The sequence below is a fragment of the Zingiber officinale genome, chromosome 6A (assembly GCF_018446385.1).
Source record: "Zingiber officinale cultivar Zhangliang chromosome 6A, Zo_v1.1, whole genome shotgun sequence".
NCBI classification, from domain to species: domain Eukaryota; kingdom Viridiplantae; phylum Streptophyta; class Magnoliopsida; order Zingiberales; family Zingiberaceae; genus Zingiber; species Zingiber officinale.
The window spans coordinates 59,492,687-59,564,775 of record NC_055997.1 but is presented as its reverse complement, the minus strand read 5'-3'; the positions used below and the strand labels follow the sequence as shown (position 1 = coordinate 59,564,775).

General features: G+C 40.2%; 1 protein-coding gene across 3 annotated transcripts; it reads right to left on the bottom strand.

The window, feature by feature from the left end:
• Window positions 1-54,154: 54,154 nt before the first annotated feature.
• On the bottom strand, window positions 54,155-61,549 carry LOC121996410. 3 transcript variants are annotated; one of them, XR_006116077.1, is made up of 7 exons: window positions 61,258-61,549; window positions 60,937-61,151; window positions 60,710-60,810; window positions 56,268-56,337; window positions 56,065-56,172; window positions 55,876-55,962; window positions 54,155-54,317 (listed from the first exon to the last, which is right to left on the bottom strand). XR_006116077.1 is itself a non-coding variant. In XM_042550370.1 (6 exons), exons 2-5 carry the CDS (start codon window positions 60,745-60,747, stop codon window positions 55,876-55,878), a joined length of 303 nt encoding a protein of 100 aa, XP_042406304.1. In that variant the 5' UTR covers window positions 60,748-61,151; window positions 61,258-61,549; the 3' UTR covers window positions 54,155-54,317. The 3 variants fall into 3 exon arrangements, 2 of the variants coding, with proteins under 2 accessions (XP_042406304.1, XP_042406306.1); XM_042550370.1 differs by having other exon boundaries at window positions 60,710-61,151; XM_042550372.1 differs by lacking the exon at window positions 55,876-55,962 and having other exon boundaries at window positions 60,710-61,151.
• Window positions 61,550-72,089: the final 10,540 nt, after the last annotated feature.

The following is a 72,089-nucleotide window of genomic DNA, read 5'->3' as shown; positions in this document are numbered from 1 at the left end:
AAATTGAATCGATTAAATTTTCTTTCCAATCGATTTAAAATCGTGACAGAGAAAAAAAAATAACGCAAACTGTGCATGAATCGATTCATTAATCGATTCGATTTAATTAAATTGATTCGATTTAATTAAATCGATTGAAATAAATTTCAATCGATTCAAAATCGTAGTTCACAGTATGCCCATTTTTCGAATCAGTAAGAAAAAAACTCGCTGATTCGATTCATGAATCAATTCAAGATTTGAAAGAAAACGGAATGAACAATGCTTGAATTTGACGAAGCACAGTGCCGCATGCATATTTGTTTTTTTATTTTTGAATCGATTCAATTACAAATTTGAATCGATTAAATATATAAAAAAAAAGCGTGTAAGAAAAAAAAAGCATGCACACCTTTATTTTTTTTTTCACGAACAGTAGGTAAATTTAATTAAATATTTTTATTAATTAATTAAATACAATAAGAATGTATTATTAATTAATAAATAAATATTTAATTAAATTATGGTTTAATTTATCGAAAATAGAACCCTACCAACTTGATCAATCAAACTCAGGTCTGGTTTAAATTATTAATTGATTTAAGCAGACCATTTTAATTCAATAATAAACCGAACTGGTTAAACCAACAAATAATTTGAACCAACTTTAGACATTATTGAATCAATTGGGGTATTTTGATTACAAAAGTTGGGCTGATCAAATATGACCGGATTAGTTCCGTTGTGTTAGATTTGATCAAAAACATTAGATTTGTTCTAATGAGTCAGACTTAATCCAATGGGCAATTGGACGAGTCAAACGAACCTGAGTTTGATTAATAAGTCTGTGATTAACTCAAATGGGCTTAAACGAGAACAGAACATAGGTCCAATTAGATTAGTTCTAATGAGGACAATAGACTAAGTTTAACATCCAGACTTCTGATTGACCGGTCTAATGGGTCAGTCGACTTAAACTCCTGAAAATCGAGAAGATTTATTTTTCTTGATTTATAATGATGATATGCCTGTATAAATTGAATTAAACTGGTTTTGTACTGATTAGTCGGTTTTGTACTGACGTATTTAAATTCAATTTTTCAGATGGCACGGACGATTACCACATTGACTTGTCGTGAAGTGCGGCGAAACCAGCTCCGAGAGGAGATTCAGGAGATAGAGTATAAGTCTACTTATGGAGTTGACGAACATGTTAGACGGCTGGATAGACTTTTTGGAAACTTGAGCAAGAAGAGTTTCTAGTCCTGGTCAGTTATAGGATCTGGGCATTGATGCATTCATTGCCAGAGTATCCCAGGATAATAGCAGTGTCACGCCCCAGAGGAGTCCCTGTCCGAAGAAATTTCGGCAACACCTCCCCTGTACCGGTGACAATCTGAAGCATTTCTACAGACATAATATACATCAGCCACAGGCGGCTGGAATATATACACAACCACGCAGTTATATATATATCATCATCCCACACGGCTGGAACAAAACCAACACAATGGATAAACATAAAATACAAGCTCATACAAAACCAAATAAAACACTGGTAGCCGGCTAGGCTTACACTACACAACCAAAACAACACTCCGAACACAAAACCGGAACACAAAGATAAGTACACAAATACATATACCAAAAATAACAATAAACAAAGGCAGAGACAGGTCTTCTGATGTGACGTGGGGACCGGCAGCCAAGATACTCCAAGCGTCTCCATAAATAACCTAGTACCTTAAAAAGATAGTGTCCACGGGGGTGAGTTCAACAACTCAGCAGATACCTAATTGACATGTATAGTAAACTATAACAAATAGTAATAACTATGGAGTACAGTCTCCTGAACAAAAGAAGGTGATGCATAATAGAAAAGGCTGAAGAGTATCAGACTCACCGGCCACCTATCGAGTAATCGGTCGACCAGGAAGTGTCATAAATCACGATGCATGTCAAACATATGCATCCATCCAATGCAGCATATAAGTGCAACAAACACAAGTAGTAAATGCATAAATGCATATGATGTCAATGATGCGTCCTCACCCCCGACGCTAGTCAGTCATCTCACACACAATGGTGAGACCGAGTGGGTAGGGTGACAACCGTGCACTCTACCGTCACTATACCTTGAGTGACCGAGTGGACGGATGTTGTCGGAGTACTCCTGCCATGACCCCAAATCATAAATGGGGAGCTCAATGCTCTCATCTCCCGGTACACGATGACGGGAGGTATCTCACGGCACCACCGAGTCACCGACCAACGGAGTGAAACAGTCCACCGTCTCACGGCTACTACTGGCTACACTAAATGCCGTGAGCCAAACAGAATGAACTCTGTCCGGCTACCACGCTGAGTCCTCGGACCAACGGAGCTAAACAGAACCGCCACACACCTGTCCGATATACCACTAACCCATGAGTGGTGGTGTGTACATGTAACTGGCGATGTGCTCAACCATAGTGGAGCCGACAATCGCGCAGCATGCAATCATGATGCATGACACTAAGCATGGCAATAAACTGATCAGCATAACCATATCCATATACATAAAATGAGTATCATAATATCGATGGTCAAATACGAAGATCTAAAGTACACAGGTCAGATAGGATATCAAAAACCTAGGTCCTGAACATAACAAGCATGGTATGTCACTACTTCTCTGAGCATATATATATATAATCATGTGGGTACTAGCATAAAATGCATATCAGGTGAGCAAACAAGCATGTTACAGGTATCCAAAAGTGACATACCGAAACAATGACGAACATAATTATTACTAAAAGCTATGACCTACTAGACATATCAACAAGACATATCGAAAAGATAAGTCAAGGTACCCGCCTTAAAATCTGTCGATCGTGATAAGCTATCCCGCGTCGAGACGCTCGCCTCGAAACAAAGTCCTGAAATCACATACTGTATTTAGTTAATTACTTATACAGTAAATAACTAAATAAACTCCCCAATCAAATTAGGGAAAATCCTAATCGCAACAATTAACCTAATTTCATAATCTAATTAGGTTTAACTAAATCCACAATCCTTCACTTCAATCCAATCAACCTATCAACCATATCATCAATCACAAACTCTACTATCCTTTAGAAACTAAATTTAGCAACAATCCTAATCAACAACCGAAGCTTACCTCAACACTGACCGCCGGAAATCCCTAGATCAACGATGGCGGTATGTGATCGGCAGAGGACCTCTACTTCTAGCTCCTGTCCAAAACCCAAAGTGAGCTGCTGGATCAAAAGACATCCACAACGCATAAAATTCCAAATCCACAGGACACGATACCTGTACCTCACAGCCATGTTTGTTGCTCCTCAACCCTCAACTAGTTGCTCTTCCTCTCCACTGATAGGAGGTGATAAGGATCCGACGACCGCGCTAGGGCACGGTGAGGTTGGCTGCACTTAGCAGATGCGAGGAGAGTGACTGCCAATGCTAGGGCTGAGGAACGACACGTTCCTGATTTCCCTGTTTTAGGGCTCGGTTGCCAGCGCTCGAGAGAGGAGAATAGGAAGATGGCCGACGTCGCTGGAGAGGAGAGGGACCAAGAGTAAGGCCAACGATCGACGTCACGTGGAAGAAGGAAGGTGACACTACTGCTTCGGGCTCACGTGGGCCTCACCGGCCGAGATGAATTTCTCCGGCGACGAAGAAGAAACGGGTGGAGCGACTCGCCGAGTAAGTGAGAGGTAACTAGGCGTCGCGTGCGTCGGGTTGGGAGAAGACGAAGCAGAGAAGTAGAGAAATGGAGAAGAAAGAATCGGCAGAGAGGGGAGGAAAAGGAAGAGATTGGCTGCCGGCGATGGATCGTCGAAGGTGTGTGGGCGGTGGCGGCTGAGGAGGGTGTCGGGGAAGAGATGGCGCAGGTTTAGGGCAAAAGGGAAAATGGCGATTAGAGGGAAATAGAAAAGAAAAAGGAAAAGATAAAAATAAATAAAAAAAAAATTTCCTCGCTTAAATGGGGTAGCCTAAACAGGCTTTCTCGGGCGCCATTTTTATCCCCGTTTACTCGTCCATACGAGCTCCAAAAAATTCTTGAAAAATTTCTAAAAATTCCAAAAAATTCCCTTATCATTATTCGCCATTTTTCTGGTATTTTACATTCTCCCCCACTAATAAACAATTTGGTCCTCCAAATTTCTTTATCTACCATCAGCAAATACTAACAACAGGCAAAGAGTATAGATATTGAACGGTAAATTTAACCACATACCTCATATGAACATATGGGGGTATCGAGCTCGAATAGTAACCTCGAGCTCCCAAGCAGCCTCCTCATCCGTATGATGCTGCCACCCGACTTTAACCAGCCGGATAGTCTTGTTTCGCAACTGACGCTCTTTCCGGTCTAAAATCTGTACCGGAACCTCCTCGTAGGTAACACCAGGCTGAAAAGGAACTGAGATATCTGTCAGCACATGTGTCGAGTCGGATATATACCTCATCTGTAACACCCACTAAGCTTTTAAGATAAAATAAGAGAATGATGAATTTGCCTTAGAAAAATATTAGTAGAATGTTGAACCAAAAAGAAATAAAATAGGGAGTTGTCAAGGATTGAACCTTGAACCTCTCATGATGTAAATGATAGGATTAATGGGTAATAACCAGTTGGGATAGGAATAATATATTGATAGCAAAGGAGGGAAACTCATGATAAGGGTGAGAGTAAAGGCTAGCCAAAAGAAAACAAGAAAAGAGCAAGAGAAAGGCAACTTGCCTTCCTTCTTTTCTCTCCCTCTTCTTCATCTTTTGTCGTGACTTAAAGAGGGGAATTAAGGGGATTCATTCCCCCTTGTTTCATCATGAATGATGAGAACAAATAAATAAATAAAATAAAATAAAATAAAAAAAGAAAAAATGAAAAAAAGGGCTAAGGGAGAAGGAAAGCAAAAACCAATTTTGCTACCTCTTCCCCCTTAACATAAAAGAGAGTATGTAAAGAGGAGATTTTATTTTTCTCTCATTTCTCTCATTCTCTCCTCTCCATCACCGAGAACCTCAGCCCCCTCTCCTCCATTTTCGGCCCCCAAAAACAAGGTTCCCCCTAGAATACAAGGAAGGCTACCAAGGGAAATCAAAGGAGGAGAACAAGAAGAAGAGACTTCTTCTTCCATCACCACACTTTAGAACCACAAGCGAAAAGGATGTAAGCTTCCCCTCACCTGTGGTACAAGGGATTTTAATGTGTTTTTGGATTTTATGAGGATTTTAAAACCTAGAAACAAAGTTGTGAAAACTCGGCCAAAGAAAGGACTTGTTGATCCTAGGAAAGTTTAATATAAGCTTTGATTCATGATAATTTTTCTATGCTTTGTAAGAAGGTTTTCTCTCATATTTTTATATATATGTGATGTTGGATTAGGGATGTATCTAACCCTAGAGTTTCGGCCAAAAAGGTTTTATAAGGGCTAGGGAATTTAATTGTTTACCTAACTTGCACAAAACCCTCTAAATAAATGGTTAAGGATCCATTATCGTTTTCATACTTGAAGGTTACTTGGAACCAAAAGTATCCCACTCACAAGTTTCGTCCAAGGAAGGGTTTAGGGTTAGGAAGACTTGAATTTAAACTTACCATGTTTATATGATAGAATATAGAGTTTCTTAAAGAGTTGCATGCTTGTATGTTGATAGAAACTCATGAACATCACTTTTAATGTTTCGTCCATGGTAAGGTGGATGCTTTAGAATAGCTTAAACAGATTTTTAACATGCTCAAAACCTCCATGACAATAAGATATGAAAGTTGTTTGATGCTCCCATGCTTAATTAGAGTATAGGAAAATTGGTTGCATGATATATGTTAATTAAGACCACAAGGGTCCTAGCTTGTTTGTGAACCAAACTTGTATGTATAGTTTCTTTGATATTTTTGCCATAAAACTTGGTTAGGTTTTCCATACTTTAGGCCACCTAAAACCTAGTTTAAAGACTTGGAAGGTTTCGGCCAAACATATGCTATGAGATAAAGAAAGGAAAAACCTAGGAAACCTAAGACACAACTTGAATGTATGCTTATAGTGCTTGACTTTTATACATGTTATGAAATGTGTTATGACTTTCTATGCTTTTATGCCATTTGAACAAATTCCATGCTTGATGAGGTTCGGCCATGTAGGGTTTAAAGACCTAGAAACCTTAAAATTTAGACCTCATGTGTTCAAGATGCTTATTATGAAATTGGGATAACATGTTGTTTGTGTTCACATGCTTATATATTTAACTATGATTCAAATGGACACCTTTAAGTCTCAGCCAAGAAGGGAATACATGCTTTAGAAACCCTAGAACTTACATTGAATATGCTCATGTCACTCTCCATGAAATATGAAATGTAGAAAGCTAAAATTTACATGCTATATGTTGTTAGTGACCTAAATTGATGCTAAGGGAAGTTTCGGCCATGACCACTTGTATGAGGCCACTTATGAATTTATACATGATGTTAGAGTAAGTTCACATGCTTGTATGCTTGTTTGAAAACCTAAATGAGTACTTGTAAATTTCGGCCATGACATAATTTTAAGGGCATAAAGAATTTAGGAACCTACTTAATTGTGCTTACAATATTCCTTGAAATAAATGCTATAAATATGGTTAAGGTTTCCATGCTTTATGTCATTTAGAACCTTGTTTTACACTTGTTAAGGTTCGGCCAAATGAGGTTTAAGGACTTGGAGAATTTGGAGTCCAAGTAAATCTTGTTTATAACACTTCCTATGAGAATGATATGTGGATGAACTAGGTTCTACATGCTTGGATGTTGTTTAAAACCTAAATTGGCACCTAAGAGGGTTTCGGCCAAGATAAGAACCTAAGGGATTAGGAAGCTTAGTACCCAAGTTAATCATGTTACATTGTTTCTCATGATTGGATGAGCACATGATACACTTTTATGCTTAGACATGTATGCTTGTGAGCTATACAAAAATGAGAATTTCTACAATATGTTATGAGTTCAAAAGATGCATGTTTTATGTTATGATATGTGGGTAAATTTTACATGCTTTGATGATATGATATGAGCTGAAAATATGCATGCTTATGTTATGATATGTGGTTAAATTATGCATGCTTTGATGCTATGTTTAGTGATTCAAATATGCATGCTTTCATGATATGCTATGTGGTTAAATTATGCATGCTTTGATGCTATGTTTAGTGCTTAAAATATGCATGCTTTTATGATATGCTATGTGGTTAAATTATGCATGCTTTGATGCTATGTTTAGTGCTTAAAATATGCATGCTTGCATGATATGCTATGTGGTTAAATCATGCATGCTTGATGATATGCTTTGTGCTTGAGATATGCATGTTTTTATGATCTATGCCTAAGTGATGCATATTGTTATGATATGATGTATGCCTAAGTGATGCATACTTTTATGGTATGATGTATGCCTAAGTGATGCATACCTTTATGACATGATGTATGCCTAAGTGATGCATACCTTTATGATATGATGTATGCCTAAGTGATGCATACTTTTATGACATGATGTATGCCTAAGTGATGCATACTTTTATGATATGATGTGTGCCTAAGTGATGCATGCTTTTATGATGTATGATATGTATAAGTATGACATGTACTTTACTTTATGTGGCTTGTACCAAGGGTGGGCTCCATAAGCGCCCCGGGGTCGATGGAATAAGACTCGGGCCTCGTTAGGGATGGGCTCCTAAGTGCCCCTAGGTCGATGGAGTAAGACTCGGGCCTAGTATGTTTGCCTTGTAGGGTTCAAGACTTGCTACCTTGGACCTACATAGGTTGCGCGCAATATGTAAGTGGTACATAGCCGGGATCCCCTTTAAGTTGAGATTATGTTCAAGTATATATGTAAGAAGAAATGGTTTTAAAGGTCATGAGACATACACATGTTTTTCGGATACATGTTTTCCAAAATCATATTGCATATACCTTATGATGATTTATGATATGCCATGGTTAGATATGATTATGTTATGTTCCATGATATGTCCATGTGTATGATATGCCATGACTCCTTATGATGATATGCCATGATTAGATAAGATTATGTTATGCTTCATGCTATGCTTACGCTATGATATGCCATGACTAGTTATGATTTCTTCATGTTGCATGATATGCTTAAAAGAGTATGTTACATTATGTCATGACTAATTGAAATGATGCCATGTTGAGACATTTTTTATTATACTATGATTTTCGGTTTTAGTGAGTAGGAAAGGAATTTACTGAGCCATGAGTGCTCACAGCTTACTGTCCTTGTACCACAGATAAGGGAAAAAGCTGGATGAGCTAGAGGAGCAGCAGGAGAGGCAAGGAGATGTGTGTGGCGGTGGCTAGGCAACCAAATAAGAACCTGCTCTAAAACTTTTAAGAACTACGCTTTGGTATCATGAACTGTAGTACAATATGTGTGACTTGATGTTATGTTTCTACTAAATTTGTTATCATGTTATTGAGGCACTGATAGTTTAGTTCTGATTTGATAAAAAGGAAAACAAAAGAAAAGTTTTTATTAAACTAAGAAAATTATTTTAAGTCTTCCGCTGTTATTTGTACATAGAGTATCGTAGCCCCGTCCCTTAGGGTTAGCAGGGAGGGCGGGCGTTACAGGTTGGTATCAGAGCCATGTTTTTGCCAGCTCACTACACACACATCAAGCCTCCGACCTGCCGCTCCAAGTAAGAATGTTTATGCTTAATTTTCTTGTTATATGCTTATGCTTAGTTTCATGTTATATGACTTATGCTTTAGTTATTTTTCTTCCTTGTTATATTACCTATGCTTTATTTTCTTTGCTACATTGCTTATGCTTTATTTCCTTATGTTATATTGTTTGTCACTCTATTCCTTATTTTTTTTCCTTATTTTGTTTATGCTTTAGTTTCATGTTTTGCTTGCTTATGTTTGATGCTTTATTCCATGCTTTTAGTTATAATTTAGATTAGGATTACATATTAGTAGGTTAGGAATAATACTAGAACAAATAGATATAAACAAAACAGTACGTTAGATTGGATAAAAACGATAACCACTTACACTAGTCTATTTGTTATTATTTAGATAAACATGGTTAGGACACGCAATGCCCGAACCGAGGGGACAGGGACTCCACCAGACCTAACACAGGTAGTCGCAGACCTCCAGCATCAGATCGCAGAGCAACAACAGCTGATCACTACCTTAATGGGTCAGCAAGGCAACCCGATTATCCCACCGGCAAATCAGAATACACTACCGGTTATACCTACAGCCGCGCCAGTGCCCCCGACAAGAGGCCTATCTGATTCAGTGGCAAAGGCTTAAGCCGGAAGCATTCTCGGGAAACTGCGAACCATGGGATGCATAAGCCTGGCTCAAGACCGTGGAAAGCATAATGGAACTACTGGACTGGCCTGAACACGAGAAGGTCAAATGCGCGTCGTTCTGCCTTACCGGAGATGCTCGGATGTGGTGGGACCGAGTAAAGGCGAAAAGACAAATAAACCAGATGCAGTGGACAGATTTTGAGACAGAGTTCTTAGAAGAATTCTTCCATATGCAAGTGACTAACAAGCACTATGATGAGTTCACTGAGTTCCGGCAAGGTGATCTGTCAGTTAACGAAGCCGTCAAGAGTGTGCCCAGAACTGATCAGTACTGAAAAAGAAAGGGTCCGGTTAATGTTAAAGATGCTCCGACCCGAGATAGCTCTGAACGTAGCCGGCGGAGTTAATAGACCGCAGACTGCAGAGGAGCTAGTCAGCAGTGCCCTGATTACCGAGCACTACCAGAAAGCAATGAACGAGGGCAAGAACCAAGCACTGACCGGAGGACAAAAATCGCACAATACCAGAACCGGCTGGAAAGGAAACTCAGGTGGAAAGAGGAAACAGTGGAACAACACAAAAGGTGGTCCGACCAATAAGCAAACCAAGTACCCTCAGTGTGCCACATGTGGAAAGATGCATTCTGGAGTATGTCTCCTAAGCACCAGAAAGTGCTACAACTGCGGAAAGGAAGGTCATTTGGCAAGAAATTGCCCTACTCAGTCTCAGGCACTACCTCCGCAGAACAACCAGAATAGGAGTACCCCTGCACAGCTTCACCAGATGCATACTGCCATAGAAGGGACTTCAATCAGCCAAGGAAGATTGGAGGCCCCTCCCACTATGACGAACGCCAGAGTCTACTCTCTTACCAAGGAAGACGTGGCGAATGCCTCTACTGTTGTCACAGGTCAGCTACTTATTTACAATCAGTATGCTGTAGTATTATTTGATACCGGGGCAACACACTCGTTCGTCTCAATACCTTTTATGAAGAAGTTAGATATACCACTCTGAACTCTCGATGACACATTCTTAACAACCTTACCATCCGGGGAGATTATGCCATCGGACCATATGCTGCAAGCAGTACTCATTCGGATCGCAAACAGAGAACTCTACTGCAATCTGATAGTACTTGATATGCAGGATTATGACATAATACTGGGCATGGATTTCCTGAGCAAGTACGGCGCTTCAATCGAGTGCCGCAAAAGGAAAGTGATTTTCTGACCCGAAACTGAACTAGAGTTTGAGTTTTACGGGGAACCGAAAGGAACGGAGAAGTTATTGTCATCTATTAAAGCACAAAGGATGTTAAATAAAGGATGTATGGGATTTCTAGCGCACGTGGTTGATACCAATCAAGTCAAAGACCCGAAGTTAGAAGATGTCAGGGTAGTATGCAACTATCCAAAAGTATTTCCTGATGAACTACCAGGGTTGGCCCCTGACAGAGAGATAGAATTCGAGATCGAATTGATTCACGGTACTCACCGATCTCAAAAGCACCTTATCGTATGGCTCTGGCTTAAAGGAGCAGTTATCCGAATTACTCGACAAGGGACTTATTCGTCCTAGTCACTCTCCATGGGGAGCTCCAAAAGAAGAAGGATGGGTCTATGCGAATGTGTATAGACTACGCTGAATAATGTGACGATCAAGAACCGGTACCCACTCCCACGGATCGATGACCTGTTCGATCAACTGAAGGGTGCGACCGTTTTCTCAAAGATAGACCTACGATCCGGTTATCATCAAGTGAGGGTGAAACCAGATGATATACCAAAAACATCATTTCGAACCCGATATGGACACTATGAGTTCATAGTTATGCCTTTCGGAGTAACCAACGCTCCTGCAGTATTTATGGATCTGATGAATCGGATATTTACGGCATATCTTGATAAATTTGTAATAGTCTTTATTGATGATATACTTATCTACTCGAGAACCCCAGAAGAACATGCTGAACACCTGAATACTGTACTACAGATCCTTCAAGAGAAACAACTATATGCAAAATTCTCCAAATGCGAGTTTTGGCTTGACCGGGTAATATTCCTAGGTCATGTCATCTCCAAAGATGGAGTTATGGTGGATCCAAGTAAAATCGAAGCTGTAAATAACTGGAACAGACCAAGGAATGCCAGCGAAGTCAAGAGTTTTCTCGGGCTAGCAGGCTATTACAGGAAATTCGTAGAGAATTTCTCCAAAATCGCAGCCCCTATGACAACCCTCACCAAGAAAAATACAAAGTATGAATGGACAGAAGCTTGCGAGAAGAGTTTCGCGGAATTAAAAAGGATACTAACCAGTGCTCCGATTCTTACTCTCCCGGAAACCAACAGAGGCTTCGATATGTACAGCGATGCTTCCATACAGGACTTGGAGCTATACTCATGCAAGATGGCAAAGTCATTGCCTACGCTTCTAGACAACTTAAAGAGCATGAGAAGAATTATCCCATTCACGACTTAGAACTAGCAGTCGTGGTCTTCGCTCTCAAAATATGGAGACACTATTTATATGGAGCTCAGTGTAAGATTTATACCGACCATCAGAGTCTGAAATATTTCTTCACGCAAAAAGACCTGAATATGAGGCAACGCCGATGGCTCGAGCTAGTTAAAAATTACGACTGCGAGATTCTTTATCACCCAGGAAAGGCGAACAAAGTGGCCGATGCACTCAGCCGGAAGTTCAGTGCCACTTGATGTAACTATTTTAAAGTTCGAGGACGAACTTTTTATGAGGTACGGGGTACTGTAACACCCACTAAGCTTTTAAAATAAAATAAGAGAATGATGAATTTGCCTTAGAAAAATATTAGTAGAATGTTGAACCAAAAAGAAATAAAAAGAAATAAAATAGGGAGTTGTCAAGGATTGAACCTTGAACCTCTCATGATGTAAATGATAGGATTAATGGGTAATAACCAGTTGGGATAGGAATAATATATTGATAGCAAAGGAGGGAAACTCATGATAAGGGTGAGAGTAAAGGCTAGCCAAAAGAAAACAAGAAAAGAGCAAGAGAAAGGCAACTTGCCTTCCTTCTTTTCTCTCCCTCTTCTTCATCTTTTGCCATGACTTAAAGAGGGGAATTAAGGGGATTCATTCCCCCTTGTTTCATCATGAATGATGAGAACAAATAAATAAATAAAATTTTAAAAAAAATGAAAAAAAGGGCTAAGGGAGAAGGAAAGCAAAAACCAATTTTGCTACCTCTTCCCCCTTAACATAAAAGAGAGTATGTAAAGAGGAGATTTTATTTTTCTCTCATTCTCTCCTCTCCATCACCGAGAACCTCAGCCCCCTCTCCTCCATTTTCGGCCCCCAAAAACAAGGTTCCCCCTAGAATACAAGGAAGGCTACCAAGGGAAATCAAAGGAGGAGAACAAGAAGAAGAGACCTCTTCTTCCATCACCACACTTTAGAACCACAAGCGAAAAGGATGTTGATGTGCGTAGATTATATACTCTTTTATGCATGTTTTTACGCACATTTACATACTTTGAGCATGCTTGATCTATGCATTTTTATACTTCCAGCTTTCCTTTTAGCATATTTACTCTTTTGGTTCGGAGATCTACTTTTTGTGCATTTTCTGTACACAGGAGTCAAAATTGGTGAAGATTATGCGTCCTCGGGCAAGCTTGGAGGTAATTGAAGGGAGAGAGCATCAGGCCGTGTACCACACATGTCCGTGTAGTCTTAACAGGAAGGGAAGAGGACATGGCCGTGTGAATCTCACACGGCCGTGTCTTGATTTGAAGAAATCAGAGTAGATGCCTTACATGGCCGTGTGCATCTACACGGCCATGTGAGGTTTCCAGAGGCCAAGCAGGTGGTGGCCGTGTGAATCTACACGGCCGTGTGAGGTTTCCAGAGATCAAGCAGGTGGTGGCCGTGTGCATCACACTGCCGTGTGAAGTTTCCAGAGACCAAGCAGGTGGTGGCCGTGTGCACCACACAGCCGTGTAGCATTTCCAGAGAGCAGAAGGGTCCTGGCCGTGTGGAGTCACACGGCCGTGCAGCTTTGGCAGAGAAGGAACTGGACATGGCCGTGTGAATCTCACACGGCCGTGTCGTGGGGCCGTGTGGCGCCCGATTTCCTCCTCTATTTAAACCTTCCTTCATGAATTGAAAGGGGATCTCTCCCCCTTTGGGAGAAGGCAAGATTTGGTGGTTTCCTCCCATTCTTGGGAGGATTTCTGGGCGATTCTAAGGGAGTTCTTGACGACTTCGACTCGGGAGCGAGGATTGGATCCGAAGACGAGACTTCCTTCATAGATAAGTTTTCTCTTTCCCCCTTTTCTTGGTTTCTTGGATTGGGGATTTAAGAAATGCTTGTAATCTTTATTTCTTCGGGTTTTCTTCCTCGATTCATGGAGTAGATCTTGTATTCTAGGATTAAGGGAGTATTTGTATGATGGATTGATGTAATTTCTTATGGATTTGCCATTTTCTTATTTCAATGACATTGTCTTGCTTGTATCAATTAGATCTTGAATGATTAATGGTGATTTGTGCTTAATTCTCATTCTTGATTGATTGTTTGGGTTTCTTGTGGACTTGGTAGAGATAAACTCTCACTCGATCATCCGAGGGATCCACGTGACAGGTGGAAGCCCGTGTAAGGACGTTTGAGAGATAATCTTGAAGAGGAAATATGAATATTCAAGAGAGTAGGATGGATTTTGTGATTAGTTCCTTGTATCTTGATAGATTAATAAGTTGTGGGCTTCTATGTTGATATCCGAGGAAGGCATAGTAATAGGTGCGCTTCTGTGTAAGGACAACGTAGGTTCACATCTAATTGATCATATTTAGATACATTTCTCAGTCCTTAGTCGGTTATCTATTGCAAGAGAGAACCGGCAACTTTCTACAAGTGTTTGACAATTGAGGGAAAAGAATTGGTGAACCATTTACACTCAAGAAATCTTACAAAGAAACCGAAACTCCTAGAATCTCCCTTTATCATAACCCAAAACACTAAACTCTTGTTTGTTGATCTTTAATATTAGATTTGTTTACCCTTACTTTGCATTTGAAACGATTGGATAATTGTTTAGCTAATTCGCATTGAGACATTTCTAGTGCTTATTCCAGTTCCTGTGGATACGATAATCTTTTATATTACTTGCGACATTTCCGTACACTTGCGGAGCGTAATAGATGTAACCTTCCCCTCACCTGTGGTACAAGGGATTTTAATGTGTTTTTGGATTTTATGAGGATTTTAAAACCTAGAAACAAAGTTGTGAAAACTGGGCCAAAGAAAGGACTTGTTGATCCTAGGAAAGTTTAATATAAGCTTTGATTCATGATAATTTTTCTATGCTTTGTAAGAAGGTTTTCTCTCATATTTTTATATATATGTGATGTTGGATTAGGGATGTATCTAACCCTAGAGTTTCGGCCAAAAAGGTTTTGTAAGGGCTAGGGAATTTAATTGTTTACCTAACTTGCACAAAACCCTCTAAATAAATGGTTAAGGATCCATTATCGTTTTCATACTTGAAGGTTACTTGGAACCAAAAGTATCCCACTCACAAGTTTCGGCCAAGGAAGGGTTTAGGGTTAGGAAGACTTGAATTTAAACTTACCATGTTTATTTAAGTATGATAGAATATAGAGTTTCTTAAAGAGTTGCATGCTTGTATGTTGATAGAAACTCATGAACATCACTTTTAATGTTTCAGCCATGGTAAGGTGGATGCTTTAGAATAGCTTAAACAGATTTTTAACATGCTCAAAACCTCCATGACAATAAGATATGAAAGTTGTTTGATGCTCCCATTATTAATTAGAGTATAGGAAAATTGGTTGCATGATATATGTTAATTAAGACCACAAGGGTCCTAGCTTGTTTGTGAACCAAACTTGTATGTATAGTTTCTTTGATATTTTTGCCATAAAATTTGGTTAGATTTTCCATACGTTAGGCCACCTAAAACCTAGTTTAAAGACTTGGAAGGTTTCGGCCAAACATATGCTATGAGATAAAGAAAGGAAAAACCTAGGAAACCTAAGACACAACTTGAATGTATGCTTATAGTGCTTGACTTTTATACATGTTATGAAATGTGTTATGACTTTCTATGCTTTTATGCCATTTGAACAAATTCCATGCTTGATGAGGTTCGGCCATGTAGGGTTTAAAGACCTAGAAACCTTAAAATTTAGACCTCATGTGTTCAAGATGCTTATTATGAAATTGGGATAACATGTTGTTTGTGTTCACATGCTTATATATTTAACTATGATTCAAATGGACACCTTTAAGTCTCGGCCAAGAAGGGAATACATGCTTTAGAAACCCTAGAACTTACATTGAATATGCTCATGTCACTCTCCATGAAATATGAAATGTAGAAAGCTAAAATTTACATGCTATATGTTGTTAGTGACCTAAATTGATGCTAAGGGAAGTTTCGGCAATGACCACTTGTATGAGGCCACTTATGAATTTATACATGATGTTAGAGTAAGTTCACATGCTTGTATGCTTGCTTGAAAACCTAAATGAGTACTTGTAAATTTCGGCCATGAACCTACTTAATTGTGCTTACCATTTTCCTTGAAATAAATGCTATAAATATGGTTAAGGTTTCCATGCTTTATGTCATTTAGAACCTTGTTTTACACTTGTTAAGGTTCGGCCAAATGAGGTTTAAGCACTTGGAGAACTTGGAGTCCAAGTAAATCTTGTTTATAACACTTCCTATGAGAATGATATGTGGATGAATTAGGTTCTACATGCTTGGATGTTGTTTAAAACCTAGATTGGCACCTAAGAGAGTTTCGGCCAAGATAAGAACCTAAGGGATTAGGAAGCTTAGTACCCAAGTTAATCATGTTACATTGTTTCTCATGATTGGATGAGCACATGATACACTTTTATGCTTAGACATGTATGCTTGTGAGCTATACAAAAATGAGAATTTCTACAATATGTTATGAGTTCAAAAGATGCATGTTTTATGTTATGATATGTGGGTAAATTTTACATGCTTTGATGATATGATATGAGCTGAAAATATGCATGCTTATGTTATGATATGTGGTTAAATTATGCATGCTTTGATGCTATGTTTAGTGATTAAAATATGCATGCTTTCATGATATGCTATGTGGTTAAATTATGCATGCTTTGATGCTATGTTTAGTGCTTAAAATATGCATGCTTTCATGATATGCTTTGTGGTTAAATTATGTATGCTTTGATGCTATGTTTAGTGCTTAAAATATGCATGCTTGCATGATATGCTATGTGGTTAAATCATGCATGCTTGATGATATGCTTTGTGCTTGAGATATGCATGTTTTTATGATCTATGCCTAAGTGATGCATATTGTTATGATATGATGTATGCCTAAGTGATGCATACTTTTATGGTATGATGTATGCCTAAGTGATGCATACCTTTATGACATGATGTATGCCTAAGTGATGCATACCTTTATGATATGATATATGCCTAAGTTATGCATACTTTTATGACATGATGTATGCCTAAGTGATGCATACTTTTATGATATGATGTGTGCCTAAGTGATGCATGATTTTATGATGTATGATATGTATATGTATGGCATGTACTTTACTTTATGTGGCTTGTACCAAGGGTGAGCTCCATAAGCACCCCGGGATCAATGGAATAAGACTCGGGCCTCGTTAGGGATGGGCTCCTAAGTGCCCCTAGGTCGATGGAGTACGACTCGGGCCTAGTATGTTTGTCTTGTAGGGTTCAAGACTTGCTACCTTGGACCTACATAGGTTGCGCGCAATATGTAAGTGGTACATAGCCGGGATCCCCTTTAAGTTGAGATTATGTTCAAGTATATATGTAAGAAGAAATGGTTTTAAAGGTCATGAGACATACACATGTTTTTCGGATACATGTTTTCCAAAATCATATTGCATATACCTTATGATGATTTATGATATGTCATGGTTAGATATGATTATGTTATGTTCCATGATATGTCCATGTGTATGATATGCCATGACTCCTTATGATGAAATGCCATGATTAGATAAGATTATGTTATGCTTCATGCTATGCTTACGCTATGATATGCCATGACTAGTTATGATTTCTTCATGTTGCATGATATGCTTAAAAGAGTATGTTACATTATGTCATGACTAATTGAAATGATGCCATGTTGAGACATTCTTTGATTATACTATGATTTTCGGTTTTAGTGAGTAGGAAAGGAACTTACTGAGCCATGAGTGCTCACAGCTTACTGTCCTTGTACCACAGATAAGGGAAAAAGCTGGATGAGCTAGAGGAGCAGCAGGAGAGGCAAGGAGATGTGTGTGGCGGTGGCTAGGCAACCAAATAAGAACCTGCTCTAAAACTTTTAAGAACTACGCTTTGGTATCATGAACTGTAGTACAATATGTGTGACTTGATGTTATGTTTCTACTAAATTTGTTATCATGTTATTGAGGCACTGATAGTGTAGTTCGGATTTGATAAAAAGGAAAACAAAAGAAAAGTTTTTATTAAACTAAGAAAATTATTTTAAGTCTTCCGCTGTTATTTGTACATAGAGTATCGTAGCCCCGTCCCTTAGGGTTAGCAGGGAGGGCGGGCGTTACATCATCAGCATAGACACCTGGAATACGTCGTGATCGCCCGCCAACGCTAGTGGTAGCACTAAACGATAAGCTACCGCTCCAACCCTTTCCAAGATCTGGAAAGGTCCAATGTATCGCAGGCTAACTTACCTATGAGGCCAATTTCTTCACCCCTTTCGTGGGTGAACTTCACAGAAATACCTAGTTGCAAATGGAGAACTTTAAAAGTCTCTGACTCCGGTCAGCATAACTCTTCTGGCAGTCTTATGCCTCTAACATCCTCCGTCTGATAGTACGTGTTAGTGCGGTTTGCACTAACGATTTAACCCAGGTTTTGATGAATGACAAATCAGATTAAGTTAGCTTGTTGTTGTCTAACACTCTGATCGAGTGTACAGGAAAAGTCCAGACAGGTCGATGGGCTGACCAGATGTCTGGCGAGAAGTCCAAGCGGGTCGACGGGCTGACCGGACGCTTGGCGAGAAGTCCAGCTAGGTCGACGGGCTGACCGGATAGCTGGCGAGAATTCCAAGCGGGTCGACGGGCTGACCGGACGCTTGGCGAGAAGTCCAGCCGGGTCGACGGGCTGACCGGACGGCTGGCAGGTGAGTGAGGTCAGTCACGGACGCTTGGCGAGAAGTCCAGACGGGTCGACGGGCAGACCGGACGTCTGGCAGGTAAGTCACTGGAGGGGAGTGACTGCGAGAACGCGTTCCCGGGAAGGGAACATTAGGCGTCGATCCGGCTTAGATCCATTTCGGATATCTAAGTCGAGATCGTGACTAGATTCCGGTCTCGGAAAGACGGAATCTAAGTCATACTTTGCTTATCTATAAAACTGTGCTAACAATCTTTGCTGCAGGGTACATTTGCCTCGGACTAACCTTTTCTTGCAGGAGAAGGACTTTCTGGAGAAGAGGGGTCCGGGCGCCCGGAGGGGATCCGGGCGCCCGGGAGGCAAGTTTTATCCCGATTGTGCGTCGCCACGTGGAGCTCACTGGTTGGACCTGCCACGTCTCACCAGGGCGCCTGGAAGGGATCCGGGGCGCCCTGAGCTTCATATAAAAGAAGGGGCAAGGGTAGAGCTTCAACAAGAACTTAGAATCCAAGATCTGCTGCTCTGTGCTCTTGCGACGCCACGAAAAGCTCTCCGACTCAGTGCTGGTTTTGTTTTAATTCTATTGTCGGTATTTTCTTTATCTGTCAATTCTTGTACTTAACTCTGTAATATTCGAATTGATAGTGATTGCCCAACGAAAGTGGTCAAGGACCACGGGCCTTCGAGTAGGAGTCGTCACAGGCTCCGAACGAAGTAAAAAAACATCTGTGTCTATTTTACTTTTCCGCTGCGTTTAAACTCGTTGTTTTTCGAATCGATATTCACCCCCCCCCCCTCTATCGAATCTAACGGTCCTACAGTACGGACCAACTCTGCCTCCTACTGAGCTCTATGAGGTCCCAACAGCTGGGCCTCCCCAACCTCATCCAGAGGATGGGTGCCCGACAAGGCCTACCATACAACACTTCAAACGGTGGCATTTGGACAGCCGAATGCAAACCGTTGTTGTAGACGAACTCTACCAATGGCAAATGTTCCTCCCAACTACCCCTAAAATCCAATACACAAGACCCCAACAAATCCTCTAGAGTCTGAATGGTCCGCTCTAACTGTCCATCTGTCTACGGATGGAAAGTTGTACTGAAACATAGCTGCATGCCCAAGGCCTGTTGCAGACTTTGTCAAAAAAAACAAGACGTGAACCGGGGTCTCTATCTGAAATAATAGTCAACAGAACACCACGTGATCTGATGATCCCCTAGCAAAACAGATCTACCAATCGATCCAGGAAATCAGTCCTCCGGATCGCTAACGAGTGCGCGGATTCGGTTAATCGATCAACGATTACCCAAGTCGCATCATGACCTCGTCGTGTTCTAGACAGACTCACCACAAAGTCCATGGTAATATGTTCCCATTTCCACCCAGGAATAGGAATCCGCTAAAATAATCCGGCAGGTATCTGGTGCTTATACATCACCTGCTGACAAACCAGACATCTCGCTACAAATTTCGCGATGTCTTTCTTCCTACCGTTCCACTAATAAGAACGTCTTAAATCTCGGTACATACGGGTACCGCCTGGGTGGATCGCAAATCAAGAGTGATGAGTCTCCTGAAGTAGCTCCTGTAAGACCGGATGAGACTGAGGTACGCACAATCTGCCTCGGGAGTATATAATACCCTCCTCGTCTCTGGTGAACTCGGTCTGCTGCCCGGAAGCTATCTGACTGCAAATAAATTACAAATACTGATCAGCAGCCTAGGGCTCTCGTATCCTCGTTCTGATCAACGACTAAGCAACCATGGTAACCAGAGTACCCTGCTCTTTCTGTCCTTACCCCTCAAGGCCCAACTCGGAGAAACCTTGAATCAAGTCTGTGACCACAACTCGATGGCAAGCTAAAGTCCCTCTGGACTTCCTGCTAAGTGCATCGGCAACCACATTAGCTCTCCCTGGGTGATAGCTAATGGTACAATCAAAATCCTTCAGGAACTCCATCCATCTCCTCTGTCGGAGATTAAGTTCCTTCTAAGTAAAACAGATATTTGAGACTCTTATGGTCAGTGAGAATCTCAAATGTAACGCTATATAAATAATGTCGCCAAATCTTCATGGCAAACATAATGAAGACTAGCTCCAGATCATGTACAGGGTAGTTCTTCTCATGCTCCTTCAACCGACGAGAAGCATAGGAGACTACTCTATCGTGCTGCATCAGAACAGCACTCAAACCCTGAATAGATGCCTTTCATTTTTTCCCTCCAAAACTGGTTTTGAAAAATACATCGTCATCTTTTCACTATTATTTAGTATCGACAAAATATTACATTTTCAAAAATTTGAGATAATATTTTTTATTAATATTTTAATAATATTTTATTATTTTTTTTTAAAAAAAAAATTTAAATTAGTAGTGAAATATTATTTGTTTTCCAGCACTGCTAATCCAAGACCAAGTCTTGGGATTTTGTCTTTGTTTCATTGTGTGCAAGAACAATGTCTTTTCAAGAAGGATGGAACCCCAATGAACCACCACCGTACGATGAAGATTTCAACTACTGGAGGCGAAGAATGGAATGCTTCTTAGGAAGCGTAGATATCGATTATATGCTAATATTGAAAAAACCTTCTCAGAACTCGAAGCTGAATAAAAACGTAAGTAAAATTATTTATAATATTTTACCTAACAATATTATATGCAGACTAGAAAAATACAAGAATGCATATGAGCTATGGACCCAGTTGATCAAGCTTCACGAGACGCCAATGGAGCTAGAAGATCAAGTTAAAATCGAATCCGGACTCGAGTCAGATCCAACGGAGAAGCCTGCTGAATTAGGGGTTGCGCTCAAGGTTAGTAATATTTACCAAAACACCCTTGCTAGTAGTAGTTTAAAATATGTGCATGTTAATTTGGATATGTCTGAAAGTATATGTGAAAATAGTGTACATTACAATACTTGCGAAAATACCCCTAGGATATTTTCTGATAAAACAAATATAATTAATTCAGAAAATATAGAAAATACCCCTAGGATATTTTCTGATAAAACAAATATAATTAATTTAGAAAATACAGAAAATCTAAAAATAATCAATAAATCTAAAAATTTGAATTTAAACCTAAACAAATTTGAAAATTCAAACAAAAAGGATGACAAGGTCAATATTAATCTAGACATAATTAATAAATTATTTAATAATCTAGACAATATCAATCTAGAAAATTCTATCCAAACCCAAGATAATTTAATTAACAAAAAATTAAATTTTAATGATAAGACTTATTTAATAAATTCCACTAATTATATCAACTTAAAAGGTAAAGAAAATATAAGGATAAAATCAAACACTTTGATAAAATCAAAATGAAAGTTAACAAACTTAAAATTAAATGTTAAAGATAACATATTAAACAAAAATAATCTAGAAAATTTAAAATTAACAATTAATAAAAAGTTAAAAGATAAACCTTTAAAGAAATATAATTCAAACAATTTAATTAACCCAAAAATAAATAAAAACCTAAACTTTAAAAATAAGCTATTAAAGAAAGATAATTCAATTAACCCAATAAAATTGAAATTGAAATTGAAAGAAAATTTAAATGTTAAATATACTCTTTTAAAGAAAGATAATTTGACCAATTTAATAAATTCAAAATTAAAAACTTAAATTTAAATTACAAATTAAACATTAAAACTTAACTAAAACCAACTCTAATTATACAAGAAATCTTAAAAAGAAAAATCAATAATTTAGGGGGAGGCTCCAGAATAGCTGGCACCTCCAAAAAAAAAATAACCTACCCGACAGGGTAACCCAAATAAACTAACCCGGCAGGGTAATTAGGATTAGTTAAAAAGGGACCCAGTTTAACTTGAATCACGGTACGGGTAAAGTTTTTGGATGATAGTACGTTAGGGAAGCTTGGGCATCGCATGTCTAGAAAGATATGACTTCGATCTGGTGCATTTGGCCAAGTGGAACTGACCGAAGCTACCCTTAAACAGAACCTAACTAGTTAGACCAAGGTTTAGTACTAAGCTCCATGGATAGGACTATTCGGAAAACCTCGAAAGGTTGGTTACTTCTAATGACGTCCAAGTGACTCGCCAAGCTTAGAAGTTTATCCGAAGAATGCCTATTTGTTGATACCAAAGCTAAACCTGAATCTAACACAAGTTAAATCAAACTCTATAATTAAATCTAATTCATCTCACAAAATTGTAGGATTCCCTGATTAAAAATATAGATCAGGTGAGATGACTAAGGACCTAAAAGAAATTAATTAAATTAAATTAAATTAAAATTAAATCAATTAAATTAAAATAACATTTTCTTTAATTTAAAAATTTATTTTAAAAATTTAATTTAATTTTTCTTTTACTTACAAATTTATTTTAAAAATTAAACTTAAATTATCTTAACCTAAAAATTATTTTAAAAACTCTTTTAAAAGTTCTTTTAAAACTTATTTTAAAAATTCTTTTAAAAATTCTTTTAAAACTTTTAAAACTAATTTTAAAAATTATTTTAAAAGTTCTTTTAAAACTTATTTTAAAAATTCTTTTAAAAATTCTTTTAAAACTTTTAAAACTAATTTTAAAAATTATTTTAAAAAACTTTTAAACTTATTTTAAATTCTTTTAAAAACTTTTAAAACTTATTTTAAAAAATTCTTTTAAAAATTCTTTTAAAACTTTTAAAACTTATTTTAAAAATTCTTTTAAAAACTTTTAAAATTTATTTTAAAAATTATTTTAAAATTTCTTTTAAAAAACTTTTAAAACTTATTTTAAAAATTATTTTAAAAATTATTTTAAAAAACTTTTAAAACTTATTTAAAAAATTATTTTAAAAATTATTTTAAAACTTTTAAAACTAATTTTAAAAAATTATTTTAAAAATTCTTTTAAAACTTACTTAAAAAATTATTTTAAAAATTCTTTTAAAAACTTTTAAAACTAATTTTAAAAAATTATTTTAAAAATTCTTTTAAAACTTACTTAAAAAATTATTTTAAAAATTCTTTTAAAAACTTTTAAAACTTATTTTGAAAATTATTTTAAAAATTCTTTTAAAAAAAGAAAAACTTTTAAAACTTATTTTAAAAATTATTTAAAAAACTTTTAAAACTTATTTTAAAAATTCTTTTAAAACTTTTAAAACTTATTTTAAAAATTCTTTTAAAAACTTTTAAAACTTATTTTAAAAAATTCTTTTAAAACTTTTAAAACTTATTTTAAAAATTATTTTAAAAATTCTTTTAAAAAAAAACTTTTAAAACTTATTTTGAAAATTATTTTAAAAATTCTTTTAAAAACTTTTAAAACTTATTTTAAAAAAATTATTTTAAAAATTCTTTTTAAACTTATTTAAAAAATTATTTTAAAAATTCTTTTAAAAACTTTTAAAACTTATTTTAAAAATTATTTTAAAAACTTTTAAAACTTATTTTAAAAACTTATTTTAAAAATTCTTTTTAAAAAACTTTTAAAACTTATTTTAAAAATTATTTTAAAAATTCTTTTAAAAACTTTTAAAACTTATTTTAAAAATTATTTTAAAATTTTTTTTAAAAAACTTTTAAAACTTATTTTGAAAATTATTTTAAAAATTCTTTTAAAAAACTTTTAAAACTTGTTTTAAAAATTATTTTAAAAATTCTTTTAAAAACTTTTAAAACTTATTTTAAAAATTATTTTAAAAATTCTTTTACAACTTTTAAAACTAATTTTAAAAATTATTTTAAAAAACTTTTAAAACTTATTTTAAAAATTACTTTTAAAACTTTTAAAACTTATTTTAAAAATTCTTTTAAAAATTACTTTTAAAAACTTTTAAAACTTATTTTAAAAACTCTTTTAAAAAAAAAATAACTTTTAAAACCTATTTTAAAAATTCTTTTAAAAATTACTTTTAAAAACTTTTAAAAATTATTTTAAAAACTCTTTTAAAAAATAACTTTTAAAACTTATTTAAAAAATTCTTTTAAAAATTCTTTTTAAAATTATTAAAACTTATTTTAGAAAACTCTTTTAAAAATAACTTTTCACTTTAATAATAATAATAATAAAAACTATTAAAAATTATGATTTAGACTTTAGGCATATTTTTAACATTAAACATTATTGTAACCTCAAACATTATTTTAACTTTAAAACTTTAAAGTTAAAACATATTTTTATAGTTAAAACTTAACATTAAAACTTTAAAGTTAATTTAGGTTTAAGACTTAAAATTTAAACATAATTCACAATTAAAATCAAACTTAAATTACCTTCAAAAATATGTTAAGAATAAACTTAAAACTAAATAAAATTAAATAATTAAATTCAAAATTACATTGAAATATGTTGTTAACAAATAATTAAAATTTGATTAACTTAAGATTATAAACTCAATTAAATAAGTGAATAATTAAAATAAGAACTTAAAAAATTAACTTACACTAAATAGTTAATTAATTCTTAATTTAACTCAATAAATCTTAATTTTAACGTTAATCAAAATCCTAATTTCACTATAAATTAAATCATAAGTTATCCTTATTAACTATTAATTCAAATTGAACTTTAACTATGTTTAATAATTTTTTTGTACTTCAAATTACTACTAACTTTAAACTAAGTTAATCCAACTTAAAAGGAAGTAAGTGAAAAAATCGAATTATAACTAATACTTTTATTAACCAATTCAATTAATTAATACAAAGGTTAAATCATTTTAAATAAGTATTAAATTATTAAATCAAGTAAAAATTAATCGATAAATTATTGATAATGGTTAACTGTTATTGAATTAATAAAATCATATCTTATTTAACCTTAAACTAAAGCTTACACGCCTGAATCTAAAATTAATGATTAATCAAACTCAAATAGATAATTATACCAAGGATACAGAGATAATAATATAAGTGTTACTAGGTAGACAAATGTGTCAGGGCTTGAAATTTAACACACTCAAACCTTAGCATTATATTAAGGGGGAGTAATAAATAAGGAGGATTAATATATTAACGGAGTATCAAATTCAGGGGGAGGTTTATTTATCTCCTTAAGTGTTAGTTTTTAATCTTCTCTTTAAAATCTCTCTAGAAAATTCTACCTCAATTTAAAAAAAAATTACTTTGAATATTTTTAGCAAATACTTTTAAAATTTTATGTCAAGTTCAGGGGGAGAGATTAATTAAAATTTTCTCTTTATTTAAAAATATTTTAAAATTTATGTTTGAAAAATGTTTTCTTAAACCTATTTTTGAAAAACTAAGCTGTTTTACTTTTTATTGAAAATTGATTAGATTTAACTTAGTTTTTGAAAATTGAATTTAAAACTCTAGTTCTTAAAATTTGATTTTACTTAATTTTGACATTTTGATTTGAAAGTTAACTTTTACAAAAATTAGTTTTAAAAATTGCTTTGTTATTGAAAATTGTGGAAATTAGATTTCTTTCAAAACTTAAGTTTACAAACTAAGCTTCTCAAAATCATTTTCGTTAATTTTGAAAATTGATTCTTTTACAAACTTAGTGTTGAAAAATAAATTTCAATCAGTTTTGAAAACTTAGTTTTGGAATTTTGATGTTGAGAACTTATGTTTGAAAAGTTGAAACTTACTTTGAAAATTTAACTTGCAAAAACTTAGTGTTGAAAATTGTGGAAATTAGATTTTTCAAAAACTTAAGTTTACAAATTAAATCTTTTAATCCTTTTCAAACTCAGTTTTGGAATTTTTGAAAACTTATTTGAAAAGCATTTCAAAATTAAAACTTGTATGTGAGATTTTGTCTAAACTTGGCTATTCTTCTAAAATCTAAAAGCTAACGCTTTAAACAAGTTTCAAAAGTTTAAACTTCCCCAGATTATCATACAAACTTGACATGTTTTTTGTTTAAATTCTATGCTTAGTTAATCCATACTTATTTTTGATGAATGCCAAAGGGGGAGAGTTAGGTGGTTAAGTTAGCTGAACCAAACTGAAAATACAAACTAACTTAAAAACCACATTAAATGCATGTTATCTTATGCATATGTTTACACTAACTTAACCAGGTTGTCATTCCATCAAAAAGGGGGAGATTGTTGGTGCGGTTTGCACTAACGATTTAACCCAGGTTTTGATGAATGACAAATCAGGTTAAGTTAGCTTGTTGTTGTCTAACACTCTGATCGAGTGTGCAGGAAAAGTCCAGACAGGTCGACGGGCTGACCAGATGTCTGGCGAGAAGTCCAGCTAGGTCGACGGGCTGACCGGATAGCTGGCGAGAAGTCCAAGCGGGTCGACGGGCTGACCGGACGCTTGGCGAGAAGTCCAGCTAGGTCGACGGGCTGACCGGACGGCTGGCAGGTAAGGGAGGTAAGTCACTGGACGGGAGTCAAGCTGGCAGAAGTCCAGACGGGTCGACGGGCTGACCGGACGTCTGGCAGGTAAGTGAGGTAAGTCACTGGAGGGGAGTGACTGCGAGGACGCGTTCCCGGGAAGGGAACATTAGGCGTCGATCCGGCTTAGATCCATTTCGGATATCTAAGTCGAGATCGTGACTAGATTCCGGTCTCGGAAAGACGGAATCTAAGTCATACTTTGCTTATCTATAAAACTGTGCTAACAATCTTTGCTGCAGGGTACATTTGCCTCGGACTAACCTTTTCTTGCAGGAGAAGGACTTTCTGGAGAAGAGGGGTCCGGGCGCCCGGAGGTCCGGGCGCCCGGAAGGGATCCGGGCGCCCGGGAGGCAAGTTTTATCCCGACTGCGTCGCCACGTGGAGCTCACTGGTTGGACCTGCCACGTCTCACCAGGGCGCCTGGAAGGGATCCGGGGCGCCCTGAGCTTCATATAAAAGAAGGGGCAAGGGTAGAGCTTCAACAAGAACTTAGAATCCAAGATCTGCTGCTCTGTGCTCTTGCGACGCCACGAAAAGCTCTCCGACTCAGTGCTAGTTTTGTTTTAATTCTATTGTCGGTATTTTCTTTATCTGTCAATTCTTGTACTTAACTCTATAATATTCGAATTGATAGTGATTGCCCAACGAAAGTGGTCAAGGACCACGGGCCTTCGAGTAGGAGTCGTCACAGGCTCCGAACGAAGTAAAAAAACATCTGTGTCTATTTTACTTTTCCGCTACGTTTAAACTCGTTGTTTTTCGAATCGATATTCACCCCCCCTCTATCGAATCTAACGGTCCTACAGTACGGACCAACTCTGCCTCCTACTGAGCTCTATGAGGTCCCAACAGCTGGGCCTCCCCAACCTCATCCAGAGGATGGGTGTCCGACAAGACCTACCATACAACACTTCAAACGGTGGCATTTGGACAGCCGAATGCAAACCGTTGTTGTAGACGAACTCTACCAATGGCAAATGTTCCTCCCAACTACCCCTAAAATCCAATACACAAGACCCCAACAAATCCTCTAGAGTCTGAATGGTCCGCTCTAACTGTCCATCTGTCTACGGATGGAAAGTTGTACTGAAACATAGCTGCATGCCCAAGGCCTGTTGTAGACTCTGTCAAAAAAAACAAGACGTGAACCGGGGTCTCTATCCGAAATAATAGTCAACAGAACACCACGTGATCTGATGATCCCCTAGCAAAACAGATCTACCAATCGATCCAGGAAATCAGTCCTCCGGATCGCTAACGAGTGCGCGGATTCGGTTAATCGATCAACGATTACCCAAGTCGCATCATGACCTCGTCGTGTTCTAGACAGACTCACCACAAAGTCCATGGTAATATGTTCCCATTTCCACCCAGGAATAGGAATCCGCTAAAATAATCCGGCAGGTATCTGGTGCTCATACATCACCTGCTGACAAACCAGACATCTCGCTACAAATTTCGCGATGTCTTTCTTCCTACCGTTCCACTAATAAGAACGTCTCAAATCTCGGTACATACGGGTACCGCCTGGGTGGATCGCAAATCAAGAGTGATGAGTCTCCTGAAGTAGCTCCTATAAGACCGGATGAGACTGAGGTACGCACAATCTGCCTCGGGAGTATATAATACCCTCCTCGTCTCTGGTGAACTCGGTCTGCTGCCCGGAAGCTATCTGACTGCAAATAAATTACAAATACCGATCAGCAGCCTAGGGCTCTCGTATCCTCGTTCTGATCAACGACTAAGCAACCATGGTAACCAGAGTACCCTGCTCTTTCTGTCCTTACCCCTCAAGGCCCAACTCGGAGAAACCTTGAATCAAGTCTGTGACCACAACTCGATGGCAAGCTAAAGTCCCTCTGGACTTCCTGCTAAGTGCATCGGCAACCACATTAGCTCTCCCTGGGTGATAGCTAATGGTACAATCAAAATCCTTCAGGAACTCCATCCATCTCCTCTGTCGGAGATTAAGTTCCTTCTAAGTAAAACAGATATTTGAGACTCTTATGGCCAGTGAGAATCTCAAATGTAACGCTATATAAATAATGTCGCCAAATCTTCATGGCAAACATAATGAAGACTAGCTCCAGATCATGTACAGGGTAGTTCTTCTCATGCTCCTTCAACCGACGAGAAGCATAGGAGACTACTCTATCGTGCTGCATCAGAACAGCTTAAAACCTGAATAGATGCGTCGGTGTAGAGGACATATCCGTCCTCTCCAGAAGGTAAAACCAAAACTGAAGCCGATACTAATCTCCGCTTCAGCTCTTGGAAGCTGGTCCTGTCATCCTCAGTCCAAGTGAACTTCACGCCTTTCCAGGTCAGGCGTGTCAGTGACATAGCTATCCGAGAGAAACCCTCAACGTATCTCCTGAAATATCGAGCCAAACAGAGGAAGTTGCGAGCTTCCTGTATAGACTCTGTCTACTCTCAACGGTAACAACCTCTATCTCCTGTGGAACCACGGTATACTCCTACTGGTGACCGTGTGTCCCAAAACATCTCACAAAAGACAATAAAAATATGCACTACTGATCTTCACATATAGATGTTTCCATCAAAACATCTCTAGAACTATGCGAAGATGGTGTACGTGACTCACCTCAGATCCGAAATAGATCACAACATCGTCAACAAGACAATGGAAACCGATCCAAACATCCTAGGGATACCCAAATCATCGAGTCCATGCTAACATCTAGGGCACCGCAAGCCATAATGGTAAAACCAGGACACATAATGTCCGTATCACAGACATTCCTAACCATAAGATCCTCAACAATAAAAAGCTATGATAACCAACGATATAAATCACCAAAGAATAGATCCTCCAGTGTGAGAGCTGTTGAGGTTGCAAGGTTGCAAACATAGTCCCATATTGAAAACACATGGAAAAGATCATGGGTTTATAAGAGAAAGATATCTCCATTGGTATGAGGCCTTTTGGGTAGAGCCCAAGAGCAAAACCATGAGGGCTTAGGCCCAAAGTGGACAATATCATACCATTGTGGAGATATCTAAATTCTTTTCGATCCTACAATTGGTATCAGAGCCCGGACTGCCAGAAGGTTTAACCGCCGACTGTGCACAAGAGCTATGGTCTGATTGAACCATGTGAGTACAATATTGACCTCGAACAAAGAAAGTGGGGGCTCCTATGTTCGGATCAAGAGGACCAGACACCAGGCAGGAAGTCCTAGTAGGTCGGGTGGACCGAGGGGCAGGAAGTCCTAGTAGGTCGGGTGGACCGAGGGGCAGGAAGTCCTAGTAGGTCGGGTAGACCGAGGGGCAGGAAGTCCTAGTAGGTCGGGTAGACCGAGGGGCAGGAAGACCTGGTGGGTCAAGGATCGGACGTGGGAAGCCCATGGTCCTTTGTTTGAGGGGGGATTGTTGGGGTTGCAAGGTTGCAAACATAGTCCCATATTGAAAACACATGGAAAAGATCATGGGTTTATAAGAGAAAGATATCTCCATTGGTATGAGGCCTTTTGGGTAGAGCCCAAGAGCAAAACCATAAGGGCTTAGACCCAAAGTGGACAATATCATACCATTGTGGAGATATCTAAATTCTTTTCGATTCTACAAGAGCAACGCTCCACCACACGAAATACCACATATGTGGGAGCAACGCTCTACCACAAGAAATCCTCCATATGTGGGAGCAACGCTCAACCACAAATAATCTGAAATAGGTATCTGTAATAAATATGGGAGTAATGCTCCGCTATAAGCAATCCGCAATAGGGGAGAGTAACGCTCCACCACAGACAATCCATAACATGTGTGGGAGCAACGCTCCACCACCAACAATACATAAGTGCCCAAGGCACCTAACTATCTAGCTAGAGACTGCACGAGATCTCCCTACCATAGATCACTGTGGGTAGCCTAGGGTATAGCAACCTAGTAAGCGAATCAAATCCATCGCCAACTCTATCATCATCCTAGTGGGTCAGTCACCCACTAATAGGAGAAGTAGTTGACAGGGTAACACAAACAATAACATAATGTAGACACCAAGCATTCTACATTCAACATAGGTAGAATCCTCATGATGCTACCCACCATACACCTAGCATACACAACACATGTATGATCGACATAATCCTCCAATTAATACACACCAAACATACACATAACACAGGTAAAAAAAATCAGTGTGATACCCTCAACATTACATACCGAACTCGTGTACATAAATCATCGTAGGTATAACCGACAATACACGTCAAACAACACTCACATGACATATATACGTCTATGCCAAAGAGTATAATCAACATCAACTTCCAATAAAGCATACTAAACCCAGGTGCACTCACATATCAAACATAAGCAACAAGATACCTCAGATACCACACCAAACACATCTCAGATTAAATCGATACGATACCTCCAATAAAACACCTAACCACAGGTGCACATCCCACAACATAGATTAAATCGACAAGATACTTTTAATAATCAAATCAGACACGTACAACAACCACTTAGGTATAATCCACTAGAAGCCTACAATAACCACAACTGGATGTAAATACTCATACTAACTTCAAATGAACTATCTATCACACAACACATACTAATCATGTATACACACAACGTAGACATGCATAATCAACATACTAGCTCAACGATACAATCAGACAGCCTACCATAAAACTCTTACAACACATAACAAGCATATGTACACCACATAGATATGCATAATCAACATATTTAATCCAATCTACCACACAAACCCTATGCCACCTTCTAAGTTATCCTACAAGGTACATACAATCTAAATTTAAAGTACTCATGGAATAGGATAAATCAATCCTCTAAAGACTGACCAAACCGCCAATGATATACGGCTAATTCAGTCTTTTCCCACGTCAGTAAAAGTCATGTACTCCAATGTGCTCATAATATCCAACTAAGCACAAATATCCCAAAAATCAACATCGCTACAAAAAAAAAAAATATAGAGTATGACAGTCCTCTACTAATCGGACCAACAAAACTAAATCGGTCATTACTAACTAATCAAGAATACACTAATTCTCCACAAGCAGCTAAGGTATATCGATCCACGACTACCCAATCAATAAGTGCAAAACAGACTTCTACTTACCGATCTAACATGAGTAAATCAATTATCTACTAACCAAAATAGAATGGTATTCTACTGGCTAAGTCACGCATGAATATATAAATACTATCCACTACTCAGCTAATAATAGAAGAGGCTGGTATGTGCCTCCATCTCCTATCCAACTAGTACTTACAGAAACTAAAACTACTGGGGGTATGATATGAAAATCACCAGAGACTGTAACCCTTAATCTCTATCAAGGTCGATCATCATCAGGGTTTTACCTAATACATAAAATATATGCTATCTCAACTAGACAGGTACTAGTAAAGAGTGCTAATACATGTCATAAACTGTAATAGTCAACGGTGCATATACTAACAAAAAGGTAGGATAACAATATACCAATATACCTCCTATAGCTTGGAGATGTCCTGCCGCTGCCAGGTCCCAAATCTGAAGAGTCACATCGAGAAAACCAAATCACGAAATCCGAAACACAAGGAAAATAAGACTCGTAAGCCGAGCTTTGATACCAAATAAATTGGTATCAGATAAATCTCGAAAATCCAAAACACATAGCAAGTATCGTATACCTGCTCTGATACCACTAAATTGTCACGCCCCAGAGGAGTCCCTGTCCGAAGAAATTTCGGCAACACCTCCCCTGTACCGGTGACAATCTGAAGCATTTCTACAGACATAATATACATCAGCCACAGGCGGCTGGAATATATACACAACCACGCAGTTATATATATATCATGAGCCCACACGGCTGGAACAAAACCAACACAACGGATAAACATAAAATACAAGCTCATACAAAACCAAATAAAACACTGCTAGCCGGCTAGGCTTACACTACACAACCAAAACAACACTCCGAACACAAAACCGGAACACAAAGCTAAGTATACAAATACATATACCAAAAATAACAATAAACAAAGGTAGAGACAGGTCTTCTGATGTGACGTGGGGACCGGCAGCCAGGATACTCCAAGCGTCTCCATAAATAACCTAGTACCTGAAAAAGATAGTGTCCACGGGGGTGAGTTCAACAACTCAGCAGATACCTAGTTGACATGTATAGTAAACTATAATAAATAGTAATAACTATGGAGTACAGTCTCCTGAACAAAAGAAGGTGATGCATAATAGAAAAGGCTGAAGAGTACTATACTCACCAGGGCCACCTATCATAGTAATCAGGTCGTCAGACCGGAAGTGTCATAAATCCTGTATGCATGTCAAACATATCCATCCATCCAAATGCAGCATATAAGTGCAGCAAACACAAGTAGTAAATGCATAAATGCATATGATGTCAATGATGCGTCCTGGTCACCCCTGACGCCAGTCAGTCATCTCAAACACAATGGTGAGACCGAGTGGGTAGGGCTGTGACAACCGTGCACTCTACCGTCACTATACCTGATGAGTGACTGAGTGGACGGGATACTGTCGGAGTACTCCTGTCCTGTGACCCCAAATCATAAATGGGGGAGCTCAATGCTCTCATCTCCCGGTACACGATGACGGGGAGGTATCTCTGCCGGCTACCACGCTGAGTCACCTGACCAACGGAGCCAAACAGAGTCCACCGTCTGCCGGCTACTACGCTGCTACACTAAATGCCAGCGGAGCCAAACAGAGCGGAACTGTCTGCCGGCTACCACGCTGAGTCCTCAGACCAACGGAGCCAAACAGCAGAACCGCCACACACCTGTCTGATATACCACTAACCCATGAGTGGTGGTGTGTGCAGTACATGTAACTGGCGATGTGCTCAACCATAGTGGAGCCGACAATCGCGCAGCATGCAATCATGATGCATGACACTAAGCATGGCATAAACTGATCAACATAACCATATCCATATACATAAAATGAGTATCATAATATCGATGGTCAAATACGAAGATCTAAAGTACACAGGTCAGATAGAATATCAAAAACCTAGGTCCTGAACATAACAAGCATGGTATGTCACTACTTCTCTGAGCATATATATATATATATAATCATGTGGGTACTAGCATAAAATGCATATCAGGTGAGCAAACAAGCATGTTACAGGTATCCAAAAGTGACATACCGAAACAATGACGAACATAATTATTACTAAAAGCTATGACCTACTAGACATATCAACAAGACATATCAAAAAGATAAGTCAAGGTACCCGCCTTAAAATCTGTCGATCGTGATAAGCTATCCCGCGTCGAGACGCTCGCCTCGAAACAAAGTCCTGAAATCACATACTGTATTTAGTTAATTACTTATACAGTAAATAACTAAATAAACTCCCCAATCAAATTAGGGAAAATCCTAATCGCAACAATTAACCTAATTTCATAATCTAATTAGGTTTAACTAAATCCACAATCCTTCACTTCAATCCAATCAACCTATCAACCATATCATCAATCACAAACTCTACTATCCTTTAGAAACTAAATTTAGCAACAATCCTAATCAACAACCGAAGCTTACCTCAACACTGACCGCCGGAAATCCCTAGATCAACGATGGCGGTATGTGATCGGCAGAGGACCTCTACTTCTAGCTCCTGTCCAAAACCCAAAGTGAGCTGCTAGATCAAAAGACATCCACAACGCATAAAATTCCAAATCCACAGGACACGATACCTGCACCTCACAGCCGTGTTTGTTGCTCCACAACCCTCAACTAGTTGCTCTTCCTCTCCACTGATCGGAGGTGATAAGGATCCGGCGACCGCGCTAGGGCACGATGAGGTTGGCTGCACTTAGCAGATGCGAGGAGAGTGACTGCCAATGCTAGGGCTGAGGAATGACACTTTCCTGATCTCCCTGTTTTAGGGCTTGGCTGCCAGCGCTCGAGAGAGGAGAATAGGAAGATGGCCGACGTCGCTGGAGAGGAGAGGGACCAAGAGTAAGGCCAACGATCGGCGTCACGTGGAAGAAGGAAGGTGACACTACTGCTTCAGGCTCACGTGGGCATCACCGGCCGAGATGAATTTCTCCGACGACGAAGAAGAAACGGGTGGAGCGACTCGCTGAGTAAGTGAGAGGTAACTAGGCGTCGCGTGCGTCGGGTTGGGAGAAGACGAAGCAGAGAAGTAGAGAAATGGAGAAGAAAGAATCGGCAGAGAGGGGAGGAAAAGGAAGAGATCGGCTGTCGGTGATGGATCATCGAAGGTGTGTGGGCGGTGGCGGCTGACGAGGGCGTCGGGGAAGAGATGGCGCAGGTTTAGGGCAAAAGGGAAAACGACGATTAGAGGGAAATAGAAAAGAAAAAGGAAAAGATAAAAATAAATAAAAAAAAAATTTCCTCGCTTAAATGGGGTAGCCTAAACAGGCTTTCTCGGGCCCCATTTTTATCCCCGTTAACTCGTCCATACGAGCTCCGAAAAATTCCTGAAAAATTTCTAAAAATTCCAGAAAATTCCCTTATCATTATTCGCCATTTTTCCGGTATTTTACAAGCAGACTATGTATGGGGGCGTCATCAAGGGCGTGTCATATATTCAATACTTTGTGAGGAACTACTTCACCATATGGGCGAAGAAGAGCCTGAAGAGTCTGAAGAGGACCAGGATATGCTCGAGGAAGATCCAGAAATGGATCTAATGGAGAATCCTGAAGCTACCCCATCTGAGATTATCCCAAATGAGTCTAGGTTAATAGGGATAGTGTTGGCTGCTATACTAGTGTTTGTCCTAGTGGGAGCAGTGCTGGCCTATCTAGTTTATTAGTGTTTTGTTTGCTATCGTTATGTACGAGCAGTGTTAGCTCATCTAGTTTTTGAGTCATGTAATAATTTCTGTTGTTTTGTACGAACAGAATTATATAATAAAAGTTATGTTATATGTTAACTAACTTGGAAATGATTAGTTCATTTCATGATATGATTCGTTCATATAAAATGATTTGTTCATTAGTTGGGATATGTGTAATATAATTGATCAGTGTTGATTAGATTAGAACATACAAATGATGAGTGGAAACAATGTTATCACTTGATTTTGTAAACTAACTCTAATTTACACTGAGTCAATAAATAGTTGCACATATATGAATTACATAGAAATAATAAATAATTTGTTTATTTATGTAGATCATGACAACTAAAAACATCATAGCTGAACTCAATAAGGGTGAGAAATTATATGGGGATAACTACAAAATATGGTACCTCAAGATACAATATGTTCTTGAGGAACAAGAAGTTCTGGAGGCTGTAAACCAAATCATGGAGGAACCGGTTGATGGTTCCACAGCACAGCACAGACGTGACCTTGATGCCTATAAGGCATGGAAAAGGAAGGACTCCATTGCTAAGGGTATATTGATTAGTTCAATGGTGGATGACCTGGTATTTGAGTATGAGCCATTACTATCGGCTCATGCTGTCTTGGTAGCCCTTAGAGAGAAGTACAGTGGAGTCAGTCTGAGTAAGTTCCGTCTGCTAACTATCAAGTTTGATAGTTGTAAGAAGCGCTCGAATGTTACCATGGCCCAACATCTCAGGGAGATGGGTAACATGATTCGAGAGCTTAAGACTGCAGGTTATACGTTGACCGATGAACAACAGGTTCAGACAGTTATCCGTTCCCTTCCTGATTCTTGGGAAACGATGAAACAGAACCTGACCCATAGTGAGAGTATCAAGACTTTCACTGATGTCTCACGCCATGTGGAACTTGAGGCGGAGAGGATTGAATCTGCAAGGATTTCGGGTCAAGCTTTTGTAGCTGAAGGCTCTGGTTCCAAGAATAAGAACAAGTAGTTCAAGAAAGGAAAGGGGAAAGGAATGGAGGTTAATGCTGTTGTTGCGAAAAACCAAATCAAGAAGAAAGGAAAGAAAAATGGACAAAAACCTAGGAGCAAGTTGACCTGCTTAACTGTGGCAAGAAGGGTCATTTTGCTCGGGATTGTACTGAGGCTAAAAAGGTAAATCCATTTTTGTCTTCTTTCCACGAGCAATATGTTGCAAGTACAGTGTTGTTAGCTGATTCGTATCCTTTGTGGATTGTAGATTCAGGAGCAACGAACCACATAGCTCATGATCGAGCTACATATGTGGAGTACCATCGGGTACCAGCTGGCAACAAATGGATATATGTAGGAAACAATGCAAGAATTGAAGTCAAAGGAATTGACACTTGCAAGCTCAACCTATGTGGTGGAGGCACCTTGTTTCTACATGATGTCCTGTACGCTCCTGAGATTCGACGGAATCTGGTTTCCGTTATTTGTCTTCTTGATTTATGTTATAATGTAAATTTTTATAGCCGTTGTGTGGAACTTCGAATTAACTCTGTGTTAATTGGATATGGTTATGTAACAAATGGTTTTATGGTTCTTGATGTAGAACCAAATAATAATAGTTGTTTTTTAAGCATTGCTCTTACTAGTAATGCTGATGTTAATGATGAAATTTGGCATGCTAGATTGGGACATATAGGACAAGAACGAATGAATAGATTAGCTAAGGAGAGGACCTATTAGGCACTCATGCTAAGATTAACTTGTCTGTATGTGAGCATTGTCTTGCTCGAAAGACGACTAGGAAACCGTTTGGTAAGGCTATTAGGGCTGAATCACCATTGTAATTAATTCATTCGGATATTTGTGGTTCGATGAATATGAAGGCTAGAAATGGGAGTTCTTATTTCATTACATTTATCGATGATTTCACACGTTTTGGTCATGTGTATTTGATTTCTCACAAATTTGAAGCATTGGATTGCTTTATTCGTTACTTGAACGAAGTTGAGAATCAATTGGAACGTAAGGTTAAAACCTTGCGCACTGACCATGGAGGAGAATATTTGTCTGATCAGTTCAAGACAATGTGTAATGAGAAAGGGATCATTAGACAGCTAACTATCCCTGGAACTCCACAGCAAAATGGGGTTGCTGAAAGAAGAAATAGGACTCTTCTTGAAATGGTTAGGTCTATGATGGCGCAGGCTAATTTGCCAATCTCCTATTGGGGAGATGCATTATTAGTTGCGACCTATATACTTAACAAAGTGTCTTCAAAGTCAGTTCCATCTACCCCACATGAACGTTGGACAGATAGAAAACTTGATTTGAGTAATCTGAGACCTTGGGGGTTAGCTGCCTATGTTCATGATAAGACTCACGAATATGGAAAATTAGGACCCAGAGGTAAGAAGTGTATCTTTATAAGGTACTCTGAGACTTCTAAGGGTTATGTTTTTATTGGTGAGCGACAAGATGGAACCATCTTTGAGATAGAGTCAAGAGATGCTACTTTTCTAGAAACTGAGTTCCCAACACGAGTTGAAGTTGATAAGACAATTCCTCTATATGAGATAGTGGAGGAGGATAATGTTCCTTTATCAACAAGTCAGGAGATGCCTGAATCTAGTCAACCGAGTGGGAGTAATTTGCCATTGAATGAGTCAGTTTCTCAATAGTCTAACCTTCGAAGAAGTAGTCGTCAGATTATTCCTCGAAGAAGGTTTGATATTGAGAATGAGGCATTGATAGTTCTCCCAGTTGATGATGGGGAACCTCGAACAGTTGAGGAAGCTTTGAGAAGCTCAGTTAGAAAAAAAATAGAAAGTTGCAATGGATGAAGAGATGGAGTCAATGAGAAAGAATCAAGTTTGGGATTTAGTCGATCTTCCTCCGGGCCGAAGGGCTATTGGGAATAAATGGATTCTCAAAGTAAAGAGGAAAGCAAATGGATCGATTAATCGATACAAAGCTCGATTAGTTGCAAAAGGATATACCCAAATGGAGGGTATTGACTTTGAAGAGACATTCTCCCCAGTTGTGAAGTTTATGTCAGTACGTGTCATCCTAGCTGTAGTAGCACAATATGACATGGAATTACATCAGATGGATGTAAAAATGACTTTCCTTAATGGTAATCTTGACGAAAAAATCTATATGGTACAACTGGAAGGTTATGTTGCTGAAGGCCAAGAGAAAAGAGTATGTAGACTTTGGAAGTCTATATATGGGCTAAAGCAAGCGTTAAGACAATGGAACATAAGATTTAATGAAGTAATATTATCTTATGGTTTCGAAATGATCAATAAGGATCATTGTGTGTACCTAAGAAAGGAAAAAGGAAAGCTTGTCATTTTATCATTATATGTTGATGATATACTAATAGCTGGAAGTGACATAAAGTGTGTGATAGAAGTCAAAAGTTGGTTTTCATCACAATTTGACATAATAGATATGGGAGAAGCAGAGTACATCTTAGGAGTAAAGATCGTTAAAGACCGATCAAAGAGGCTTTTGGGGTTGTCTCAAGAAGCTTATATCACTAAGATGCTGCAACACTTCAATAGGTCAGATTGTAACATTGAACATATGCCTATTGCAAAAGGTACTGTCTTGAGCAAAAGTATGTATCCCAAGACTCCTGAGGAAATAGCCGAAATGAAGAAGAAACCATATGCCAGTGCTATTGGTAGTTTGATGTACACTATGTTGTGTACTTGTCCCGATATAAGCTATGCTATTGGCTTAGTTAGTCGTTTTCAGTCAAACCCAGGATCGAGACACTGGAAAGCGGTGAAGAGGATATTCAGATATCTTAAAGGAACAGCTGATTATTGCCTCTGTTTCCAAGGATCAGATATGAGCCTAAGTGGCTACTCAGATGCAGATTGGGCAGGGGACATTGATGACAGAAAATCCACATCTGGCTATGTCTTCTTGCTGAATGATGGCGCCATCTCATGGAACAGCAAGAAGCAGGCTTGTGTATCCTTTTCGACAATGGAAGCTGAGTATGTGGCTTGTGTAGCCTTGTCGACAATGGAAGCTGAGTATGTGGTTTGTGCAGCGGCTGTGCAAAAGGCTGTCTGGTTAAGAAGGTTCCTGAAGCATCTGAGGATTGCTGAGGATAGTGGGAGTCCTGTTACTGTGTACTGTGATAGTCAAGCTGCGATCACTTTTTCCAAGGATCTCAAATACCACAGCAAAGGCAAGCATATAGAAATTAAGTATAATTTTGTAAGGGATATTGTTGATAAGAAAAAGATTATTCTTGAGTACATCCCTACACGAAATATGCTTGCTGATCTTTTTACTAAGTCATTGACTAAAGAGTCATTTCATGGGCATATGAAGTCTTTGGGACTTCGGAGAATGTAACAATTGTAAAAGACATTTTGATAAATGAAAAATTCCATGATCTATTCAGTGTATATGTCTTGGTTACATTCGAATAAAAGTCTCGATAAGCATGTTGGAAGATTGGGATTGGTCCACTCACATGGACAATCATCTCTATTTGTTAAGTACGAATAGAGGTAAGACCATTTCTTATGGGATAGCTTTTGTAGCTGTGAATAGAGACATACCCATAAGTTAAGGTCGCCTTGATATTTATGTCAAGATGAGATCATTTGTGTAATGATTGGAGTAAATGCACCCACCATTTACTGAATCTGCTTGAAGCCAGATTAGAATTCATATGTTGAATTCAGGATTAGACATTGGGAATGTCTAGATCGAAATCTGTACGATGTTAAAATTGGGAAAAAAACATGCGCTCTTTTTGGTAAAGAGAATAACATCGTAGCATGTGATTCATACCACATGTGCTATGGCGACAAGAAGGGTTGTAGGAGAATGGATCCCTGCTTCTCTACTATGTGAGACCCTTGAGATTATAAGTTAATCTCGATTTTACCCTAAATGACTATTTAGCTGTCTACTTGAAGTTCTGATCAGTGTCTGCTACTTTAGCATGCTTCCTATTGACTATGGATGATTCGATCTATGGAGCATAACTAGGAAAGCAACTGATTAGAATGAATTGATTCTAGCTAAAAAAGAAGATTAAGATTTGATCCGGTTGTAAGAATCCGGAACCCCATAACGAGGGATCAACACCGCGGGGAGGTTAAAGGGCCCAGTGGCCCGCCGGAGAAGGACGAGCCGACCGGATTTAGAAGGAAGGGACATCTGGTAGTAAAAGGTACCCTGGTAGGGATCAGGGTTCCGACGCTCAATGAAACAGTACATAATGACCGAGCGGAGGGACGGGCCGCCCGGCCGACGCAGGGAATTAAGGCCGTCCGAACGACGTTCTTCGCCCGGTCGGCCGGACGGACGTCCCGGCCGGGCGGTGGGTAAAGGAAGGGAACACTCTCTGACAGCCGTCAAGTCGTATGGCTACCCCATACCCCTAGTCTGGCGACGGGGTGCCTTGCTGTCCCATCAAAGACATGCTCGGACTGTAGCAGTATGGTGTCAGGTAAGCTCTCTGACAAGTACATACCAAGGTATGGGTGGCTGACACGTCTGCACCTCGGTGAACGTGCATTAGTTCTCTCCTCGCTCTATATATAGAGCCTCTTACTTCGCCTCAGGTACGCGGAAAATTGATCTCTGGAGCCACCTTTTGCAATATTTCCTTGCCTGACTTGAGCGTCAGAGGGTCGATGCCGGGAACCCTTCCCGGCCCGACTATTGTGCAGGTTCGCCGGAGATTCGTGCAACCAGACGGAGGTCTACGTCCTCGACTAGGAGCGCACCACGTGCCCAGCGTCCTTTGGTTCGGTGATTCGGACAGGATCAATTTGGCGCCATCTGTGGGAACGCTCCTGCATCCGAACGGGAACAATGGACGAGGCTGGACGACAACACACGGTGACGCTTTCGACGGAAGAACTCGATGCTTTGGTCGAGATGAGGGCCTCCAAACTTGTGGAATTAAAACAAAAAGTATCAGCCGAGCGGCCGGAGCAACAAGCAACATCTGCGTCGGGTGGCCGAGCGGACGCACCTCAAGCCACCGTCGCATTCCCCCGGGCCTTATTTCGCACCCCTGAAGCCGCACCAGCTCGAAGAGATAGAGGCTCTTCTTCAGACGAAATGCCAAGACGGGATGACAGAAAAGGGAAAGCTCCCCGGGCGGACTCATCTCCCGAGCGGATCAATCGCCAATTCTCGGAGGCTATTCTACGAGACCCTCTACCCAAGCACTACGTGCCTCCGACGATCGGCGAGTACAATGGAACAACGGACCCGGATGATCATCTGGGTAAGTTTGATAACACGGCTACACTCCATCAATATACAGATGGAGTAAAGTGCCGCGTCTTCCTTACAACTCTCTCGGGATCGGCTCAACGGTGGTTTCGGAGGCTGCCGGACGGATCCATCACTAGCTTCAAGGACTTCCGAACGGCCTTCCTCCACCACTTCGCTAGCAGTCGGCGTTATCAGAAGACAAGTGTCAGCCTGTTTGCCATCAAGCAGGAGTCGAGAGAATCGCTTCGAGCCTACATCCAGCGATTCAACCAAGTGGCGATGGATATCCCAACGGCCACATCGGAGACGATGATGAATGCCTTCACGCAGGGCCTTGTGGATGGGGACTTCTTCCGGTCGCTCATCCGAAAGCCGCCCCGAGATTATGATCATATGCTACATCGGGCCAACGAATACATAAACGTGGAAGAAGCACAAGCCGCCCGGAAAAAGGAAACTCCTACCGAGCGGGCACCTATTCATGCCGAGCGGAAACAGAACGCCGCTCAGCAGCCACCTAGAGGACCGAGAGCCGAAGCAATCCGATCCCCCCACGCCAGATCGCACGTACAAGAAGTGGCTGCCGCTCGGCCCAAGCCAAAGAAGAGGTGGACCCCTATGTTCTGCTCCTTCCACCAGACGAATACGCACAACACGAAGGATTGTCGAAGTCTTCCCTTCGTGGCCAATCCCGTTCCCAGGAATGCCGGACGACGGTCACCTCCCACCGACAGGAGACGGACTCCTGAAGCTGACCGGACCCGCACCGAGAGGCGACATCAACCGACACCCGATCGGCACCGATCTCCGAGACTGGATAATCGCCGGGCGTCCAGAGAACGGTCCCGACCGTCCACTCGGGAAGAGGAAAACAGAAGCAATACTTCCCGAGGCGAGATTGGTGGGCCGACCGGAGGAGACTCCAACCGAGCCAGAAAGGCGGGCGTCCGGCAGCTACAGATCCACGCAGTTGGTTGTAGCCAAGAGCGGGCAAGTGGACCGGAAATCACTTTCGGGCCCGGAGACTTAGAAGGAGTAGAAGTGCCCCACGACGACGCTCTGCTCATTAAAGCGGTAATAGCAAATTACATCATTCACCGCATATTTGTTGACACAGGGAGCTCGGTCAACATCATATTCAAGAAGGCGTTCGATCAGCTGCAAATTGATCGAGCCGAGCTGCAGCCCATGATGACCCCCCTCTACGGGTTTAAGGGCAATGAAGTTCAACCGGTCGGACAGATCCGGTTGGCTACCTCGCTGGGAGAGGAGCCGCTCAGGAGGACCAAGACAATAAATTTCGTGGTGGTCGACTCTCCCTCGTCCTATAACATCATTTTGGGACGACCGGCACTCGGCGAATTCCGAGCGGTCGTCTCAACCATCCATCAGAAGATGAAGTTCCCCGTCAAAGACAAAGTGGGAGAAGTACGGGGAGATCAGTTAGCAGCTCGGCGATGCTATATCGAGATGGTCCGAACAGAATCCAACTCTGCTCGGAAGGCACCCCGAATCGAGGTAAATGTCATCACTGAGAAGCCGCCCCCTTTAATTTATGAAGAAAAAGAGGAAGTGATTCGATCGGAGGCAACAACTTTATCGCCTCCGATCCGGAAGAGGAGCGAAGAAGGGATCCAATGCCTCCAAGAAATCATGATGTCTTCGTCTCGTCGACACATTGCCCGGAATTTCGTCGAGCCCGGCGCAGCATGAATTGCATGTCCGACCGGACGCTCCGGTGAAGCGGAGAAAAAGGGATTTCAGCGGCGAATGCCATCATCCCGAGTAGAAACTATAGGCCGGCCACATACGAAGGTGCGTTCCCGAGCTGGTGGCTAACGTAGTATTAGTCTCCCAGCGGCAAGTGGAGAGTCTGCATCGACTTCGGGACTTGAACAAAGCATGCCCCAAGGACTTCTATCCTTTGCCGGATAGATCAGGTGGTGGACTCTACTGGCTGCGAATTAATTTGCATGCTTGACGCATGTGCCTGCCTCCAAGAAAAAGTAAGCTTCGTAACGGCCGGCGGCACATATTGCTATAATGTGATGCCATTCGGATTGAAGAATGCGGGGCCACCTATCAACGCTTGATGAACAAGGTGTTCAAGGAGCAGATCGGGCGTAATCTGGAAGTCTATGTGGGCGACATTCTTATCAAATCCGTCCGAGCGGCGATCTCTTCAAGGACATGGAAGAAACCTTCCGAACGCAAATATGAAGTCAAGCTAAATCCTAAAAGTGCCTCTTCGAGCAAAAGGAGGCGTTTCTTGGGATATATAGTGACCAGCGGGGAATTGAAGCCAACCCCAAGAAGGTGAAAGCTCAGACATGCTTCCTCCCGAAACACAAGGAAGTGCAGCGGTTACCGTCGGATAACTGCTTTGTCCAGATTCATCTCCAAAACCGCCGGAGCCTACCATTCTTCAAGATCCTGCGCAAGGCTACTAAGTTCAATGGGATGAAGAATGTAACCGAGCATTCAAGAATTGAAGACATATCTTAATTCCACCTATACTTGCCAAGCCGATCGGGGTGAGTCACTTTATATGTATCTGTCGTCAACTGAGCATGCTGTAGGCTCAGCGCGAAGAGCAGCCGGTGTATTTTCTAAGTCATATTTTAAAGATGCTGAATTTCGTTACAGCTCGAGAAGTTGGCCTTTGCTTTGGTTCTAGTCGCTCCGGCCGTATTTCTTGGCTCACACCATCATTGTCCGGACGAACAGTCCACTCGGAAGAGTACTATAGAATCCAGAAGCGTCCGGACGGCTCATCAAGTGGACGACCGAATTAAGTGAATTTGACATCCAATATCAACCCCGCTCGGCGATCAAAGCCCAATCCTTGGCTGATTTTGTAACCGAAGTGCAAAGGCCAGAGCCGGAAGCTATGTGGAGAATATATGTGGATGGGTCCTCCACTCGGCTCGGAAGTGGGATTGGAATATTGTTGCTCTCGCCTCAAGAAGAGAAGATGCACCTATCCGTCCGGCTGGATTACAAAGCTACCAACAACGAAGCAGAGTATGAGGCCCTCATAGCCGGATTGCAGGCAGCCCGGCATGTGGGTGCCGGTCGGGTGACTCTCTATTCGGACTCACAGTTGGCCGCTCAACAACTTTCTGGCACCTTTGAAATCAACAGTGTTCGGCTTAAACTCTACGTTGAGGGCTTTGAAAAACTCAAAGCTACTTTCCGAGAGGTTCTTATACAGAAGATCCCCCGAACGGAGAACCAGGCAGCAGACGAGTTAGCCAAACTCGCGAGTTCAATAACACCAGTAGCCATTCAGCAACCAATTGAAAAAGTACTGCTGGTGGCTCACGTTGATCGGATGCAAGGCCTCACGTTTCCAAGCGACTGGAGGACACCTATTATAGAATTTCTCCGTTCGGGCACCACACCCTCCGATGAATATGCAGCCCGGCTCCTCAGAAGAAGAGCCGGTCGGTTTACACTCATCGGAGATCAGCTTTACAAGAAAGCTTTCTCGCGCCCGTTGTCGGAGGACTCAGCTTACATCCTCCAGGAAGTACATCAAGGATCATGCGGGGGTCATCCGGGCGGGCGCTCATTGGTTAAGAAGATCCTCTTGGCCGGATACTTTTGGCCAACTTTACAAACAGACGCCGCTCGGACAGTATTTACCTGCCTTTCATGCCAGAAGTATCACAACTTCTCCCACCGATCGGCCGAAGAAATGAAGGCGTCAAGCGTTTCATGCCCGTTCGACCAATGGGGAATGGATATTGTCGGTCCATTTCCGATGGCGTCCGGACAGAGAAAATTTTTACTAGTGGCGGTCGACTATTTCTCCAAATGGGTGGAGGCCGAGCCGCTGGCAAAGATCATTGAACAAATGGTTAAAAAATTCATCTGGCAACACATCATTTGTCGGTTCGGCATCCCTCGCCGACTAGTGTCCGACAACGGGCGGCAGTTCACAGGGAAGATGTTAGAGGATTGGTGCAAGAGCTACGGCATTGAGCAACATTTCACATCCGTAGCCTATCCCCAGAGCAATGGGCAAGCTGAAGTGGCCAACCGGGAAATTCTTCGTATTCTGCGCGCTCGGCTCGACCATTTGGGAGGAAGTTGGCCGGATGAAGTGCCGAGCGTCTTGTGGGCCATCCGAACGACGCCAAAAGAAGGGACAGGAGTCACACCGTTCCATCTGGTATATGGCGGCGAAGCAGTCATTCCGGTTGAAGTCGGCGTTGAGTCCGCTCGGATCCAGAGCTACGATGATGACAACGCCGAACGGAGAAACATAGAGCTGGATTTGGTAGAAGAGGAGAGGGCAAAGGCATCCGTTCGGCTGATGGCATACCGGCAGCGGATGAAGCAGAACTACAACCGAAGAGTAATCCCCAGATCGTTTCAGGTCGGCGATCTCGTTTGGAAGAAAGTCAAACCAGTCGGCGACGTCGGCAAGCTTGAAGCCCCTTGGGCAGGTCCCTTCAAGGTTATTGAGAAGCTCCGTTCGGGAGCCTATTATTTGGAGGATGAAGACGGACGGCAGCTGGAGCGACCGTGGAGTGCAAATCACCTCCAGCCTTATCTGGCTGGATGAAAGGGGCACGGATGTAATTTATTCTGTTGTATATGCTAGCTGCCTATGTACTTGTGATGCAGGAAGCAAAGAGATGGAAACACATTAAGCTTTCTCCGCCGAAAGGATTATTGCGTAAGACCTCTTGTCGTTCGGCAGGGGCATATAAATTATCCGGGCTAAGCGCTCGATGTGAAGGCCCGAGCCGGTCGGCCGGGTATATGGTTTTCCGAGCCAAGCGCTCGACGACGAAGGCCCGAGCCGTTCGGCCGGGTGTGTAGTCTCACTTGGAGACCGACGAGCACCGTCGTTAAAGATCGAGAGCCGCGCCGATCGGCTTTAAACATCCGCGCCGACGAGCACCGTCGTTAAAGATCGAGAGCCGCGCCGATCGGCTTTAAACATCCGCGCCGACGAGCATCGTCGTTAAAGATCGAGAGCCGCGCCGATCGGCTTTAAACAACTGCGCCGACAAGCACCGTCGTTAAAGATCGAGAGCCGCGCCGATCGGCTTTAAACATCCGCGCCGACGAGCACCGTCGTTAAAGATCGAGAGCCGCGCCGATCGGCTTTAAACATCCGCGCCGACGAGCACCGTCGTTAAAGATCGAGAGCCGCGCCGATCGGCTTTAAACATCCGCGCCGACGAGCACCGTCGTTAAAGATCGAGAGCCGCGCCGATCGGCTATAAACATCCGCGCCGACGAGCACCGTCGTTAAAGATCGAGAGCCGCGCCGATCGGCTTTAAACATCCGCGCCGACGAGCACCGTCGTTAAAGATCGAGAGCCGGGCAAAGGATGGTTAATCGGAATTAAAGAGCCAAACAAGTTTGCGCGCTGAGCGGCTGATCAGGCGCGTAATGAGACATTAAAGATAATTCGCATGTCTGGCATAGCGAGGTGCCGAGCGGAAGGTTTATAAAGTGCCACAATAAAAGGTGAAAGGAACAGAAGATCATCTACTACGCAAGCTAAAAAAGTCATTACAGAGATAAGCCGGGCCGAACGGCAGGAATATAAAAAAGTTTATAAAAACGCTCTTCACACATCAAAATCAAAAAGAGTGTCGGGGATGGTGTCCATCACGCTCGCTAGATCCTCGGGGGGGATGGCCAGCTCGGCAGGCAGGTGACCTTTGGTCTTCAGATAGCCCACCGCCGCCTTGATCGCCTCCTCGAACATGAGGGATATCTTGTCGGTGAACTTCTCTCCGAAGTCTTCCGAGCGAAGGAACTCCTTCCTCACTTCTTCCGAGCGGGCCAACTCCCCCTCTTTGTATTCCTTGAGCGTGGCGTGAGCGGCGTCACTGGCGGCTTGGAGCTCTTTCAAGTCTCCATCGAATCTTTGGAGATCCGCCGAGCGGCTCTCCTTCTCGGCGGCCAACAGGGCGTCCAAGTCTTTGATGCGTTGTTCCAACCCCCTGATCTCCACCTTCATACGGTCCATATCATTGATGGCCTGTTGCTTCCGAGTGGACGCCGTTTTGAGCTCCTTCTCTCGTTGCTTGATCATCGTTTCAAGCCGAACGACTTTGCTCGCCAAATCGTTAGCCCTTTTCCGTTCGGCGTCCAGCGATTTTTTGGCCTTCGCCAGAGCGGCAGCCGACTGCCCGTTACCCCCAACGGTTTTTTGTTTTTTCAACTCGTCCTCCAGCTCGGCCAATCGATTGCTAATAGCGATCTGCTCCACCCAGTTCTACCAACAAATGTCCACAGGTTAGAAACCTAATTCGAATATTCAAATAAAGAAAAGGAGAGCATACCCCGGTGGCCTGTTGAAGGTTGCTATCGCCGAGCTGCCCGGGAGTCATCTTGGCTATGCGACGTCGAGCATCTATCCAAGCTTGGGCAAGAGGGCCCGTCAGAGTAATCTGCTGCTCGGGGACCATTGGCCGATCAGCAGCAGCCATGTACGCCTCTGAGGGGAGGCGCAGAACGGTCTTTATCAAGTTCTCGCTGCTCGGCTCGCTCTGAGAAGCAGCGGCCTTATCGGACGGCGCACCGGCAGAAGAGGAGGGAAGCTCACCCATACGCCTGATACGGCGCAAAGTTCTGGAAGGGCTGGACGGCGGCACCTCAGAGCTGGCCCTCGGAGAGCCCTGAGGAGTTGGAGAAGCCTATGATCAAAAAGCACGAAGCCTATCCTAGACTGGAAAACAAAGGTACCCCACTCGGCTTGCTTGGGATAGTAAAAGTAGTGGAATATCTTAGGGTCCAAGGGGATGTTGTTCAGCTTGAACAGAACTATCACTCCGCTCAGCAGCCTAATAGAGTTGGGAACTACCTGGCCGAGCGGAATGCGGAAATAGTTGCAGACTTCTAAGAAAAATCTGTGAGGTGGAAAACGCAGTCCGGCCAGAAATTGGTCTCGGAAGAAAAGCACTGTGCCGGACGGCGGTTCATGAGGCCGATCGGCCGCTGTGGCTAACACTATTTGGTGGTCGGTCGGCAGGTCATAAGTCCGGACGAGACGCAAGGCGTCTTCCTCGTCGAAACGGCTCTCCATGGTCGTGTACCATAGACCTGGAGCGCCGCCAGTCGACTGTGAAGTGCTAGTCATGGTCAAGGGTCGAGAATATAGGATGCCGAGGGAAGGGGTGAGCAAAGAATGGAGAAAAAGCCGATTGAAGGAAATGGGTAACCAAAAAGAAGAAAGCGCTGGGAACAAGAGAAAAGGCCTTACAAACAAAGAAGATGATCGACGAAGGGCCGAGGTTTGCCGAAGAGTTGAGGGGCGAGGTTGCCGGAAGAGAATACGAGCAGAGAAGTGCCGGAGGAGAATGAAGCAGCGAGGCGGCGGCGGAAGCGGAGCCGCAAGCTTTATATTGCCGCCCGGAAGCAACCTCCACCGTCCGATCCAGGTCGTTGATAACGAGGTCATCATCCAGCCGTTCATTTCAAACGGCGGCTGTCCCATCGGAAGTGACGACACCGCCATGCGCTGACAAGCGCACGATCGCCACGCGTCAGCGAGATACTGGCCGCATTTAATGAGCTCCCCTTACTGTGCGCAGTGCACGTGATACACGTGATACACAAGGCGTGGACGAGATATTGCCGAGCGGATGAGCATCCTTATGCCAGGCCGAACGGATTAATGCATCATTTCGATGGATCGGCGATCGATCGATCGGACCGCCTCCGACTAGACTCGAGGAGGCAAGTGATCGGTTGTAAGAATCGGAACCCCATAACGAGGATCAACACGCGGGGAGGTTAAAGGTCCATGGGGAGAAGGACGAGGCAGCCGGATTTAGAAGGAAGGACATCTGGTAGTAAAAGGCACCTGGTAGGGATCGTGGTTCCGGCGCTCAATGAACAGATACATAATGACCGAGCGGAGGGGCCGCCGACGCAGGAATTAAGAATTAAGCCGTCCGGACGACGTTCTTCGCCGTCGGACGGACGTCAAGGTAAAGGAAGGAACACCCTTTGGCGGTAGTCAAGTCGTATGGCTACCCATACCCCTAGTGCGGCGACGGGTGCCTTCTTGTCCCATCAAAGACATGCTCGGACTGTAGCAGTATGGTGTCAGGTAAGCTCTCTGACAAGTACATACCAAGGTATGGGTGGCTGACACGTCTGCACCTCGGTGAACGTGCATTAGTTCTCTCCTCGCTCTATATATAGAGCCTCTTACTTCGCCTCAGGTACGTGGAAAATTGATCTCTGGAGCCACCTTTTGCAATATTTCCTTGCCTGACTTGAGCGTCGGAGGGTCGACGCCGGGAACCCTTCCCGGCCCGACTTTTGTGCAGGTTCGCCTGAGATTCGTGCGACCAGACGGAGGTCTACGTCCTCGACTAGGAGCGCACCACGTGCCCAGCGTCCTTTGGTTCGGTGATTCGGACAGGATCAAGATTGATTTACATCTGCGACATTTATTCACTGGTAGAAGTTACATTTTTAGTTCAGTACATAAAATGTAATTGTGAATAATTTGTTTGATTGGAGGTGTTGAACATGCTCTTGACATATGGTCAATATGAGGGATTAGAGATGTTCATGATGATGTAAATAATTTAATCTGGGGTAAAGGCAAGTCATTTATGTCTATGATTCGTTCTATGGACATTTATGTCTCTGATTTGTTCTATGGAGCAGCTAAGTAAGGTGTGACAATCTTCTTAGCAATTGAATGCTCACTGTGCTTGCTGTCACACGAACCATTTTCCCTAATGTATGGAATGGATGTTCTGATCTGGTCTTCGTGACTTGATTCTCATAAAGTCTGTGTGACTTATTTAGTCTTTGTGACTAAATTTTGCTCTGGTCTTCGTGACTTGATCCTCATAAAGTCTTCGTGACTTATTTGGTCTTTGTGACTAATTTCGCTCCGGTCTTCCTGACTTGATCACCTTGTAGTCTATGTGACTGACATGGTCTATGTGACCATATGGATTGACTTGGACGAGTGGGAGATATTGGGCGTTACACTAGGCAGACGAAAGGATTCGTCCCTTTCGCTGCTACAAACACATGTTTGCTGCAAACGCCAGGGAGACGAAGGGGCGTCCTTTCCCCTTCGTCTTCCTTAGTCTTCTTATAAGAAGCGTCCAAGTGTAGATCGTAAGGAAGTTTTTTTTGGCGAGGTGATCAGGGAGCATCGAGAGATCGTGTGAGAGCAAAGGGAGAACATTCGGCTGGGATTTGGTTCGTGAACGTTGAAACACTTTCCGGTTGCTCCGTGATCGTGCTTCCGACAGCGGCAACCTCTTCGTCGACCGCCAGCGTCTTCAACAGCACTTCGGGAGATCACTGTAAGTTTGTAATTATCGCATCGTTTTATTTTATCTTTGTATTGTTTTAGTTTTCATGCTCTCAAAACTACCAACAATAATATCACTGATATCAGTCATGCAATAAAAAGAAATTCAACATAATTCATTTTTGTACAATCAATAGCCAAGAATAACATGAACGTATATTGTGCTTGAAACCATAACTCAATCAATACCTGAAAAAATGGATATTTTCTCCAGGAAAAACACAAATGGTGTCAATTTCGAAAATATCCCACTTCGACTTAATCTTCCAAGATTGCAAGACAGATTTCTCTTTCAATTTTCAACTTTCTCTTACTACAACAAAAAAATTAAAAGACAACACTACAAAGACAATGATTTTAGGAGAAACCGTTATAAATTTAGTCAAAGATAACGATTTTTGATAAAATCGTTATCTTTGAGCTCCCATAAAATACAAAAGACAATAGTTTTATGAAAAATATTGTCATTGAGTGACTTTTTTTTAAATCAACAACTTTTTTACAATGGTTTTCCAAAACCGTTGTCTTTAAGCACTTTTTTGAGAGCTACGACAACACTTTTGATAAAATCATTGTCTTTGACTTTATTCATTCACCATTTTCCCTTCGTAGTTTTGCTTTTCCTCTGTCCAAAAACCTTTTGGCTCCATGTTTTCCCCTTTAGTGTTCCCAAACCCTAAGCCATTTTTCTTTTCCTCTCCTCACGCAATCCTGTCGACCGTGCAGCAGGAAGGGGTGACACCTCCATTGGTTCTCCCTCCACGACGATGTACTCTCCTATTCCAAGATCACCCACTGGGTCCTACCCATCGTACGCTCGGGAAGTCGAGTCTGCCTCATTGGAAATTCTAGTTCTATGTTCTCCTCCTCCTATTCCCATGGCGGATGTGGGTGCCGGTAGTCTCAGGCGCCCATATGACTAGTCCAACTCAAGGTACGCAACCGCTGTGATCCCTATTCTTAGGCATATCATGAAAATTGAAAAGGAAAAAATGGATTACGAAAGAAATTGAAAGGAAAGGAAGCGTTTGTCTGCTCTTTCTTCTTCTTCTTCTTCCTTTCATTTCCTTTCCCTCTATCCCCTTCTGTGATTTTGAAACTCATCTACAAAGTTGATATTGCTACTGGGCTAGGAAAGCGACCATTGCTCTTCTGCTCGTTGTTGTGGTATCACGCTACTCCTTTCCTGCTCTATTTCTCATTCTTCTTTCTGTTTAGTAGTTTTTGATGGCCCCTTTTGGTTTGCAGAGGTCGATAAGTTCTACCAGCAGTGCAATCCAGGTGAGGCTGATGCCCTTGCGCTTGTGTAGTGGTAGAATTTCTCAAGTCCTGCTATGTTGATTGTGTTTTTTCTTTCATCGCAAGAAACTATCAGTTTGTAATTAATGACTGAAAATAACTTTTTTCATCAAACTGCTTATTTTGACCGCTGAAACTTTAGGAGATAATTTCACCTTTATCAACATGCACAAAGAGCCGAGACAATTTTCTAGTTTGGCTAATTTGTCACCTCATTTTTCTTAAATTGTTGATTTTGTTTCCCTGCTTTTCTGTAGTATGTAATTTAGAACTATGTTTTGGTAAATTGTATGCTTTTATCTGTGAGTCTGATAAACCTATGTTCGATTGCTAAGAGTTCCCTCTACCAAAGGAAAATAGTTGGTGTCCTATCACTCACTGATGTTCCTTCTACTGCTTTTGTTCTGTATCCTCTTTCCAAAGAGCATACAATGAACATGATCAAGTATTTTGATTGTAAAAGGTCTAAGTTTATATAAATAGTGACAATTCTTTCACTGTATTAAAAAACAACGTATACACTAGGTTTTGGTAAAGCATTCACCTAATCTTTTTTTTTTCAGGGTCGTTATCTTGATACAATGTCGTAGTTAGAAGCATTGCCTACCTTCAAGCTTAGGCAATGGCAAGCAATTGTACTTTTGTTCCTCGATGCCTTTTCCGTGTAAAGACTTCCATCTTTGACCCAACATCTGGCAAATGTAGATGTGTTGCATCACAAGGTCAAATGCCATTGTCATTTTCTTTTTCAGGTGCTCATGTTTGCATATCCGGTTCTTTTGGTTACTATCATCTATTTAAACTGGCAGTAAGCATGAATTTGCTGCCAAAGTTTAAGACATCTTATCTATTATTTTTAGTCGAGTAATTGAGCATTGTGAATGAAATAGGTATTGAATGCTGCCCAGATTAGTCTCTAGCAGTACACTTAATGGTAGATCATATTATGCCATTAGGCCAGCACTACAACAAAAATGGCCTACGACAACGGATATTATCCGTTGTCATAGGGTCAAAAAACTATTGTAGCTGACAGCATTGTAAAAGGCATTGCCCTATGACAACGATTTTGAATTTGTTGTCTTTGTAGACATTCGACAACGGTTTTTATCCGTTGTTGTTTATATGCTCAAATTTTTTTTCCCTATACGACAATGTTTTAAAACCGTTGTGACAGATAATTTCGACAACAGATATAAACCATTGTGGTAGATCCTTTTTACAATAGATATAAGCCGTTGTGGTAGATAATATTTACTCGTTTTGGATTTTACAATAGTTATAAACTATTGTAGTATATAATTTTAATATGTTTTAAAACGGATAAAACCGTTGTCTTTTATCACTTTTCACAAAAAAATTCTGTTGTGGTTACGTATTTTTTACAATGTTTCTAACCGTTATCTTTAATGTTCATGTTGTAACATGATAATACCAAACAATGAATATGTTTTTAATATAAGCAAACCACCAATACAAAACTAAATCTTTACTACATTAAATCCAAAATAAACGTCCATAAATCATCTTGTAGCCACACATATACAAAATATACAAAATGAGTTGTACTCATCAAACTTAGTAGTATCAAACCATAAATCACATGTTTTCCATTATTGTTCTCCATATGACTTTTACACATTAGCAAGGCAATCTACAACCTAACAAAGCTCACTCCTTGCATCCAAAATCTCAAGCCTCACGGATTGCCCGAGTTACGTACCTACAAGAGAAAAATTAAACAAAACTTATCAAAGAAAAATATAAAATATAAGAAAAAAGAGAATTGTAGTAAGTACTGCATGAACTGTAACCAGAGAATAAATATTTCGCATAACTCTAATATCTGGACATAAGAGAAGGATTTCTAGAATTCCAGGACAACACTCAATGTCTGCAAAACGGAAGAGAAAAACCTACATAAAATACAAAGCAATTTCAGGACAACACTCAATTCCAGAATTTTAGAATTCCAGATTTAGATTTATTCATATAAATCTACATAAAATATAAAGCAATTTCAGGACAACACTCAATTCCAGAATTTTAGAATTCCAGATTTAGATTTATTCATATAAATCTACATAAAATACAAGCAATATAACCAACTTATAGTCTAAGAAATAAAACTTATGCAATACAAGCAATTTAACCAATTTAGAGTTGTCTTGGTAACTTCCATTGGGAAACTTATGCACGTAGCTTTAAATTCGTAGAATAAGTTTACTCTTCTAGTGTCTGTCTATTAGATCAATGAATTTCATTGACCTTGCCATTGAGTTTATAAATAATCAGTCAAGAACATTCTTAAAAGATACTCGTGGCAATAAGAAATCAACTAAACCTGTGAAAAATGCATCTAAACCTGGAGCCTGTAGGAGGTCATAACAAATTAGCTATTCAAATATCGATTTAGGATGCGGACTTGCTGAGTTATAGGCAGGATTGACAAAATGACAAGAACTTGTCTAGACAAATGTTGAATATAGACAAGGAATTTGATATATGCTTTGTTCCTGGAAAAATGTCTTTATATACAAAACATGCTCATAATGCCAGTCAACATGCTACAGACTCCATCTACTAACTCAATCGAATTTAATCACTACACGACAAGCTTATTTCCCAGAGGCAAAGTTTAATAGACAAAACAAAAACAAAATTATAAGGACACCACGACAATGCCTATAACTAAATTCACAAAATGTTCAATTAGCAAGATAACACATGGATGTATATTAGGTATTGACATATCAAAGCAAAAGATGAGAACAAAGTGAGGCAATAAATTATTGGGAAAAGGAGGTATTGGGCAAAGGAGTTAGCTAGCAGTGAACAAAACAAATTATTGACACTAAGAAATCAAAATCAATAAATCATGGAGTTACAAACAAACTGTTTCAAATTGATACACACTTCGCCACACAATAATACTCGGACAATTCCTTCGTGCCTTTTAAAAAAAAACACTTGGATCCCAATTAAAACCTGACATCCTTATAAATCACCTTTCAACCTTTTATAGAAAGTGACATAAGAAACTATCATGTGCACCGCATTTATACTTCAACAGTGAGGGAGTTACGCTTAATGTTCTAAAACTAGGAACAAATGTAATAAAAACTAGCAGTAGATCCAGGAACTAAAGATAAGCAGAATTCAGAACTAATTTTAAAATGAGAGAGGGATAAAAAGGAAACCATCAACCATAGAATTTACAAAATGATTCAGAATGATCCCAAATGAAGTTCATCCATCTTTCGAAGTCTAGTAATTTATACCTAGTAATGAATATAGTCTAGTACGCAATCCACCCATTCAGATTGCACTTCATCAATTTCTTCGTTAGAGTAAATTATTTTCATGAACTGTTAAGAAACCCAGATTATATTAGTAAAAAAACAGTAATGAAGAAGCAAAATCAAATAAAAGAAATTATTTGAGAAAACTGAGAATATGGCAAATATTACCATTGAGATAAGTGAATCCTTCGCGCTGGTAGCATTTCCTTCAATAATTTCTCTCATAAATTTCATCACATAAAGCCCACATTGTTTTGTATCAGGTTGTCGAGGACCCTATGTTAACAAAAAAATGTCAACGAATAATGCGCATTAAAATATTTTTTAATTAATCACAAGTAGACATATGTGTGTATATATAATATACAAACCTTTACAACTTCCCACGTAGGCTTCTTTTTCCCTTTCCTTTCCTTGTTTGAATTGAACAATTTCAAGCTCCTTCGTACAACAAGAGTTGACATATGAGTAATAAATTAAATGCTTAATTAAAAAAAATGTACTCACATATCCACCACATATTTCCAGTCCTCATAACGATTGCGATGATTAAGTGAATTGAACAAATAAATCATCTCCACATAAGGGTCGATGACAGTCAAAATCCAATGACAATTATGCACAAAACAGATAGTCAATGCATAAATTCAACAAAATTGTCGGAAAAAATCTATTAGAAATAAAATTGTAATATTTATTTACCCAACATTGTGTGGTGCCAAAACTAGTTGATTTCTTGTTGCACCACTCAACCTATCAGCCAAAACACTTGCCTAGCTATTCAAGTATTCAATCTTTTCATTTTTGTCCAGTTTCGATACATATGGCATTACTGGGAGGGTTGGTGGATCCATAAATCTGAACTTATCGACCTTGTTTTCTTTTTTCATCTTTTTGACGAGAAACCTTCTATTCAAGCAAAATAATGTTACTTTGTTAAACAAATAAAAAGAAAAAAATTTGAGTGAAGCGAAAACTTACCACATGTAAGCAATCAAACAATTAGCCGATATTGGCTCCAACTCATAAAAATGTGTGATGTCTTTAATGTTCACAAGCAGTTCGTACTCCTTGTCAAAGAAATCATGATAAAAAATAATTGATATATTTTTTCTGGGCTCTCCAAAACACATTTAGAGTAACAGTACAATAAATGTAATGACCGTGGGAAATTTGATGGCAAAACCGGATTACTTCTTATCGTGACACTTTTCTTCCTTTTAGGCTTCTACAAATTGCAAATATAAACATGTTAGTGAAAAGTTCTATCTCTTATGTTCATCATCTTTCTGAACAACCCTTTAATTGGATTTCAATTTCTATCAATGTTCTTGTTCATGCATGCAACCTTAAAGTATAGATTACATGTGTGTGCATGAACTGAATGAACTGTAAAATTAAACAAAATTTATCAAATAAAATATAAAATATAAGAAAAGAGAATTATAGTAACTGCATGAACTGTAATCAGAGAAAACGAGGAGGTTTCTTCTCTTCTCATCCAAAATTAGTATAGTATCATTTTCTAAGTACTTAGGAAGGAAATTATCAAAATGTAGTAACATTTAATAGACATATAATCAATAACAAAATTGTTAAACTATTCTTGGAACTCAAAAATCAATACCTTGACAGTTATAGAGGAATTGGAAGAAATAATCAATCATGGCATAAGAAATCAACAAGAACAATAAATCATCAAGATAGCCAATACCTTGTAGGCAATATAACATGGAGAACATTGGTTTGGTTAAGCAAACAAACATTACTAGTTGTTAAGTTCACAGTTTAGCTAGCGTATCATAGATTATTAGATTATGCAATTTGGATTTGATCTAAAAATGTGTGATCCCAATATGAGTTAATAATAAGTCTGGGGAATTTCATTTTTATATGGATATATCGATAACAAGTTTCAGAAATAATTAATTTAAAGAACAAATATAAAACAAACAAACATTGTGGAATATGAAATACAATAGAAGCCTCCAATATTATCTTTCCATTATCTCTAATCTATACAGCAGTTCTTGTCCATGACTAGTTCTATAAGAAGTCTTTGGCATTTGGTATCTAACATTGTGTAAGAGAGGAAAACTAATGCAGCTAGCAGCATTTGTTATCCAAAACTGAGGAAAAAAGATGTGGTGTATGGCAAGCAACTAGGTGATTTCACGTTGAAAGATCCTTGCATAATCAGGTGGATTATATGTACAACAAGCTTGTGATTTGTGACATCTGAGCACCGGCTTGAGTTGGAGTGTTTAGACCATATATGTAATTAATTATATTTGTAAAGCAAATAAGCCCTGCTTTGCTTGCTCCTACATCATCCTCCATAGCTTTTAATTGTTTCTATTTTTCTCCTTGATATCTAGGCTGGTGAAATGACTATGAAACTAGAATCGAACACAAACTTATAGTCTGAAAAAGAAAGCATTAAGGGTAGCAAATATTGACCATAATGTTTTAGCTTGAACCAACTTTTCGTAATTTACCATCAGACCAGACAGAGTCCTAGTTCCAATCATGAATGCCAATTTCTTACATTTGCCAACCAGACGAATCATCAAGGAAGGTGTTCTCTCCCAAAGCAAGACTGTCTCCCATTTTCACCAATCAACTGTAGTCCCATGTGCAGTCATCATACCCCCTTCAAAATTTTCTTTGTTAATTGTAACAAGTTTTGATCTTCCAATTTGTGCTAAGCCATTGCGGTCTCCATAAAAAAATGATTACATGCCCTCTTTTGACATAATTATACTGGATGTATGTCATTAAATTTCTTACAATTCCTATTCAACAAAAAATTTAACTTCCGATTACAACTTTCTTAACAACACATTTGTTGAGTTTTGAGTTTAATTCAAACTATTTCTTTGCTTATTGTAATGCATAGATGTATGCATTTAGTTCCACATTGCTAAACAAAGAAAGGTTGGAAGACCTTATATATGGAGTCCTTCCATCCTTGCTTAGCAATGTTAAGGGGACCTACACGCATGCGCGGGCCGAGCCCAAATCAGGTGGTTTCGGGGGGTTCGAGCCGAAAATCCATAAACCGAGCGCGACGCACGCGATCATCGCGCGCAGGGGGGGTGCAAATCCCCAGCTCGTGGGCCTCGCGCTTGCAGGCGGTCTGGTTCTTGGTTCTGTCCCGAGTGTGAGAAAGCGCATTTGGGTTTTGTCCGCGCTCTTCATGCATTGCTTAATACACTGCCTGCCTCTGTTCCTGGTTCAATACACACCAAAGCAGTCTGCTTTCTCTCCTTCCCTCTCTCTGTGCTTCCTCGCGAGTGGTTATCGGATCTTGGGAGAATTTTGCCGGATATTCATTTTTAGTGCTCTCTTCAAAACAACAACATTCACATGCATAAATGGATTTTTTTTTCTCATTATGAAAGAACTTAACTAATGCTCATTTAAAAGGGATAATTGAGCAGTAGTCGGAAGAAATGTTTGAACTTTTCACTTGTAGCATTAGTTATGCATCTGTCTGAAGCAAGAATGACAATACAAGGAGCAAAACAATCAAATTGAAATATGATAATTAGTTGGTCTGCTATGGCACTGATCCATGCGTTGCCTAATTGACGCACGCGATCATCACGCGCAGGGGGGGTGCAAATCCTCAGCTCGTGGGCCTCGCGCTTGCAGACGGTCTGGTTCTTGGTTCTGTCCCGAGCGTGAGAAAGCGCACTGGGTTTTGTCCGCACTCTTCATGCATTGCTTCAGAGTGTATAAATACACTGCCTGCCTCTGTTCCTGGTTCAATACACACCAAAGTAGTCTGCTTTCTCTCCTTCACTCTCTCTGTGTTCTTCCTTGCCGAGAGTTTGTCTTGAGACTTGGTTTATAGCGATATGAGATTGAGTGCGACGTTCGTCTTGGAGTGCACCTACGGACGACGCGAGTGGTTGTCGGATCTTGGGAGAATTTTACCTGAGAACCTCTGCACCGGAGATCCATTTTTGGTGCAATTTTTAGTGCTCTCTTCAAAACAACAACATTCACATGCATAAATGGATTTTTTTTTTCTCATTATGAAAGAACTTAACTAATGCTCATTTAAAAGGGATAATTGAGCAGTAGTAGGGATGGCAATGGGGCGGGGCGGGGGCGGGTTTGCCATTCCCATCCCCGCCCCGTTTTCATTTTTTCGGGTTCGGGGATTCCCCGAACCCGAATCCACGGGTTCGGGGATTCCCCATCCCCGCCCCATTTCCAAAAGAAAGCATGATTTCGCATCCTAACTTACTGAACTTTAAACTACCAATATAATTATATACTCATCCTAGCTTACTGAACTTTAAACTACCAATATTCACGTTTATTAGATCTACTTTAGTTTTTAAACTTGAGTACTTGACTCGAGATAAAATTGATAATATGATAATATGATATAATTAAATTATGATTCGATATAAAAATCATTTTTCGGGGCGGGTTCGGGGATGGGGATAGTATTCCCATACCCGCCCCATTCCCGCCCCATCCCCGAAAAATCGGGGATCCCCATCCCCATTTCGGGTTTTCCCCGCGGGGCCCCAAACCCGCGGGGAAAATTGCCATCCCTAAGCAGTAGTCGGAAGGAATGTTTGAACATGAAGTAACTTTTCACTTGTAGCATTAGTTATGCATCTGTCTGAAGCAAGAATGACAATACAAGGAGCAAAACAATCAAATTGAAACATGATAATTAGTTGGTCTGCTATGTCACTGATCCATGCGTTGTCTAATTGAAGAACAAGGAAACATACATTTATGTTTTTCTATGTATATTTCAAAATTAATTGAGGAGGACAAAACTTACTTCCAGGGAACATCACCAACGACCATCTTTGTCCTCATGCTTCGGCACAAACTCTATCCCACTCACAGGATCAACTAGCCTCCTCTCATTGGGATAATTTCCTACGGCAATTAGGAACAAAATTCCATGAACCCTTCCAATTTATCGAAAAGGAAGAGATCCCAAACAAAGCAATAGGATGCCGAATGACAATGGCGAATATATATACATGTAAGTATTGATACGACCTAGAGATGGGTGAGAGAGAGGAATGGAAAACTTATGGGTAGTGAAGCAAGAGAACATCTCCTCGAGGGCAGTGAGCAACTGCTGGTATCCAGCGGAGGCCTCTATGTCAACCTTACGAAGGTAGGGCACCCTGTCGATGGCCACCTTCATGTAGGTGAAACTCTTGAGAGTGTTTCACCGGAACGATCTCGGCGACCATCCCACCACTTGATCCCTTCAGAAGGAATAAATTTTAGGTCAAGATTGGGATTAAAAAATACACGCACAAGCAACCCCGAGACTGGTGTTGCTTATTAGCTTCGGGAGGTTTGTTGGCAGACCCTTCAGAGGAATAGGAGGGGCAAGGGTCATTCGACGGGCCTCGCTTCCTTTCGGGGTTAGATCTAGTGGCACTGGGCGGGGCAACGGTGAGTTGCGTCTCTTCGTAGTCAAGGCACCCGCTCACCAAGAAGAGAAGAGAGCACACTGTCGTGGAGGAAGATCTAGTGGAGACGGTACCCCTTCCTGTCACGCAGGAAAGGGAAAGAAAAATGACTTAGGGTTCGAGAACGCGAAGGGGAAAACAAGGCGTCGAAAAGATTTGCAGAGAGAGGGGAAAGCAAAACTGCGAGGGGAAAAAATGAAGAAACAAATAAAGTCAAAGACAACAATTTTATCAAAATTGTTGTCATAGCCTCTAAAAAAGCGTTTAAAGACAACGGTTTTAGATAACCGTTGTCAAATACGTTGTTGATTTAAAAAAAAGTTGCTCAACGACAACAGTTTTAATAAAACGGTTGTCTTTTATATTTTATGGGAGCTCAAAGACAACGATTTTATCTAAAACCATTGTCTTTTACTATGTTTACTACAATTTCATATAAAACCGTTGTCTTTGCGGTGTTGTCGTTTAACATTTTTGTTGTACAGTTTCACATTGCATCACAATAAGGTGGTAAATTGGAAGCATAAACTCAAGCATCAGGTTATAAATAAGCATTTTCTCCTTCCACATGAGTTTTAAGCAGAGATTTTTTTCATTAAAATATGGTGTGAACTTAATTCCCTCCCATCGAAATTGTAGATAAAACAGATGGATGAAAAATAATATGCAACACTGTACGTCCAGTTGCCTCATGTTAGTTTTGATTCTCTTCTATCAAAATACATTGAGAAGTTTGTTGGCCTTTGCTCATTTCAAATGTTTCAACCTTTTCAGAATTGAGTAACTATGATATCCCTTGTTTGCTAATACTTTACTAATTTGTAAAATCATTTTGTTACTTTTTTAAAGTAAGCTAGCTTGGCTCATTGATTCTATTTTGAGTGAGTTGAACTGTGGAACCATATTGGTAGTATAGATATTTGTTTGATCTTTTGTATGTTGTTGCACAATTGATTATAAATGATGCATAATCTGTCACTTGTAAGGTATTTGATTTTTATATAATTTGCATACAAAATGAGAGCGCAATTTTAGCAGTCATATAACCATATCAAGCTAAATTTAGCTTATACATAAAATTTTCATGCTAAACATACTTATTAAGGTTTATTCTAAGTGATTGGTCACTAATATTTTTTCATGCATATGAAAACTAGGTTATATAACTTCAACTATGAATTTAAACTCTCTCAAAAATTGTATTTGTCACCATTACACATCCTTCTAATAGCTAGATAAACGTACCCTTTGTTGCCATTGTTGATGAAAATGTATATTATAAACCTTCACGTTGAGCATGTATGAATCATACTAGACCCAAAGACTGATTATTATCTGTTGTCTTTTACTATTTTTGTTGTATGCGCATCTATTTGTGCAATCACAAGGGCAGTGGGATTTGACGTAGCCTTATCAATTTTGGTCTAAACATCACCAAATTACTGGTGGACACAACAACATATTGCTTTGTCATGGCGGTAGAGTTAGTTGGCTCTGTAGTTTATAGTTATACAAAAGAAAGGATTTAGTTGATTCTCAATAAAGGTTTATTCTTCGCCCGCCAAAGATAATGATTAATAAATATTACAAAGGTTGCATAGAAATGAGGCATTCTAATGCAGGGTAAATTGCTTAGTTCTCTATCAACTTATGATTTCAGGGACTCAGCCAACCCTTTTGTGGAGCAAGTTGTGCAATATGCTATAGCTACGTCCAAGGTAATACTCTCTGAAATGGAAAAGGATAAATTACAAATACTACTTCTACAAGGTATGTTTTTAATTTATTTTTAGAGATATAATTTGTACTTTATTAGCTCTTTTCTCTCATTTTTACACTTCTCCATGCAGGTCTTGATATATATTATAATCTTAGGAAACAATGATTTCTATTCTTACAGAAATCAGGTGACTCCCATCTTTCTATTTTGGAGAAATTGTTTTCGCTTGGATTGTTTTCCCTTAGCACATGATGGATCCAGTTTTTTATAGCTTAATTTATTTTTTCACACTTTTATGTTATCATACTTACATTTAATTTTTTAAATTAATCATTTTATGTTCACATCTTTGGTTTATCTTCTATTGTATTTTGATAATAAATGTCAATTTACATAGTTAAAGTTATATATGGATAAATTATCTGTAAATGTTATCTTTAGATTGAAGCGCATGGCTTACCTTTGACTCGAGATGCATTGGCTTCACTTCCTCCTTTTTCTTCAATAACATTTAACCGAGTGACTTCTAATGGAACACTTCCTGGAGAGGAATGCAAACTTGAGGTTGCAAAAACAAGACTTGGCTCATTAGCGACAATGACCACTGATATAGGTTATAATGAAGTGGCCTGACAAATGAAGTAGAGGTCATGGTTGAGAAAGATAGGAGGGGTATATAGCTGGGTGAATGTATGATTAATAGGATAATGAATGACCAAATAAAAGACTTTTTACATGTGCTCGGTTAGGCAAAGTCCGACCGAGTATAAAGGTATTTAGCCTTATAGAAGTTTTTAGTATATTACCAGCCGAGTGAAGGCTGAGTGAGCACCCATGTGCTTACACGCGCTCGGTCAGGCAAAGCCTAATCGAGCGTAAAGGTACTTAGCCTTATAGAAGCTTTTAGTATATTACCTACCGAGTAAAGGCCGAGCGAGCACCAATATGCTTACACGCGCTCGGTCAGGCAAAGTTCGAATGAGCGTAGACGTATTTTAGCCTTATAGAAGCTTTTAGTATATTACCGGTCGAGTAAAGGCTGAGCGAGTACCAATGTGCTTACACACTCTCCGACAAGCAAAGCCTGACTGAGCATAAAGGTGCTCATCCTTATAAAGCTTATAGTACATTTCCGGCCGGAACATGCTCAACAGACGGTATTTTCATTATATATGCAACCGACTTGAATGACCAATCGAGACATGCTTAACAAAAGATATTCTCAATATATATACAATCGACTTGAATGACCAGACGAGACATGCTTAACAGAAGATATTCTCAATATATATACGATCGACTTGAATGACTAATCAAGACATGCTTAACAGAAGTATGTAAGTATGACAGCCTGGAAGATTTAGCGGGAAATATCTTCTAGAAACTTTTTTAGTTATAGTGTTGTGTTCCTATGCATACTTCATCATGAATATGAGTCACAAGCGACAAAAGAGGTACATCTGGGGTACAAAAAAGATTTCTTAAAGGATTATTACATGAAGCATAGAAGATGACTTCATCTTCTAACAAACTCTAATAAACTGGGGACCACCTTATGACTACGGAGGTTACATGAAGTAGTATAAAAAGAAGGATCCTCTCCGTTGGCAAGGTAAGCAAGTTCTAGCATCCAAAACTCTGTTTCCAAGTACATTAGTTACTGCACTTCTTCATCTTCTTCCACCTTCAAGAGAGGAACTGACTTGAGCATCGGAGGGCCTAGCTAGGGATCCCCACCCCAGTCTTAGGTTATTAACGCTTTGTTGGCTCATCTCATTGTGCGTAGGATCGTCGAGGAGCTCTTTCGGATCTTCAGGAGTAGTTCGTCTTCATCAGAAACCATTGTTCATCAGAGCCAATGCACCACCTTGCAGATTTTAGACAGGATTAAATTTGGCGTCGTCTGTGGGAATCTTCACTTGAATCTGAAGCTACAAGATGGAAGAAGTTGGGAAACTTAACACTATAACCATAATGCAAGAAGATCTGGAGTTGTTTATCAATGCTAGAGTACAAAAGCTATTGCAATAACAACAACAAGGTAATACCGGTGGTACAGTGCCTATAGCTCTGAATATGGCGATATCAACAACTGCTTATCAAAGGGAGAGATGAGGTGAGGAGGAAGATCCTGCTCGTTTACCCCCTATCTCTCTCTCTCTAACTTGACGTCCTCGAGCATATTTCCAAACACCGCTTGAGCAAGGAGGACAAAAGGAAGTTCTTTAGGAATCTTCTGGAGAAATACTTGCAAGGGATAAACCAAAAGGGAAGATCGTATCTAGCGATAGTTCCCCTGAGAGGATCATGACTCCATTTTCTTAGCGGGTGTTGGATGATCCTTTACTAAAGCATTACCAAAATTTAAATGTTGGGGGATATTCGGGGACAACTGATCCCGAGGATCATCTTCTCAAGTTTGAGCATGTGGCTCTCCTCCAATAATTTACTGACGGTGTCAAGTGCTAACTGTTCCTCACTACATTCGGAGGAGCGACCCAAAGATGGTTTAAGTAGTTGCCGAGCAACTCTATCCGTCGCTTTAAGGATTTTCGTAAGGCATTTCTTTATCATTTTTCTAGTAATAGGTGATATCACAAGACCCTGTGGAGTCTTTCAATTAAAAAGGGGCCAAAGGAATCTATTCGAGCATATATTAAAAGGTTTAATGAACTGTCCATAGATGTACCTATGACTACCATGGAGATCTTGGTAAGCGCCTTCTCTCAGGGGCTTAATGTAATGACTTCTTTAAAGATCTGGTCCGAAATCCTCCTAGCAATTTTGATCTGTTGATTAAATGAGCAACCGAATTCATTAATGTGGAAGAAGCTCAAGCCGCTTGGAGGAAGGAAGTCGTTACATCTACCTCTGCTCCAACTACGGAACACCCCATGGTACCTGCTCAACCACCTAGGGGGCCTCGCGCAGGTCCTCCACATTGTCATTCTGATCCATGACCGCAAGCTATACAACAGGTGGAGAGGCCATAGGAGATTCCACGGAGGTGGTGTACGTATCACTAGTCAAGTACTCATAACACAAAAAATTGTTTTGCTCTAAAGAATAAACGAACAAGTAATGTTCGATATCGTCAGCATTCTCGTTCTAAATCGTCGACAGTACTTGAGGCAAAATAGTCCACTCAAGCTTGAATATCAAGCAACAGAGCCACAGTCGGGGGTCTTACCAATCCCGGCTGGGCAGACTCAAGCGCCCGATCAGGTGCAACAGAAACCATCATCTGTTCGGTAGGAAGAAAACCGTAGCAATGCTGCCTGAGGTAATATTAACATGATAGTAGGGGGGACCGACTGATGGAGATTCTAATCGCGCGAGGAAGTCACATGCACGACGGTTGGAAATTCATGTTGTCGAATGTAGCATGGAGAAGGCGGCTGGGCAAAAAATCAGTTTTGGGCCTAAATATTTGGAGGGGGTAGAAGTGCCCCATGATGATGCATTAATAATCAAGGCTATCATAGCCAATTATAACATTTCTCATACCTTTATTGATATTGGAAGTTCAGTTAATATTATTTTTAAACAACCTTTTAATCAGTTGCAGATAGATCCAATTGAGCTCCAACCTATGGTGACTCCTTTGTATGATTTTATTGGCAATGAGGTTCAGTCACTCGACCAAATAAAATTAACTATATCTTTAGGGGAGGAGCCCCTAATGAGGTGTAACGCCCGAAAATTCTCAAATAAATTTTAGAGTTATTCTATCATTTTTCTGGAATTTTAGAATATTTTTATGGAATTTTTGGAATAGCGGAAGTAGCAAAATTAAATAAAAACGTAAAATAGCCTAAGCAGGAATTGAACCCGAGACCTATTAGACCCTAAGATTTATAGATGACCTTAGTAACCAGGGGCCCCCAGCAGGGGTGTGCTGAAAGAAGAGGAGAGAAATTATATTTATGATCGAGTTGGGTTATATTAATCACTTAATATAAATAGGGAATTTAAGTGGGAGTTTATTATTTCGGATCGACAACTCTCCCTCAAACCCTCACCCGACACCGCCCTCTCTCTTCCTCACCCTCTCGGCGCACAAGCCCCAAGAGATCTAGGGTTCCATCTCTAGGGTCGTAGGAGCACCTTCCGACGACGTCTCCGATACGAGGACGCTCATCTCCGCAAGAAGAATGCGTAGACGCAAGAAGACCGCCGAAGAGATCTTCTTCTCTGGAAATCTAGCGATCAGAATTGTAAGAAACCTAGCACAGGAAGTAAGTAACCCCTCACCTGCAGTATAAGTAGCTAATCGTATGCTTTTATGTTCTTAGTTCGCTTTTATGTTCTTAGTGCAGCGATATGCAGAGTTAGAGCACACCAGGTGCTCGATAAAACGACTAGTACAGTTTTATGCTACAGTAGGCATTTTAATAGCTTAGTTAAATGCCATAGTAAGTAAACCCTCACCTGCAGTATAAGTAGTTAATCGTATGCTTTTATGTTCTTAGTTCGCTTTTATGTTCTTAGTTTGCTTTTATGTTCTTAGTCCAGCCATATGCAGAGTTAGAGCACACCAGGTGCTTGATAAAATGACTAGTACAGTTTTATGCTACAGTAGGCATTTTAATAGCTCAGTTAAATGCCATAGATGTATTTTAAATAGCATACATAGTCTTGCTTCAGTTTATATGGGACTACGGTCCAATGGGTGAGGTCCCATAGTCGCCTCTAGGTTCAGATAACCTAGTAAGAGCAAGATAAGATAAATCAGTTTATGAACAGTATTTTACTTTTATCAGTGGCATTGTACTGGACTCTCAGTTGTCCTTGGTTTGGGCTCCCATAGTCATCCCTAGGTTTAGATAACCTAGTAAACCCTACTGGATCCGGGACTAGCTACCTCGGGTCTAGTTAGGGATGCGCGCATAGCAAGTACAGTAGCCGGGCCCATTAGCAGCATGATTATTATTTTTATCTATTATGAAAATAGTTTGCAAAACTTCACAAATCAGTTATGTGAAATACAGTACAGCTTCAGCATTAACCTAACATAAGTTTTAGCTTAGCTTATGTATCGGTTTAGTTTCCTTGATGATACAACAATTAGTTTTATGTTCAGTATTTGATTGCCATGACTTACATGCCCAGATGCCATGTTTTTAGCATTTCTAGTATGATCATCAGCATGTATTTCAAATAGCATCTTTTAAAAGCATGATTTCATCGAATGCATGTTTGGTGAGGTAGATGGTTCTTACTAAGCTCTCAACCTTATAGTTTCCTTTTCCTTATACTGCAGATAAAGGTAAAGGGAAGATGGATTAGCGGAAGCTGGAGGGCAATGCGATAAGATGTGTGTGAGAAGGAACCTGGAATAAAGATTTTTGGGAACTAGCAAATTTAAAAACTTAGTATTTCCTTATGTTGTTGCTTTTCTGCACTTTTAGGATGTTAAGTATCATGAATTGTGAAACTATGTATTATGCCATACTTAGACTGCCAATTGTCTTGATATTAGATAGCAAGGTATGAGTAATAACATGCCTAGTAGTATTGTTCTATGTTTTAGTTGAATTCTGAAAGTTCTGTATGAGTTCGTGTGGGATTTCAGTGAAATCAGAAACCCAATCGATCAGCCTATCGATTGAGGAGTCCTCAATCGATCAGCCGATCGATTGGGAAGTAATTCCCCGCGAACAGAGAGCGACTGAATTGATCAGCTGATCGATTGAGAAGTCCTCTATCGATCAGCCGATCGATTGAAACACGACTTCCGCGTATAGAGAGCTGCTGAATCGATCAGACGATCGATTGGGAGAACTCCCCGCGTACAGAACGTTACTGAATCGATCATTGGATCGATTAACTAGGCTGGATCGATCAGCCGATCGATCCAGAAGGTTCTTCCGTGCACAGAAGCACGTTGAATCGATCAGTGGATCGATTGAAGACTTTTCAATCGATTGAGTCCCAACTCAATCGATTGGGGAAGTCTGATTTCAGCTGGAAACAGCTGATTTCAGCTCCTAGACTATATGAGAAGTTTAGATTCCAAATTTTACAACAAATAGCAGTTATTTTATTTAATTCAGCTTTTCGCACACAATAGTTAGACAATGTAACCCCCGGTCTTACAGTTCAGTCAGTAAAAGGTGGGGTGTTACAGAGTGGTATCATAGCAAGTTCTATACTTCCTCTACACACACATCAGCATTGAACCTGCAGCTTCCAAGTAAGAATATCTCTCACTTTATTTATGTTTCTTGCTTTCATGTTTATAGATAACTAAAGCATGTTCATATATGATAACATCTAACAAGATAATAGTAGTTATGTAAACATGATTGTGTTAGTTATGTATGTCCTCTGTTTCCCTAGAAAATGGTACGAGGACGCCCAGTAAAAAGGGCACCAGCTACTGAGCCCCAGGATGAGGCAGACAACTCAGTGCCTCCCCCAGACCTTACAGAGGTAGTGGCTCAGTTACAGAAGCAACTAGCTGAATGACAAGTGTCCTTCTATCCTAGACATCTAGATTGATCAATGTGAGGCATAGACCGTGTCATCCTCTGATCAATCTAAATCCTGAACTCCAAGTAGACTCACTAAATCAAATGAGCTCAATATCTCATATTGACTCATTTGGGCATGGCCATGCACTTCGTGGTCTCACTCTATCAGGAATACCGATGTCTCTCCCGTCATATAGGAGGGATAGATCCCATCTACATCACTCACATCCCTCTGCATAATTCGTTACATACCCAGTAATCGCCTTTATAGTCCACCCAGTTACGGGTGACGTTTGACGAAACTAAAGTACATAACTCCTTATGTAGGGATCTATGGTGACTTCAGGTCTAAGGACTAGTAGTCATACTAATAGCCACATGAGAAAGTATATGACACTCATATAACGATCCATGATACTTTCTCATGGCGGGTCATTCAGTATACATTCTCTAATGTATACCCATGTGTCAACTTGATATCTCTATATCCATGACTTGTGAGATCAATTCATCGAGTTGACCTACATGCTAGTCTTATTGCATTAACATTGTCCCTGAATGTTAATACTCGACTAGGAATGATTAAGAGTAGTGTTCCCTATATCATCTCACTATCGGTTCAACTAACCGATTGATATAGGTGAGAACCATCTACTCAAGGACATTATTATACTTAGTTTATTTGGCACAAATATAAGTAAGTATAATAACCAAAATCCAAATGCCTTTATTTATATAGAATATGATACAATAAGTCCAAAATACAATCATCTAATGATTGGCTCTAGGGCTCTAGCTAACAATAAGCTCAACGGAGCAAATTTCCTGGACTGGTACAGGAACATGAGAATAGTTCTCACCCAGGAACGTAAACTGTACGTTTTGGAGCAGCCCATTCCGGAGGCTCCTCCTACCATTACCATGTGAACTGACCGAGATGCTTACAAGAAGCATCAAGATGACGCATTAGATGTGTCCTGTCTAATGCTCACGACCATGAACTCTGAGCTTCAGAAGCAACACGAGTTGATGGATGCTTACGATATGGTTGAACATCTTCGTCAACTGTATCAAGGACAAGCGCGGTATGAGAGATTTGAGATCTCAAGGGCACTATTTCCGTACAAGATGCCATATTGGGCTCCCGTAGGCCCATATGTAATCAAAATGATTGGGTACATAGAAAACCTACAGAGGTTGGGGTTCCTGCTTGGCCAAGAGCTGGCCACTGACCTGATCTTGCAATCCTTGCCGGATAGCTATAGTCAATTCATTCTAAACTACAATATGAACAAAATTGACAAGCTACTGCCCGAGCTACTTAGCATGTTGAGAACTGCTGAGCTGAACCTTAAGAAGGCAAAGCCCTACTTTGTTCTGATGGTTCAAAAACGCAAGGGCAAGGGCAAACCCAAAGGCAAGGGAAAGTCCCAAGCCAAGGGAAAAGGCAAGGCACTAAAGCCTAAAGGAGGGGTCGCCAAGGATGCTACCTGCTTCCACTGTGGTCAGACCGGGCACTGGAAGAGGAACTGCAAGGTGTACCTGGAAGATCTTAAGAAGAAGTGAAGTGAGACTTTCACTTCAAGTATATATGTTATAGAAGTCAATCTATCTATTTCTTCATCATGGGTATTAGATACCGGATGTGCTTCTCACATTTGTACTAATGTGCAAGCGCTGAGAAATAGCAGGGCATTGGCGAAGCGCGAGGTGGACCTACATGTAGGCAATGGATCACGGGTTGCTGCTATTGCTGTAGGGACTTATTTTCTATCTCTGCCCTCTGGGCTTGTATTAGAGTTGGATGATTGTTGTTATGTGCCTGCATTAACTAAGAACATAATTTCAGTTTGTTGTTTGGACAAGAAAGGTTTCTCTTTTATAATAAAGGACAAATGTTGTTCAGTTTATTTAAAAGATATCTTCTATTGTAGTGCACCTCTAATGAACGGACTCTACATTCTAGACCTTGAAAGCCCTATCTATAACATAAATACCAAGAGGTTCAAGTCAAATGACATGAACCAAACCTATCTCTGGCACTATCGCTTAGGTCATATAAATGACAAGCGCTTATCCTAGCTCCATAATGATGGTTTGCTGGACTCATTTGATTTTGAATCTTATGAGACGTGCGAGTCATGCCTACTAGGCAAGATGACCAAGACTCCCTTTAGTGTGCACAGTGAGAGAGCGACTGACTTGTTAGGTCTTATACATAGTGATGTATGTGGCCCTTTCAATGTTGCTGCTAGAGGCGATTATAGGTAGTTTATTACATTTACTGATGACTTCAGCAGATATGGTTATGTGTACTTGATGACACATAAGTCTGAATCCTTTGAAAAGTTCAAAGAATTCAAAAATGAAGTACAGAATCAGCTTGGCAAGAGTATTAAGATATTTCGATCAGATCGAGGTGGAGAATACCTTAGCCATGAGTTTCATGACTACCTAGCTGAGTGTGGGATTCTATCCCAACTCACTCCTCCTGGAACACCACAGTGGAATGGTGTATCCGAAAGTAGGAAT

What these genes read in the sequence shown, in the direction of transcription:
- LOC121996410 (XM_042550370.1), bottom strand. Translation starts at nt 60,747, where the DNA reads ATGAGGACAAAGATGGTCGTTGGTGATGTTCCCTGGAA. An exon ending in GTTGGTGATGTTCCCTGGAA is followed by an intron (nt 56,338 to 60,709) that starts GTAAGTTTTGTC and finishes TGTTGTACGAAG; the next exon opens with GAGCTTGAAATTGTTCAATT. An exon ending in CTACGTGGGAAGTTGTAAAG is followed by an intron (nt 56,173 to 56,267) that starts GTTTGTATATTA and finishes TTGTTAACATAG; the next exon opens with GGTCCTCGACAACCTGATAC.